The sequence below is a fragment of the Apium graveolens genome, chromosome 10 (assembly GCF_009905375.1).
Source record: "Apium graveolens cultivar Ventura chromosome 10, ASM990537v1, whole genome shotgun sequence".
NCBI lineage: Eukaryota > Viridiplantae > Streptophyta > Magnoliopsida > Apiales > Apiaceae > Apium > Apium graveolens.
Window position 1 is genome coordinate 188,158,581 of NC_133656.1, and position 72,089 is coordinate 188,230,669.

At 34.9% G+C, this 72,089-nt stretch overlaps 2 protein-coding genes and 2 long non-coding RNA genes across 5 annotated transcripts in view; all 4 read left to right on the forward strand.

Annotated features, from left to right (window-relative positions):
- The window catches only part of LOC141690276 (fe-S cluster assembly factor HCF101, chloroplastic), a 7,786-nt gene extending 5,885 nt beyond the window's left edge, over positions 1 to 1,901 (forward strand). For both annotated transcript variants that reach the window (XM_074494975.1, XM_074494976.1), the window contains 3 exons: positions 529 to 651; positions 1,352 to 1,420; positions 1,536 to 1,901. In XM_074494975.1, the coding sequence (XP_074351076.1) occupies positions 529 to 651; positions 1,352 to 1,420 (192 nt within the window). In that variant the 3' untranslated portion in view covers positions 1,536 to 1,901. The remainder of the gene's footprint in view (positions 1 to 528; positions 652 to 1,351; positions 1,421 to 1,535) is intronic.
- Positions 1,902 to 41,114: 39,213 nt separating this feature from the next.
- LOC141689615 (uncharacterized) lies at positions 41,115 to 42,126 on the forward strand. Its single transcript, XR_012562449.1, has 3 exons — positions 41,115 to 41,310; positions 41,391 to 41,513; positions 41,677 to 42,126. It is a non-coding gene; the product is annotated as an uncharacterized LOC141689615 (long non-coding RNA).
- Positions 42,127 to 42,618: 492 nt separating this feature from the next.
- On the forward strand, positions 42,619 to 43,805 carry LOC141689697 (uncharacterized). Its single transcript, XR_012562474.1, has 3 exons — positions 42,619 to 42,709; positions 42,834 to 42,914; positions 43,552 to 43,805. It is a non-coding gene; the product is annotated as an uncharacterized LOC141689697 (long non-coding RNA).
- Positions 43,806 to 59,652: 15,847 nt separating this feature from the next.
- Positions 59,653 to 60,087, forward strand: LOC141691471 (uncharacterized). The gene has a single exon (XM_074496210.1). It carries the CDS (start codon positions 59,653 to 59,655, stop codon positions 60,085 to 60,087), a length of 435 nt encoding a protein of 144 aa, XP_074352311.1.
- The last annotated feature ends 12,002 nt before the right edge of the window (positions 60,088 to 72,089 follow it).

The window sequence follows — 72,089 nt, forward strand, 5'->3', positions numbered from 1 at the left end:
TTTAGATTAATGGTTAAACCTATGTATGACATAGCTTGTTTGTCTTAGCATCCAACATGCCAAATACAAGATATATAATGCAATGTTTAGGACAGAGTAACTTTGTAGTATGACTAAAAAGATAATACATTTCCGGAATTTAACAGGGAAAATTTCGAATTCAAAGATTAAATGTAAATAGAAGTACTTCTTTGATTGACTCCCTTTTTTCAATCTTTTAATTATTATATATAGTCAAGTATACATCTCAGTCCCCAGTAATTAATTTTTAATGACTTTTGAAAGATCATCATACTTTGAAACTTTAGCACAATATCATCACTATAACTTTAATTAATAATGGAAAGAAGAAAAACATTCATAATTTCTGTCTTTATTTTGTAAAGCAATCAATGTTACTTCTTAGAAAGGGAGGGCTCTTGGCAAGTTAAAGTCCATCATCATCATTATTCAAGTTGTTGAACATACAACTTGTTTTAATATTTTATGTAGTTCAAATGGATACTTTCTAATTTTATTTCTCAATAGGATGAATGGACTGGTGAGCAGAAATTGCAGTATAATGATGTTCCAGAAGACATTGAACCTGAGGAAATTCGGCCAATGGGAAACTATGCTGTATCAATAACATGGCCAGACGGATTCAGTCAGGTTCATTATGACTAGATTTGCCCTCCATGTGTATACATCTTTTGCAAAGATTAATTAGCTTTGAACACTTGACACTTATAACTAATTTGGAACTACAAACTTCACATTGACAGACAAACTCATAGTGCAGATTCAACTTATACTATCTTAAAATAGATTCACCTAGTGAAGCTATTTGACATTTTTAAGCGTTACTGACTACCCTCAAATTTGAAGCTAGAACCTCAATACCATCTTCATCAGATTGACCTAATAGAGGCTAGAGCCATGTTACATACACCCATATGTGGTACTAAATTCTATGAACTTGCTAATTGAACTTGAATTTAAAAGAAAGTTAGGTTGTAATTTGAAATTCCTCGAGCAGTAAAATGATGCTTAGGTCAAACCAAATCTTTCTTAGTACTGGACAAGTTACATTATATTAATAATTAGGGGAACTTTGTGTTTTCACTATGTTCTTTAATTATTGTTTTTGCCAAGTAGTGTGTTAAATTTCATTTTGTTAAGTTAGTGTGCTAATTATTAAAGACTTGTACAGTTGTATGTGCATGTATACCTGCTAAAGATTGAGTTTCTAATGGACTTCGATACTAAACAAGGCGATTGGTGATGAATAACATCAATGCTTTATATCCAGTACCATTACTTTATATATTTGTACCTACTAGTTCCAACTATTTCTGTCAAATTGATGCAGATTGCTCCATATGATCAGCTTCAAACAATGGAGCGTTTAGTTGATGCTCCTGAACCGATTCCAGCATAGGTGAAAGCTCATTTGAACATCTGGGCTACGTTATGAATCTAACAAATGCCTTGCATTCTTTACTTATGAAGATCATTACACTTTGCAATTTCTATAAACGTTTACCTTTCAACAGGTATAGATTGTAGTAAATACAGCATGACATTTACAGATGGGACGGACGCTTCTACACTGCATTTTTCTATCAAACATTAATGAAATCACAGCTGGGTCTGCCGCAAGGTCCTAAAGTTTTTCCACCTAGCAGGAAATTCGTAAAGCTTTCGTCGGAAAAATCCACTTAGGTGAATTCGTATAGTTCGATGTTTTCATAGTATCATTGGTTAGGGAGAGCCGTGTGCTCATATTATTATTTTGGTTTTGTCCAAACTAGAAAGCTCATCATTCATGCTAGCCTTTTGAGCTTTTGTATAAACCATAAAGTTGTAAATCTCATATGTTCACATGAAGTAAAATTTAGACACTGCCTTTTTCTGGACTATTCTTGGGAACAGCCTATCTTTTAATCATCAAATTGTGAGAAGAAAGATTATCATTTCATGATCACTTTAATAAGGAAGAAAACAAGTAAAATGTAAGTAAAGTAGTTTCATTTTCCTTCGTAATGGTGCTCCCGAGTTTGTTAAAAAAAGTGAAAACAAGTGTTAATAAATGTAAATTTAACAAATTTTCACTCCAACACTTTCACTTCAAAAATGAGATGAAAGTACTTTACTTTCTAATCATTTACTTCGTTCCCATTTAAAAACTCGGAAGCAAGGCAGCTGCATAAGAGGGAAAACTGTTCAAAGTGACACAATCTCACTTTCAAAAGACTTGTGGAGGTTAAACTAAACTTTCTACATAAATTCTTTCTATAAAATTACACAATCTGCAGAAGGGTGACTAAGAATATGTAAATTTGCTCGAATAATCACATAAAATACTCTTATACTCATTAAAACTTTATATGAATCATTACTCGAACATTATCACACTCTTGCATTGACAAAAAGTCGAGAGTTCAAGTACTAGAGAGTTTGAGAATCCGCAGAGACAAGAATGCGTGCATTACGCAAGTCTAGATGGTGTGAATCCATGGCATTGGACTAACAAATACTCCACAGCCCAACTCATCTACTACACGAAACCTGACAATTATAAACTTTACAAGAACACAATTAATAAATTCACCTAAAAATGTGTTCAGTGGTTAAGGTCAAAATAAATGTGAACAGGAACCGTCCTATAAATGTGGACACCTGCTTTGTGAATCTTCACATTAATACAATTATACGAAGAATGTCAATGTCTTCAACTGCAGCTAATTTGATATGTCTCTTTATCACGCATGTATGTGTTTTCTAGTGATAATGCATCTACAACACTCCAACCATCAACTATATCTTTTGATATTTTCAGACACTACTGTTCTTATCTTTCTCACTACTTTCAACCTTTATTATCCCAACTAACTCATTTTCTATTTCATCTGTAATTCAGCACAAAGGATGTGTCTGCTACAACTTTTTAAATTTGTTGTCATTTTGATGGGGTTAACCTATCTAGAAACTAGAAACTTTGCTTTAGGATTACGGAATAAATTTTCAAACGCACCCTCATGTTTTTATTTTTTTGTGAGGGCGCTTTCTTGCATGTTCAAAAAAATTAATGACTAAAAAATAAAAAAATATATTGAAAAATGTTAGGGTACAAATTGGTTTCAAAATAGTTACAAAATGTTACTGTCAGACTTTATTTGCTAAATGAAATTTGGATCATGTAACCAATTAAAATTAATGAATCTCAGGGCTAATACAATCACACCAATAACATCAATTAAATTATTTCATATTATCATATCACGTCATTTGATAATAACATTTTATACCTTTTTTATGTAATTACTTAATTTTATTTTAGCGGCGAGACGGTAACACATATTTCAGGGGTGCCTTCTGCTTTCAAATAATTTTTCGATAATCAGGGGTGTCAATTTAAGCTATTTTCGGAAGAGTGGTGGAGGGAAATATAAATTATAGTAATAAATTTATTAAATATTTTTCCTTTTTTTTTTGAGAAATGAGAATTGTGTATTAAATCTTTTCTCCCATAATCACATATTTTTTATTCATCTGATTTTCACATAGCGTAAATGACATATAACAGTGATAATTTTATTTTAATAAATTAAAATTTTAAAAATGTGAACTTCACACAAACCAAATATTCAGTTAGAAATATTATGCAGGTTTCTCTGCAGCAAAATCCAGAGTACGCTACCAAAGTCAAAAGGCTGACTAACCAATAAGAAATATATTTATTGATTAGATTTTTAAGTTCTGTGGATGGTTTGTTCAAGAATAAAAAAAGTGCTGAAGTCAATATTGATATATTTGTTACATAAATTATCTAATTATGTATCGGTTTTTCACGTCCTAAAAATCATACAATAAAAATTAATTTTTATTAATTTAGCACATTTTTATTAGTTATCGTGAATGGAGGTCAATCATATGTATAATTAAATTATTAATCAAAATGTATCAAAATTATGAAAATTAAGACTTATTATATGTGTGTTGCGCACGTATTAAAAAATCAAGTATTTAAATACACGGGAAGAGGGGCGCATCTAATCAACTTTTAATAGGTAAAAATAAGAATGAAAGATATTGTTCGAAGCATGATAATTAGTCGCATAGAGATGTCGGAATCGAGTGTCTTTTAATAAATAATGAAAACATTTGTAAAAACATGATAATTAGTCGTATAGAAATGTCGGAATCGAGTGTCTTTCAATAAATAATGAAAACATTTGTACATTCAACCTAACAGAAAAGTTAGGAATCCGATATACGACCAATCAAGATTGTCAAATGTTGTATATGTTCACGCTGCCATATCAGTTTTTGTTTTCTAGTGACAATCGCAATTTATGGAGAATCTCTTTATCATATAATTTTCTTGTTAACAAAATTGTTTAAGGCCCCGCCTATGACGACACAGAGAGATAGAGTTCCATAATTTAATTGAATCTTCAATGGTGTTTGAGAGTACTTGTAATTCTCGTAAGGATCAGGTCCGAATTTCTAACTTAATGCAGTCTCGTAGACCACTAGTCTTAACTGACCCAGTCCTGTAAACCCGATTTTGGGAAATCTCGGCACGTGAGACACTTGCCTAAACGCATGATATGGACAATTGTCACATATCAATCATGGGAATAATCAGGGCACGTGTCAGAGAATCCTCAGAACATTCCTCAGCCAGTCCTGCCCCGACACATGTAAACCATCCGCTCGAGCCAGGTGTCAAACCCTACCCTTGGGCTATAAATAGCCCAAGGAGGAAAAGTTTTGGGGGTTGATCACTCTCTCACACTCATATACACACACAGCCACCTTGCATTCCTATCTATCTTCATCTTCCCCAAAAGCGAGTTCTTACTCTCACACCAAAGACGCCACGGGACCCAAACCCCCCTTCCGGTGTTATTTTGTTGGAGCTCCACCACAGCTACACCTCCACAGCGGCGAAGGATTCAGGCACGGTGTCGAAGGAGCAGCCCCACCACCAGGATTTATCATTTGGCGCTAGAAGGAGGGGTTCTCCATCCTTGGGTCTCGGTGCCACTGGATTCACCTTCATCAGCAAGCTCTTGAAAGAGTCCATTTCTTTAACTTGTAAGAACCTAAGCAACCAAAATCTCTCATAAATATGAATGTTGTTTATTTAAGTCACGTTTGCGTGTGCTCGTTGTTTTAGACCACGTTTGTGTGAGCCATGTTTCGCTGATTTAAGCCACGTTTGTGTGTGCTATTGTTAGTTTTAATTGTTTTAGAACCCCGATTTTGCTCTAGTTTGCATATTGCCTTTGTGTTCTAAAACCCCGCCATACTTATTCTACCACATTGTTGAGTAGTCCCAGAGATTGTTTAAACTAGTCCCAGAAAGTTGTTTGTTACTGCTTGTTATAGTTCTGGATAGTTTTTACGATTTTCGAAAAGCAACCTTAGATCAATATTGTTAGTTGGAAATTTTTGTTACTTGTTGTTGGTATTTTTAAGACAATGGCAAGAGTAGGAAAACATACTTCTGGGAGACCCTCTGCTAGCACTCAAGTCCAGGAGCCAGACCACTCCCAGGCTCAAGACCCGGGAGCCGAACAAGAAACACTCCAGGAGCAACCACTTCAACACACTCCAGTTATAGAGAGGATTGTCAACACTCGGGACGCAAGACCCTCATTGAACTGAACCAATACAAGTACACTAATGTCCCAGTGGCTGACGAGCACATGGCCAACCTCACAAGTAATGAGTTGGCAGAAGCAATCCAGCTCTATAGGCAGGAGCAAATCTGGCTCCATGAAGAAGCCGAACTTGAGGAAGAATCGGAGGAGTCCGGGGACTCCCAGCAATCTAGGAGATCCGTCTTTGAACAAATTGGAGCTAAGGGAGAAGAACAAGAAGGATCGGGGAAACAAAAAAGAAACAGAAGCGGCCAAGCAAAAAAGGTTAGAAGAGATGCGGGAGCAAATCAGAAAGGAAGAAGAAGCAAAGCTCGAACTAAAGATCCAGAAAAGAATGCAGTTAGAAGAAGAAAAGCTACTAGCCAAGTCCAGGATCAAAAGAGCCCGGAGAGATCCCACTCCGGAACTGATTTCTGATGACGAAGAAGAGGAGAAGCAGAAAGACCTAAAAGATATGATCTTTGAATTGTAAAGAAAGATGGACAGAGACTCAGGAGTATAAATTGGAGAAACATTTACTCCTTTCAGCCACTCCTTGGAGGATATTCCCCGGCAGCGGGCCCTGAAGCACTACAATTTTGATTCTTTTGACGGTATGGGAGACTAGGAAGAACACTTGAACTACTTTAAGCAGATTGCGCATATATACTACTACAATGATTTGACAAAGTCCCGTTTCTTCGCATCGACTCTTAAGGGAGGGGCCCAGAGGTGGTTCAGCAGGATCCCCTCCCGAAGCATCCACAGTTGGAAGGAGTTCCGCGCAGCATTCCTCAGGAGGTTTCATGCAAACAAGACACATGAGATGCATATGTGTCACATGGAAACCATCCAGCAGCATGACAATGAGTCCCTCTCAACCTATATGCGCCGGTTCCAGGAAGCAATATGTTAGGTCCCGTAAAAGGGCTATTTTAAGCTAGAAGGGGGTTGAATAGCTTAATTACCAATTTAAAAATTATTATGGCGTTTTAAAAATATTTATCCCGTTTTAAATATTTTACCGATGCAGATTATGTATGCGAAAATAAAAGACAAGGAAGAAAATACCACACGGGAGATTTATCCTGGTTCGCGATTGCGCAACCTCTAATAGATTCGCTCACCCCTACGTCCAGTCCCCGAGCTCCTCTCCAGGACACGAGTTTTTTCCTTAAAATAACCTTGCTCCTTACGTAGGCGGAGAAACCTTTACAACCCCACAAATACTTGTCTTGGTGCGTAACTCCGGGTTACCACCTCAAAATAAATGTGTAACCTACACAACCTATCTTAGACAATAACACCCTGTTATTTTTTCAAAGTTGATGTAGAACCCTTGGTGTAGTCTTTGTCCTTCTAAGCTTTTGTCGGTCTTGGATCTCAGTAGTTGGTCTTGGGTCTTTCCTCTTCCTCATGGTGCGAATACTACTAACTCCCCATTAGTACGTCTAAGACTTGGGTTTTAGAACGAGAATCACCTCACTATACTTCACCTCACTGCAAAACGAAGAAGGCAATATCTACGAAACAATACCCGTTATAGATAAAAAGAGTTTGGACTAGTAATACACTTAACTAGACCGGATTAAGAATAAATATTCTTAAAAGAATATTAACGTATACTTTTCTTTAGATTAAGTGAATGTTAAAGTATATTTGATATTACTTCGTTTCGAATAATATATCTTATTTCCGAAGTAATAAATATATCAAGTCCTTGGTGAAACATTATAACTTTCAGATCTTTGATAAAATAATGTCTCGTTTAATATAATCGTGTGTAGACTTTTATAAATCGAGAGCGTTACACTTATTCTTTAACTATTTACCCTTATAAAATATTTGGCCGAGAAAATAAAAGGTGCGTAATTTAAACACAATATATCAAAATAATATAAGAGCAGAGTTTAAATTATATTAGCACAGTTTATATGTGTATATATATAATACAATATAAGGTTTAAGTTTTTCCCATGAAACACTAAAGGTGCTAGTAAGGGAAGTTGCTTAATTCTTATACAATTATATATATACTTATATTTACTTAAAAGTTTTAAGATTTTCCCAAGAAACACTAGAGGTGTTGTTAAGGGAATTCACTTAAATCTTTTAACTAAATATAATAAATATGTATATATATATATATATATAATATAAGCCTTAAGGTTTTCCCACTGAACACTAAAGATGCTAGTAAGGGAAGTCGCTTAAGTCTTGTTAAACAATTATAACGAATATATCAATATATGGTCAAAATAAGTGCGTTTAAGTTTAAAGAATAAAATTCTAGCTTTGTAATTTAATTCCCACGAAACACTAAAGGTGCTAGTTAGGAATATAAACCAAGCGTTGTTTAAATTATCACTTCATGCTAGAAGTGTATAATTTGTAGAAAACAATCCTTGTATTGATTTGTTTTTCTTTAATTTATTCTATATAAGAGCCTGTAGAGATGAAAAGAAGGTGTTACTAAGCTTCTTATATGAATATTAAGAGTGGTCGGTTAAGACTCGAATGGAAGCTAAGAGGTTTACCACTTTTAAGAGATGAACGGAAAGGTACGCCGGAAAAGTTCATCGGAAAAATTCGCCGGAGGTTCGGCCGAATTTTGGCTTGTTGGTCGAACTTGGGCAGCCCTTCGGGAGTAAGAAAGTGATATGAATGAGCTTTGCTTGGTACGATAGAGTTTGGTTGGTGGAACTAAGCTTGAAGATCAAAAACCTTGATATATGATATATATTTGTAAAAGAGAAGGTTTTTGAGATGAAGTATTTGGGTTTGGATATTAGAGAGTGTGTAGAGAGAATACTTCTTGAAAATGCCCATCAATTATTTATCTCTTAGCTTGTGTAAAAAATGGTGGGGGTGGGTGTTTATTTATAGAAGGAGTTAGTTGAAGGGAGTGGTTGAGATTGAGTTAAATTGAATGGTGGATGAAAAGAGTGGTGTGGATTGATGACATGGAGGATAAGGTGTGTTAGTTTGCAACTTGCATATAGGACAAACAAGAAAAATCCCAGCAACTATTAATTATATAATAATGGATTTTAGCTTTTTCAATTAATCATTAATTACTTTGTTAAATAAGTAATTAGCACCATTAAATATAATGACTTTAAAAACCCTTTAATAAATACAACCAAAAATATGATAATTATCTAAATATTATAAAATGATGATCTGAAAGTTTTGGTCAATTTTGGTCAAAGGTAGTTTGGTCAAACGTAGTTTGGTTAAACGTTCGGTCAAAGTCTTAGTCAACACCCAAAAAAAATCACACCCACACAAAATTTCTTAAAAATTACGAAACTTTAATCATGAATAGAAAATACCATTTAAGTGACAAATCTTAAGTTTCAAGATTTTCTAGCAAGTGGAAGTATTTTATTTGGATTTAAAATGATTAAATCAGGATTCGGTTCCAAATAAAATATGAACGATTTTTTATGAAAACATATAACATTGTTGGCTTAGTTTGGGATAAAATAAATACTTAGAACATATTTCCTTAAGTATAAAATATTTTGAGAGTGTGGGAAATATTTTTAAGTATTTAAAAGTATTTTCTCCGATAAATATTATATTTGAGATACAAGAGAAAATTACTTGGAAAAATATGAGGCAGGGGATAAAATGAGATATTAATATTCTTTAATCAAATATTAATTTCTAAGAGTGTAAAAATATATCTTTGAATTTATAAATATTTTATGGAGTGAAAGATATATATTTTATCCTTTTTAAAACCATCTATTTTTGAAATAAATTTAGCACGATCCTTCTAAAGAATATCCAAGTTCTGATATTCCTTTTTCAAACTTTGCCTTATTAATATTGCAAGAGAGCCTAAGAAAAAACATTCTTCCGATAGTTCTTTTACGATCCCATTGCTTTGGAGTATATTCCTTTAAAATATATATTTCTGATTTTCAGCAAATTGGAATATCTCTTGTATTTATATTTAGAATATTAATACACTTTGAAAAACATTTTTGAAAATATTTTGTTAGATATGGCTTTTCACTTTTGATTATGTCAATTAAATTCATGCATATTTGGAGAGGATATACGTGTATTAAATTTTATGTTAAATTATGCAAATACCAAAATAAATAATTAATCGAAGATGTCCTTTCAATCTTCCCCTTTTTGGTATTTGCCAAATAAAACATAAAATTTAAAATTTTCTAAGTGTGTGCTTCCCCTAAATGTATGCATGTGTTTTGAAAAATATTTTTCACATAAATATATAAAGGTGGAAATATTGTTGTATATCCCTTGAATTTAATTCCTGCAAAACTGAACAACTTATTAGATGAATAAATTTTGATGTAGAATTAATGTCATTTTAGCAAGAATATTTTAAAATTTTCAAATTGGGGGGTCTAATTTCTCCTTCCCCTTTTATTTGGATAATAACAAAAAGATGAGAGAGATGTATATAAATTTGCTTCCCCCTAATGTATTATAAGGATAATTTTGACTTTAGGAATTCTCTTATTTTTCTAACTTCTTCTGCTCCTTTTTTTTAATAAAAAAAACTATGTCCTTTGTTTATGCAAATAGGATGAACTTATATACCATTTTTGGTTCATATTTGTATGAGTTAAGTGATGAGAAATAGAGTTGCACTTTTATTCACTTAAGTGTTATTTGATTGAAAACTAGTATTTTGATTTATTCTGTTGCAATGTTGGTTTTTACTTTCAAATGCAGTGAGACAGTATTTATAATTTAATGCCAGTGATTTGGTTCACTTGACTGTATAAGTATAAAACTTGGAGTCATGTTTCTTTTTAGCAACCAATTGTAAACAAGGTTGTATTCAGATTTTTATGACAGAAAAAAAATGTAGACCATTTTATCAAGTTAAACATGACAATATTACAGATTTGATTCATTTATCCGTCCAAGTTTTTATTTAGATTGAAACAAGTAAAAATGTTAATAATCCTTTTTGACTTTGCAAGTATATCTGCATTTAGGTTATAAGTTTTCTTCTGCTAAAGCAGAATTTGCTAACTTGTTTAAACGAACTTACGATTTTTAAAAAAATTAGTTCGTTTTCATCTCTGAATGTCAGCAAGTTAATCAGTTAGTAGGTTAGTGTACATCAAATGATATAATCGATTTTCTATACGACTATTCAAGTTATACAACAAAAAGTTTGATTTTAATACTTCTCACAAACTCTCAAACTGTTCTATACATTTTATACAATATGTGATCAAAAAATTTGATCTGCTGAAATTCCAAAGTGATGTTGAAGGTACCTGCATACATATATTCAATTCTGCCCAAAGTACAGTTTAAATAAACAGTAGCCTAAAGAAATTCTGGGGTCATCAACATTAATGCTGCAAAGAACAATAATTTAGAGATTTAACTGCTCAAATTTTGGACTTTAGTTATTATAGAACTAACTATATTAGGATTCTATTTTTGACAGTGAGTGATAAACCTGAGAACATGCAAGATTGAGTTTATATGCTAATAACATATTTATACTCCTGGTTTGAATTTTAAGATCATACCACAGTGTTCACATATAATACAGTTTGAGCTAGATATCAGTTAAAATCAACCAACCGAAATTCATACAAATTTAACAGAAGGTCAACAACAGCTTTACAAATCCAATAAGATAGTAATGATCAGACTCTATCACAGCATGCCAATCAACAGTTCTTAAAGCAAAAGAATTGAACTTTAAGAAACATTAACAACCAACACCCAAACTGGAAATATTATTGAAAGAAATTGAAATAGAAAAAATGAAGTACAAAGAATTTTAGCCCATCAAGCAGCAAAAACAAGTAACACAGACTAGATTACTCCTTGATAGGAGATTTGTTAACATCAATAAAACCCAGATTTCCATCTGTCTCACACAACTTAGGCAGCACAGTAATGTCTGCCAAACCAACAAACTCATCATCCTTCTGACCAACACCAGCAACTTTATCCTTCCCCTTACCAACACAAACAATCTCATTAGCCTTCTCACCAACTCTCATAGGCTCAATTGCCTCCTCACTCGCATGCCTTCTTGAAGTAGCTTCAGAATCCTCAAGTAAGGCCTCTTTCCTAAAAATCTTTTCTTCGAGGTAATTAATCCTATTGACCAACTTAAGATTGATTACTTTAAGACTGTTTATTTCCACTTTTAGCACTTTAATCTCATTGTTGGTTTTTTTTAAGATTAACTATTTTAGGCATTTTAATCAGATTCGTAGGCTGGGGCTTACACACACTCAAGGGAACCTTATCTTGGTAAAGGGTTTCAACATTAAAGTACTCAATTTGCTTAGAAAGGTTTTGATTAGTTTAACTTGATTAATTTTAAACAGAGAGGCCATAAGCAAAGCATATGACATGTATTCTTCATAAAATCCATTTATCATGTTCAAAATTATGGCAAAGCTTAAGTTAAACTCAACCTTATTAGTTACTAGTTGAAACATTACCTTAAGATCAACAAAATCAAAAACTCTATCTTGTTTTGGTTTAGGGAGAATGTTTGCCCTAAGTATGACTGCTAGTTTTTGATATGTGTTGGTGAAGTGTTTAAAGTGTATACCTCAGTTAGACTCATAGAGACCCAAAGGCACATCATCATCACAGAGCAGACCAACATATAACTCAAACTCCTTTTGATCAAAGACAAACTTATCAAAGATATTGATGCATGGTTTTTGCAAAGTATGGCTTCCCAACCTCATGGCCTTATGGATAGAGTTACTATCAACTTTCAAATTTAACCCTTGCACATAAGACTCAACAAAATAGACACCATCATCCCTTTGACAGACTTTCATGTTCACATAGAATTCACTTATGAGATGCACACGATAGTTCCTTGTTAGATATATTTGATAATGTCATGACTAATATGATTTATGTTTAGTTTTCAGATCTTACTTAAATAGGAAAAATTGTAATAACCCCAATTTTTGAGAAATTTTGAAACCCTTATGAATAGTGTTTTTGCTGATCGAGAAAACTTTTCATGCCACACTATGTAGGGGTTCTGTTATGGATATTCTGAGATTTTATTAGTACTCTATATGGTATATAAGTGTATGTAAAGATCGTCAGAATCCAATTCCGAACACTTTGATTTTTCCCGAAAATCCACTAGATACGGAAAGAATTGAGTATAAGGTAACATGATTAAAAGGATTTAAATTCAAGGATTATAAGAGAGGATCATAAAAGGAATATAATGTATTGAGAAAGGTTAAGGGAACCCAAGTAATAAGATCCCGGGTATGATCCCTCAAACGATAAACGAGAACGAAAGTTAAGTGAACCGTATAACAGATCAGCGGTCATTAGCCAAGTAATTAAGAGCTAATCAAAGAGGTTAGTGATGATGATGTCACCACACCAACAAGAAGATGACAAGTGTGGGAAGATGACATAGGAGGATGACATAAGCATGACCAAAGGGAAGGTATTGTTGGTTGATTTCAAGCCACACAAATTTTACCATGGTTAAAAGGTAATTAACAAAACAAAAGGATATCAACCAAGCTTTTTATGCACAAAGATCAAGAAAACAAGCAAGCTTCTCTCTCCCCCCTTTTCATCTTCTTCATTTCGAATTTTTCACCAAAATGGTGAATTAGAAATTCAAAACACAAGTTATACTCCATGGAAAATTATAAGGTTTGTTTCTTTGGATCCTATATTTCATAACTAAGAAGAGCAAGTAGTTTGAGTGCTTGAATCAAAGGTTTTCTATCTCAAACAAATCATTTTAGTTTAGGGTGAATAGTAACTTTCAAGAACAAATTTGTGATTCTTGATTTTATTTGCAAGGTCAAGGTAGCTTAAGCATATATTAAGGCTTCCATGGACATTCCAAGGATCTTTCATGGATTAAAAGCTTCAAGGAAGGTATAATCTCTTAACCAAGATTTGTTATTGAATGTTAAGAGCATAATATGAGTAATATAGTTCATGAGAGGCTTGATGGTTGTGTATGTAGAGATTAGTTGGTTTTGGGTTGTTTTTGGAGTTGTAAATCTTGGTTGTTGATTAATGAACTTAAGTGTAGTTTAAATTCATGATAAAGAATAGTATAAATTGTTAATGTTGAGTTGTTGGGGCTGTTATGATAAAGTATGGATGAAGTTTTGATTGGGTTGTGAATTGGGATTGATTGGTGGTTGAATTGGTTGGTAAAATTTTGGGAAATCGCGTAAACATAGCCGTCGTAATGTCCGATTTTCTTTGGACTGTTTTTGTGCATAACATTAGGACCCGAGAACCCACTGCTAGATTATGACCACTGCCATGTTTAGATAGCTCATGTTACGAGCTTCGTTTTGATATGTAGTTCGTTTGATTCCGATGTACGGTTTAGGAAAAACGACCATTTTAAGTAACGGCGTTTCGCGAACGAAACATTCCCCCTCGCCTTACTTTGAAACCTTGGTTAAAGACCTTAAAGGACTAATTGGAGTATGAAACAATTATGTAAGGTGGATTAGGTAGTTGGTAAGGTACTCGCGAAAGAATCTCCATAAAACCCTTAATGGTTAATTTATTAAAAATGGTGGAGCCGAGAGTACTCGAGCGACTTAAGTAAACCGTTAAGCGCGAAAGCGAACATTAGGACTCTAAATGGTTAAAGTCTAGTTTCTTAAGCGACCGGGGTTTAATTCCGACTTATGTTGTTGTTCATAGGTTATCGGACCCACTCTAAGCGTAAGTCTATCCGGGAGCACTCAGGCAAGTTTTCTACCCGTTATACTGTTGTTGTGATGTATATATGTATATGCATTATCTTGCGATAGATGCATGATGTTTATATTAGCAAATGTTGCAATATATTGAAGCATGCTGCTATGGTATATATATGCATGCCTGTTTCATATTCTTTCAATATATATCTGTTGGTTCAGTTGATAATACCTATACTAGAGGATAGCGGTAACTTGCATATACCCTTAGTATAGGGACCCAAAGGTGAAAATATTTTCAAAAACCGGGAGTCGAGGATCCTGAGTAGATTTTATATATATGGATATGGATATATATATATATATATATTTATATATTTATATATATATGGTTATAGTTTTCCAAACTATTAATCGAATAAGGTTTATTCGATAACTTTAAATTTTATTATTTATTGAATATTATTTGAATATTCATTCGAGGGCTTATGACTCTTTTATATTATTTATTGAATATTATTTGAATATTCATTTGAGGATGTATGACTCCTTTATTTTATTTAATGAATATTATTTATAATATTCATTCGAGGTATTATGACTCAGCTTATTTTATTTTATTTATTGAATATTATTTGAATATTCATTTGAGGATCTATGACTCCGATTATTTGCTGAGATATATTCTTTATTTTATTAAAGAATAAGGTGTAAATAATCAAACTTATTTTCGATTATTCAAATAAAGATAATACTTTCATATAAGTATATCTTTGGTTATTTAATACTCGTTTCAAGTATAAATTTTAATACTTCTACTTCAATTATTTTTATAAAGATTATTCTTTATGGGAATATTATTTAAATAATAATATTCAGTCATTTTCTAAATATTCTGGGGACTGATTTACTTCATTAAATCAGCCTTACTCCAAACACTCTTTAAAGTGTTTTCGAGTCTTCAAAATGATTTTTAAAAGTCAGAGCGGATCTCAAAACTCATTTTTATATTTAAGATCTTCCTTTTTAAAAGGGGATTTAAATACTCGCTCAAAACCTGGGGAATCCGACTCTGTGGTGTATTTTATATTCGCAACGAGGTTGCAGATTTGGTAAATGAATTGATTACTTGCCCAACGTTCGGGAAGTAAGCCCATCTCATTGAGTCGGCATAAGCGACAGGCCGGGGTACGGTCTATTATTGTGTAAGTGGCTGGGTGGCAGTCCATCAACGCGTGAGGGGCCGGGGTACGGTCTAGCGCGAGGTCCTAATGCGGCCAGGGTGATGACCGGTGAGGAATTCATCCATCTACAGTAGAAAAGGTTACTTATTGGTATCTTTGCCTGATCAGCGAGATATCGGGTTTATGCCAAAATTCTTTTCCTTTCCAAAATTCATTGGATGTTTCAAACTCTGTTCATACTTTACATAACAGAGGTTCCAGGAAATGTTTAAGAGATATATATATGTGGATATATATATGTGGATATATATATGTGGATATATATATATCGAGACTAAATAAAGTATCTCGTAACTTTATTTCATTCAATAATATTTCAAAGATTGAATCTATTCAAATCTTGTCTTGTAGTCTCATCTATGTGATGAACTTTTGAAACTGATTATAACTTGAACGGTGGTAGTTCAAGTAGTATTGGGAAAGATATAAGTATATTGGGGTATTTGGTAACCTCATCTTTTAAACTTATATCTAATTAATAATTGTCTTATGAATGACAAAGATTTTCAGAAAAACGTTGAGACAAGGTTAGATATATGAGATCACCTTGCAACGATATTTTTTATACAGTTATACACTGGGATTTTGTGTATATTATGCATGGAAGAGGACTTCCAATATTTTGAAAAGTATATATGTATATATACTGAATATTTTGCGACTTCATCGCATTAAGATATCAAACTTGGTTCATTTCTTTTGACCAAGACTTTCATGAGTACTATGAGAAGGCTCATATACTAGTAAGTATATACTAGTAATTATCTTACACACGATAAAAGATTCTAGTAAGTATCCATTTAGATACTTATATTATTGTTATCACTATATATTATCTTGCGAGCTGTAAGGCTCACTCTTGCTTTATTTCTTCATCACACAACAACAGTTAGGAAAGATGGCCAGACTCCAGCAGACCCAGCGCAAGCGCGTGGGAAGCGTCCCGCGTCTTCCCGATGATGTTGTGGCTGCTATAGCTGCAGAGGTAGATCTCTTGGTAGATCAGGCATTCTATTTTTGAGAATCAATTATGTATAATTATAACTTGTGGCAGATAATGGCAATTAACTGTAAATTTATCAAGAAATCATTTTGGGTTGTAATAATTTTAAATTGTGGATTCAAAGACTTGTACTTATTTCAATTTCATCTCTGAGACTATAACGGGTTGTGGTGTGTGTTAGTGTGGGGTCACAGCATAAGGTTATTATTATTAATTAAGTGAAGTGATATTGTGGAAAGAAAGACCGTGACGACCCGGATCCCCGACCCCGGATCTGGGGGTGTTACAGAAATGGTATCAGAGCTAAGCGTTATAAACCTCAGAGATGATGGGACGTTAAGATAATAAGTTAACTAAGATAATAAGAACTCTTGCCAAGTTCATAGTCGGGCTACCTAACGTAGCACTGACAGTTAAAACCCTTATGGGAACCCTTATAAATATCGTGATAGAAGCGTAGTTCGTTATCGTAGATGGTAGCGGGACTCCGAACCCTGAGGTTGAGGAGCAACAGCGCGATGATGTTTTATTACTAACCGGAGATCAGATTGTGGATCCAATAGAGCGTCCTAATGCAGGACCGGATGATGCTGATATTGAAGATGTAGCGGTTGAGGAGGTTGTCCTAGAAGGGATAGTTGTTGAGGAGGATCCCAAGGAGGATCCTGACAAGATTGGATAAAGGACCACTGATGAATTGATGACCATGGTTAGGTCGACTACCAGAGGTAGGATTGGTCGGTCACTACCGGAGGTTCGTTCAAGTTTGTAAAGATAGTAGCCCCTTTAACGCGGCTTACTCGTAAGACTGAGAAGTTCGAATGGACAGAGAAATGCGAGAACAGCTTTCAAGAACTGAAGCAGAGGTTGGTGATGGCCCCTATGCTGGCGTTGCCGGATGGAAAATGAGATTTTGTGATTTGTAAGTGACGCTTCGCATAAGGAATTAGGGTGCTTCTTAGCACAGCAAGATAATCGCGTCTGCGTCAAGACAATTAAGGTAATATGAAATTTGATATCACCGCCCATGAGCTTAGGCTCGTGGCAATAGTTTTACCCTAAAGATTGGAGGCACTACTTGTATGGAGAGAAGTGCAAGATTTACACAAACCATAGGAGCTCTAGTACCTTTTTACGTAGAAAGAGCTCAATATATGCCAGAGGAGGCAGTTAGAGCTAATCAAGAATAATGATTGGGAGATTCTTTATCATTCGGGGAAAGCCAATATGGTGGCTGATGCCCTTAGTAAAAAGGAGAGACTCAAGATGATAATGTCTTTTGGAGAGTTTATAAGAGATTTTGAGAAAATGGAAATAAAAGTGAAGGTAACCGGAGCCGGTACCGAAAAGCTGTTTGAGATTGCAATACAGCCCGAATTATTGGAAAAGATCATATTGTGCCAGAAAAAGTTATGAATGAAGGCAGAGAGCCAACAATTAGATAAAAGATTAATATCGAGAAAGATGGTAAGGGAATAATGAGGTATTCCTATAGAATTTGGGGTTCCAAATGTTTAAGAGCTTAAAGATGAAATCTTAGATGAAAGCTAGTTTGAGGAATAAGAGTTAGAGCAAACCCTGAATGTGATAGTCAGGGAGGACGCCATCAAGATAGAAGGAACCCATAACATAATGAAGTGGAAAATGAGGATTTTAACGTACAAGATAACCCCAAGTATGGGAGAAGGATGAAACATTCCATACTAAGGAAATGGAAAGTCGAGTAAGGAAAGGAGACCCGAGACGGTACTCCAATATGGCAATTCATGGACCTGTCTAAAGAGAACTTAGACTATTATCCCCAACCACCACCCTGAGGGGACAATGCGGCAGGAAATTCTTTCATGACCTTTAAAGCGTTAAGCTCTCAGAGTTCCAAGGAACAAGTTGACCTAGTCGAGGCAAGAGCCTGGCTAAAGGAAATATAGGAATCATTTGAGATTCTAAATGATTGACGAACCACAAAGGATTGTTTTTGTCACTTACCCTCCTAAGAGAGAGGCCACCCGCTGGTGAAAGACCAAGAAAGGTACGGAGCCAGAGGTTATGATAAACTGATTAAAGTTCAGCCAATTGTTTTCGGGAAAGTAATTCCCAAGGTTATGGAGAGAGTGTAAAAGCTTTAGAGCCAGAACAAAGGCAGACGAGTATGATGAATTGTGAATTTAAGTTGTAAAAGTTGTCAAGATTCGTTCTAAGGACACGAATCCGGAATGACGGGATGTTTGAAATCAATGCTTATGTTGTGTTGGTTCATGAAATAATGATAAGAGAAAGGGAAATAAAAAGGGACTGAAGTGGAAAGGGATATAAAGGCAAAAGAGTTTGAGGTATGATAAGGGAGTCGGGTATGAGGAAACCCTAAAGACTCATAGCAATAGAAATAGAAAAGTATGTAATCGTCAGGATGATGATGATCCACCATGAGTTAAAATTGATGGTTGAAGGCATAAGAGATACATATATTGTACCCCCTTTAAGTTGGGAGGATTCGAGGAAACCTTGAGATAATTCGAAGGATAAATAATGAGACGCGGATAGACTGAGGAGACAAGAAAGTAAGAAATCAGGAAAAAAAAAATTTGGATGAAGGAAGTGACCTTCAATAATGTGAAATGTAAGACCGGTGGCTCGATACCCAGAAAGGGAGACGCCAGGTATGAGAGATATCCCAACATTGAGATGACTGTGGAGATAAACAACAAAAGTAAATAAGGAATTATTAAGAAGAGGTTCACGTTGAACATGACCAATATCTTCCAGAACATCCATGTTATCATTACCAAATCAGGAAAGAAAAGCGGATGACCATTGTTATCTTTTGGAGGCCATATGGATTGACCTCAATTTGAATAAGGATGTTATTATGAAGTTAGGTATAGACTATCGAGGTGGGAATGATTGAATAGGACACCCTTATCAGGGATATATGACTTGGGTTATCCATAGAAGGATGCAGGTACCTTTTAAAGGTGGAATTAAGGATAGAACATTGGTAACTTAAAATGAATCCTAGGGGACTGCATAAAGGTTGGCATGTCACCCTTAATAGGGACAGTATGAGTTTTGACAGGATGAATTGGAAAGGATTAAGGTAATAACAACCTTTAAGAATCAGTGGAGAATTTTTTTTCAGAAGTATATAGACAATGGTTCTAGTAGTAGTAAATGGTATTTTGATATGCCCTGTATCTAAGGAATACAGGAGGAACGATTCAAGGATAACCCTAGAGGTTTTATAAGGAAAAAGGTAATATTCAAAATTCTCAAGAATAGAAATGTTGATAAAGGAAATATGACGTAATTATATTGATGCCAAGTGAGGCACGTGTTAAACCACGAGAAAGTATGGATCGAACCAGTAATGGTCGAAATTGTTCAGGGCAATTAGGACTTAAGATAAAAGATGTTCTAATTATGATTGAGCGTCAGTCATGACAGTGATTAACCTCTAAAGACTGAGGCAATAACTTATGGAAAAATGGTGATTTTTTTTACTCATCAGATTTTAAGGAAAACATCTTCACATAAGCTGTGATTGAAATAAGGTAGAAAATATATTTGGAGGTGGTTAAAATGACATTGACTGTAAGGAAATTTTACTATCAGGAAAGGCTAAAGAGGTGGCCGACACTTTAAAGGTAAGAGAATAATTATAGGCGCTTGTGCCAAAAGAATACAGTGATGATGGTTAAAACTGTGAAGGTTATATTATGGTTTGGAAGATTGACATTCCTCCTGATGACTGTGCAATACCCAACCGTAATAGTAGTTGGTAAAGGTTTAATTCGTGTAATCGCCATGAACGGGCTATCTATCTTATAAGGTCCTATCTTGAGATAAGCCAGAACCATGTTTCAAAAAGGACTAGATGAACCCTTGAGTTAATTCTTCTATTTAGGGCGTATGATTAAGAATGGTATTAACCTGCTATCGTTGCTTCGATTGAAACTCTTCTGCACTTTTATTTGCTTCATGTCATGTATGTATGTCGGGATCAGGAGTGTTCTTCATGAATCAGGAGTGGTGATTATGTTACCTCCTTAGAATGATTTGATACGACATGGATAGATTCCGTATGGTTAGCTATTAAGACTTCATGGAAAATGAATGACTACAGTAGGTCAGTGGTGGACCATAGTAAGGCAGCAATGATTCTGTGAGTAGTGAGCTGATTACAACCATGAGAGTTGTATTGGAATGGGTGTTGAGATTGAGTACCCCTAATCGGGTCGTGGTAGTGTATAAGTTATCATTGATAGACTAATTAAGTAGAGTATCTACCTAGTGAATAATTATTCTTTCTTATCAATAGAGAGTCGTATTATTATACGAGGAAGGTTGCGGTGCGAGCATAGAATCCTAGTAACGGTGATATATAGAATGAGATCCCAAATTCGATTTTTGATGTCGAGGGAGTTTCAAAGGTGATTGTGTATAAGCTCGAGGAAGAGCATGGGTCCATAGAATGATGGACGGGATAACGAAAATATTTAGGCACGTGAAATGCGATGCTATAATACTTGATGTTGATATAAATGCATATATGTTTTGTTCTTCTATGACAACCCTCTATAGTTCAGAGGTAGATTCCAAGCCAGATATTTTATGGCAATAAATTTTTTTTTATGAATATACAATTCTCTTCAGTTCGTTCTTTTCTCTTCTTTTCATTTCATGTAAGCTGAGAAGAACAACCCTTCCAGAAGGGGAGGTATTGCCGAATGACTATCTATCTGTGTGATAGAAGCCTAGTAGGATACCATCTATTGTTTAATTGCTTGTCAAGTACTAAAGGCTGGCCACCTTCTGTACTAACTATGCGATATAACAAGTGTTCATGATCTTAGTGATCTCTCAACAAATTCCTTTACTTCTATTTGATTGATCAAATTTTGGAAAATAGAAACAACTGAAAAAGGAGTAATAAAGTGGTGGTAGTATGCGGAATGGGAACACGTTCATGATACTAAGGTTGACGTGGTTATTAAAAGGTTATAGAACACTAACGAGCAAAAGTGTAACCAGTATAATATTATGTACGGAAGATAGCAACGACTACGAACTGGAAAAGGATGGGTAGTGAGAAGCAAAAGATATAATGCTAGAAGCTATGATGAGAGCCGGTGTAATAGACTTGAAAGAATTTGGAATGATCACTTAACGCAGATTAAGTTATCTCACGATAATCGATCGTATGTTAGTATGGAGGTATCGCCTTATGAGATCCTTGAGGGAAGACAATGTCGATCTCCCTTATGTTAGGATTAAGTTGTAGAGCGCAAGATGCTCGGACCCGCAGTAGTCCAAAGGACCAAGGATATGATAGATCTAATCAGAGGACGGCTGGTAGTAGCCCAAGATGGACATGATAAGTATGTTGATTTGACACGAAAGGATAAAGAGTATGAAATAGGGGACCTAGTAATGTTATAGGTATCCCTTGGAAAGGATTGATGAGGTTCGGAAAGAAAGGAAAGCTAAGTCTACAATTTGTTGGACCCTTGGATATATTAAGACGTTTGGGAAGTTAGCTTATGAGCTAGCCCTAACCCCGAACATGTAGCAGGTCGTAACGTGTTTCACGTATCAATGTTAAGAAAATGTAATTCGGATGCCAGATAAATAGGGGCATATGAGCGCATAGGCATGCGACCAGGCATACCCTATAGGGAGCAACCAGAAAGGGTTATAGATCGAAAAGGGACAAGTGCTTAGGGGAAGGGTTATCAAACTAGTCAGAGTTTGATGGTAGAACCACAATGTGGGAAAATTGACTTGAGAGTTAGAAAATGTAATGCTAAGAAAGTATCCCCATTTGTTTTCTATCTGATTCCGGGACGGAATCCTTTTAAGGAGGGGAGACTGTAATAACCCCAATTTTTGAGAAATTTTGAAACCCTTATGAATAGTGTTTTTGCTGATCGAGAAAACTTTTCATGCCACACTATGTAGGGGTTCTGTTATGGATATTCTGAGATTTTATTAGTACTCTATATGGTATATAAGTGTATGTAAAGATCGTCAGAATCCAATTCCGAACACTTTGATTTTTCCCGAAAATCCACTAGATACGGAAAGAATTGAGTATAAGGTAACATGATTAAAAGGATTTAAATTCAAGGATTATAAGAGAGGATCATAAAAGGAATATAATGTATTGAGAAAGGTTAAGGGAACCCAAGTAATAAGATCCCGGGTATGATCCCTCAAACGATAAACGAGAACGAAAGTTAAGTGAACCGTATAACAGATCAGCGGTCATTAGCCAAGTAATTAAGAGCTAATCAAAGAGGTTAGTGATGATGATGTCACCACACCAACAAGAAGATGACAAGTGTGGGAAGATGACATAGGAGGATGACATAAGCATGACCAAAGGGAAGGTATTGTTGGTTGATTTCAAGCCACACAAATTTTACCATGGTTAAAAGGTAATTAACAAAACAAAAGGATATCAACCAAGCTTTTTATGCACAAAGATCAAGAAAACAAGCAAGCTTCTCTCTCCCCCCTTTTCATCTTCTTCATTTCGAATTTTTCACCAAAATGGTGAATTAGAAATTCAAAACACAAGTTATACTCCATGGAAAATTATAAGGTTTGTTTCTTTGGATCCTATATTTCATAACTAAGAAGAGCAAGTAGTTTGAGTGCTTGAATCAAAGGTTTTCTATCTCAAACAAATCATTTTAGTTTAGGGTGAATAGTAACTTTCAAGAACAAATTTGTGATTCTTGATTTTATTTGCAAGGTCAAGGTAGCTTAAGCATATATTAAGGCTTTCATGGACATTCCAAGGATCTTTCATGGATTAAAAGCTTCAAGGAAGGTATAATCTCTTAACCAAGATTTGTTATTGAATGTTAAGAGCATAATATGAGTAATATAGTTCATGAGAGGCTTGATGGTTGTGTATGTAGAGATTAGTTGGTTTTGGGTTGTTTTTGGAGTTGTAAATCTTGGTTGTTGATTAATGAACTTAAGTGTAGTTTAAATTCATGATAAAGAATAGTATAAATTGTTAATGTTGAGTTGTTGGGGCTGTTATGATAAAGTATGGATGGAGTTTTGATTGGGTTGTGAATTGGGATTGATTGGTGGTTGAATTGGTTGGTAAAATTTTGGGAAATCGCGTAAACATAGCCGTCGTAATGTCCGATTTTCTTTGGACTGTTTTTGTGCATAACATTAGGACCCGAGAACCCACTGCTAGATTATGACCACTGCCATGTTTAGATAGCTCATGTTACGAGCTTCGTTTTGATATGTAGTTCGTTTGATTCCGATGTACGGTTTAGGAAAAACGACCATTTTAAGTAACGGCGTTTCGCGAACGAAACATTTCCCCTCGCCTTACTTTGAAACCTTGGTTAAAGACCTTAAAGGACTAATTGGAGTATGAAACAATTATGTAAGGTGGATTAGGTAGTTGGTAAGGTACTCGCGAAAGAATCTCCATAAAACCCTTAATGGTTAATTTATTAAAAATGGTGGAGCCGAGAGTACTCGAGCGACTTAAGTAAACCGTTAAGCGCGAAAGCGAACATTAGGACTCTAAATGGTTAAAGTCTAGTTTCTTAAGCGACCGGGGTTTAATTCCGACTTATGTTGTTGTTCATAGGTTATCGGACCCACTCTAAGCGTAAGTCTATCCGGGAGCACTCAGGCAAGTTTTCTACCCGTTATACTGTTGTTGTGATGTATATATGTATATGCATTATCTTGCGATAGATGCATGATGTTTATATTAGCAAATGTTGCAATATATTGAAGCATGCTGCTATGGTATATATATGCATGCCTGTTTCATATTCTTTCAATATATATCTGTTGGTTCAGTTGATAATACCTATGCTAGAGGATAGCGGTAACTTGCATATACCCTTAGTATAGGGACCCAAAGGTGAAAATATTTTCAAAAACCGGGAGTCGAGGATCCCGAGTAGATTTTATATATATGGATATGGATATATATATATATATATATATATTTATATATATATGGTTATAGTTTTCCAAACTATTAATCGAATAAGGTTTATTCGATAACTTTAAATTTTATTATTTATTGAATATTATTTGAATATTCATTCGAGGGCTTATGACTCTTTTATATTATTTATTGAATATTATTTGAATATTCATTTGAGGATGTATGACTCCTTTATTTTATTTAATGAATATTATTTATAATATTCATTCGAGGTATTATGACTCAGCTTATTTTATTTTATTTATTGAATATTATTTGAATATTCATTTGAGGATCTATGACTCCGATTATTTGCTGAGATATATTCTTTATTTTATTAAAGAATAAGGTGTAAATAATCAAACTTATTTTCGATTATTCAAATAAAGATAATACTTTCATATAAGTATATCTTTGGTTATTTAATACTCGTTTCAAGTATAAATTTTAATACTTCTACTTCAATTATTTTTATAAAGATTATTCTTTATGGGAATATTATTTAAATAATAATATTCAGTCATTTTCTAAATATTCTGGGGACTGATTTACTTCATTAAATCAGCCTTACTCCAAACACTCTTTAAAGTGTTTTCGAGTCTTCAAAATGATTTTTAAAAGTCAGAGCGGATCCCAAAACTCATTTTTATATTTAAGATCTTCCTTTTTAAAAGGGGATTTAAATACTCGCTCAAAACCTGGGGAATCCGGCTCTGTGGTGTATTTTATATTCGCAACGAGGTTGCAGATTTGGTAAATGAATTGATTACTTGCCCAACGTTCGGGAAGTAAGCCCATCTCATTGAGTCGGCATAAGCGACAGGCCGGGGTACGGTCTATTATTGTGTAAGTGGCTGGGTGGCAGTCCATCAACGCGTGAGGGGCCGGGGTACGGTCTAGCGCGAGGTCCTAATGCGGCCAGGGTGATGACCGGTGAGGAATTCATCCATCTACAGTAGAAAAGGTTACTTATTGGTATCTTTGCCTGATCAGCGAGATATCGGGTTTATGCCAAAATTCTTTTCCTTTCCAAAATTCATTGGATGTTTCAAACTCTGTTCATACTTTACATAACAGAGGTTCCAGGAAATGTTTAAGAGATATATATATGTGGATATATATATGTGGATATATATATGTGGATATATATATATCGAGACTAAATAAAGTATCTCGTAACTTTATTTCATTCAATAATATTTCAAAGATTGAATCTATTCAAATCTTGTCTTGTAGTCTCATCTATGTGATGAACTTTTGAAACTGATTATAACTTGAACGGTGGTAGTTCAAGTAGTATTGGGAAAGATATAAGTATATTGGGGTATTTGGTAACCTCATCTTTTAAACTTATATCTAATTAATAATTGTCTTATGAATGACAAAGATTTTCAGAAAAACGTTGAGACAAGGTTAGATATATGAGATCACCTTGCAACGATATTTTTTATACAGTTATACACTGGGATTTTGTGTATATTATGCATGGAAGAGGACTTCCAATATTTTGAAAAGTATATATGTATATATACTGAATATTTTGCGACTTCATCGCATTAAGATATCAAACTTGGTTCATTTCTTTTGACCAAGACTTTCATGAGTACTATGAGAAGGCTCATATACTAGTAAGTATATACTAGTAATTATCTTACACACGATAAAAGATTCTAGTAAGTATCCATTTAGATACTTATATTATTGTTATCACTATATATTATCTTGCGAGCTGTAAGGCTCACTCTTGCTTTATTTCTTCATCACACAACAACAGTTAGGAAAGATGGCCAGACTCCAGCAGACCCAGCGCAAGCGCGTGGGAAGCGTCCCGCGTCTTCCCGATGATGTTGTGGCTGCTATAGCTGCAGAGGTAGATCTCTTGGTAGATCAGGCATTCTATTTTTGAGAATCAATTATGTATAATTATAACTTGTGGCAGATAATGGCAATTAACTGTAAATTTATCAAGAAATCATTTTGGGTTGTAATAATTTTAAATTGTGGATTCAAAGACTTGTACTTATTTCAATTTCATCTCTGAGACTATAACGGGTTGTGGTGTGTGTTAGTGTGGGGTCACAGCATAAGGTTATTATTATTAATTAAGTGAAGTGATATTGTGGAAAGAAAGACCGTGACGACCCGGATCCCCGACCCCGGATCTGGGGGTGTTACAAAAATCATTACTTAACTGAAATCAGCACTTACACTGAAGTCAGAACTTAAGTCATCAGTACTTAAGGTTCAGGAGATATTTATCAGAAGATAATATCAGGACTTAAAGGAAACGTTCAGATAAGGAAGGTGGCTGATTAAAAGGAAGAGAAGATCAAGACAAATATAAAAAGAGATATGCATGAAGAAGGAATTCTATGAAGAATAGAATACTTGGAAGAAAAGATATCTGATTGATATATTTTAGGAAGCAGAATTATATTTCATATCAATTAGCGATTATCTTGTAACTGTGTAGTATATAAACACAGACATAGGGTTTACACTATAAGTGTTATCATTATCGAGAATATTATTCATTGTAACCCTAGCAGTTCTCGTGATATTTGTTCATCACTGAGAGAGGACAGTTCCATACTATAACAGAGTTTATTGCTTTGAATAAAGTTTGTTTTCTGTTACTTGTGTTATTAGAATTCGATTTGATTGTACTATACACTGTATTCACCCTCCTCTACAGTGTGTGTGACCTAACAAGTGGTATCAGAGCCTATATGTTAACACACAAACAGTTTAAGATCCAAAAACAATTATGTCTGAAGCAGAAACTCCAACCAAGCCCACCAAAACTGAAGAACCACCAAAGACACAAATCCAAAGTCGATATGAGACTATTAGAGTTCCCATATTGAAACCGTCTGAATATCCCATATGGAAGGTGAGGATGACTATGTTTCTGGAAGCTACAGATCCAGAATATCTTGACAGAATCAAGGAAGGACCTCACAATCCAACAAAGCTCGCTGTTGCAGTTGCAGGTGAAGCAGCAAAGTCTGTACCAAAGGAGAAGAGTGATTACACTGCTGAAGATATCGCTTCAATTGCTAAGGATGCGAAGGTACGGCACTTGCTGCATAGTGCCATTGATAATGTAATGTCAAACAGGGTAATTAACTGCAAGACTGCAAAAGAGATATGGGATGCCCTGGAAACAAGATGTCAGGGAACTGATTCGATCAAGAAGAACAGGAAGACAATACTCACTCAAGAGTATGAACACTTTGACTCAAAGCCAAATGAGTCATTGACTGATTTATATGACAGATTTGTCAAGCTCTTAAATGATTTGTCACTGGTTGATAAGGAGTATGATCTTGAAGATTCAAACCTTAAATTCCTGTTAGCTCTTCCTGAAAGCTGGGATTTGAAGGCAACAACTATAAGAGATAACTATAATCTTGATGAAACGACTCTTGATGAAATTTATGGGATGCTCAAGACTCATGAACTTAAGATGAAACAAAGAAGCAAGGGGAAAGGAGGAAAGTCAAGGACAGTTTCTCTTAAGGCTGAAGAAAAATCCCCCAAGGCAGCTACCTCAAGGAAAGGCATGGGTAAAGCTCTCTTCACAAAGTCTGATACTGAGTCATCAAGTTCTGATAATGATGATGACTCAGAAACTGAAAGTTTGCATGAGACGGATGTTGATGAAGAGATGATGAAGCCGTGTGCTCTTATGGTGAAAGGAATCACGAAGATTGCATACAGGAAGTTCAGGAAGGGAAAGAAGTTTTCCAGGAGAGGTGCAAGTTTTGATAAGAAGAATTTCAGAAAATTTGAAGGCAAAGGAGGAAAGTCTGACAGTGGAGATTATACAAATGTCAAATGTTACAATTGTGGTGAGAAAGGCCACATATCTCCTGATTGTAAGAAAGTGAAGAGTGACAAAGGCAAGGCTCTTGTCACAAAGAAGAAAAGATGAACAGACACCTCAGATTCTGAAAGTGAGGAGAATTATGCCTTGATGGCAAATGCTGATATGGCAAGTGCTGAAAGCAGTTTTGAAGCTGCTGAGTTAAAGGTACCTCAAACTACTTATGTCTTTCATACTGATGATATAAATGAGTTGAGAAGATATCTTAAAACCATGTTCATTAGCTATAGAGACCAAACTTTAACATGTGAAAGATTAACTTCTGAAAATCTTGCTTGTAAAAAGAGGAATGATTATTTAGAAAAAGAGTTAGTCATGTTCCATCAAACTCAGAAAGATAGAGATGATGCTTTCTATGTTAGGGATGAAGTACTTAAAATGAATGAATCTCTAAAAGCTGAGTTAGAAAAGGAAAGAGGGATTATCAGGACTTGGACTAACTCTGGCAGAACAACTCAGAATTTGTTAAGTAGTGAGAACTGGAAAGAGGGCTTAGGTTATGGAGATGATAAGAATGATAAAGGAACTGTAGAAATTAAGCCTATATTTGTTAAACAAAAGCCAAAGTTAAAACCTGTTGAGTTTGTAGCTGTAAAGTCTGATACTGAGAAATCAGAAGTTAAAAAGGAATTAACTTCTGACAAACTAAAACAGGAAAAGACAACTGAAGTAAACGTAGGCTTAATGACAAAGAAGCAGCTTAAGCATAAGCTGAAAGATGTTAAGAATGCAAACAAGGTAAAATCACCTAGGAAAAATAGGAATGGAAAGGAAGGTGTGAATAAAAGCAATGATTATAAGCCTGTTCTAGATGCTCCTAGAAAAACGTGTCATAACTATGGAAGTTCTAACCATCTGTCTTCTTTCTGCAGGAAAAATAAGAACATAAACTCCTTACCTTCAAAGTCAGGAGTTAAGAGCCAGTCTGTTAAATATAAGCCATAAAATCCTTGTTTTCATTGTGGTAGTTTATGGCATTCCATTTATACTTGTAAGGAATATCATAGTCTGTACTATGATTATTATCAAATAAAACCTTCTTTAAAGAAAGTTAGCATTGTTCCTTCTAGTGTAAGTTCTGATTCAAAGTCTGATAGTGTAAATTCTGATAAGAAAAATGTTAACATAAACTCTGATGCTAAATCCGCTGCAAATGTTAACAAACTTAATAAGGCCAAAGGATCCAAGCAAGTCTGGGTCCTTAAAACTAATCATTAGTGGTCTTTGTGATTGCAGGGCAACAGGAAAAACATCCTAGTTCTGGACAGTGGATGTTCAGGACATATGACTAGAAATAAAGCCCTGCTATCAGACTTTGTGGAGAAGGCTGGCCCAAGTGTTTCTTATGGAGATGGAAATATTGGAAAAACGTTGGGATATGGCAATATCAATCTTGGGAATGTCATCATTAAAGAAGTAGCACTTGTCTCAGGACTTAGACACAATCTGCTGAGTGTTAGTCAAATCTGTGATAGAGGTTATCATGTGGATTTCTTTGAAGAACACTATGAAGTTGTAAGTAAATCTACAGGCAAAGTTGTTCTGAAAGGATACAAGCGTGGTAACATTTATGAAGCCAAGCTTTCAACAAGTACTGATGGTTCTGCAGTCTGTCTGATTAGTAGAGCATCAATTGAAGAAAGCTGGAACTGGCACAAAAAACTCTCTCATTTAAATTTCAACAATATAAATGAATTAGTCAAGAAAGATCTTGTGAGAGGACTGCCAAAGTCAGTATTTGCTCCTGATGGCCTTTGTGATTCTTGTCAGAAGGCTAAACAAAGGAAATCTTCATTCAAGAGCAAGACTGAATCATCAATTTTTGAGCCTTATCACCTACTACATGTTGATCTATTTGGTCATATAAATGTCATGTCTATTGCAAAGAAGAAATATGTTATGGTCATAGTGGATGAGTTCACCAGATATACATGGGTGTATTTCTTGCATACAAAAAGTGAAACTGCATCTATCTTGATTGATCATGTCAGGCAACTGGATAAATTGGTCAAAGATTCTGTGAAGATTATAAGAATTGATAATGGCACTGAGTTCAAGAATTTGAAAATGGAAGAGTTCTGCAAAAACCATGAAATCAAGCAGGAATTTTTTGCTCCTGGAACTCCACAGCAAAATGGAGTTGTTGAAAGAAAGAATAGAACTCTTATTGAAGCTGCACGGACTATGCTTGATGAAGCAAAGCTTCCAACCTATTTCTGGGTTAAAGCTGTGCAGACTGCTTGTTTTACTCAGAATGCAACACTCATTAACAAGCATGGAAAAACACCATATGAGATGGTGAAGAAAAAGTAGCCAAATCTGAAATATTTTCATGTATTTAGATGCAAGCGTTTTGTTCTTAAGACTCATCCTGAACAGCTATCGAAATTTGACTTAAAAGCTGATGAAGGAATTTTTGTTGGATATCCACTTTCCACAAAAGCCTTCAGAGTCTACAATTTAAGAACAAGGGTTGTCATGGAATCTATCAATGTCTCCTTTGATGATAAGAAGATTACTGGACTTGAAGATTTCAATGATCATGATCAGCTGAGATTCGAAAATGAAGACTTAAATTCTGATACTGAAAATCCTGACACTACAAACTCTGATGGATTAAACTCTGATGTTATTGAAACTGTGGTTTCTACACCAAAGGAAGATGCACCTGTGCAGGGAGAGCATACTGAAGATGCAACCACATCTCAAGAAGCATCAAAACATACGACTGGCTCTTCAAGTTCGGATTCATCAAGTTCTGATAAGCCAAGTTCTGATAATTCTGAACATTTAAATACTGAAGGATCCAACTCAGAGAGCATAATTTCAGGGGGAGTTTCAGAAGATGTTGATGAAGTTGGCATGGATCATGGGGGAGCATCCAGTTCTAGAGAAAACCTTCCACCTGCAAGAAAGTGGACTAAATCATATACACCTGACTTAATAATTTGAAATCCTAAGGCATGTGTCAGAACTAGAACATCTACTTCAAGTAAATGTCTTTACAATTCTTTTCTTTCTCAGACTAAACCAAAGAAAGTGGAAGAAGCTATCCAAGATGTTGATTGGGTGCAAGCAATGCAGGAAGAGTTGAATGAATTTGAAAAAAACAAAGTCTGGACCCTAGTGCCAAGACCAAAGAACAGATATGTTGTTGGTACAAAGTGGATATTCAGAAACAAAATTGATAGTGATGGCATAATTACAAGGAATAAAGCAAGGTTGGTTGCAAAAGGATATTCTCAACATGAGGGAATTGATTATGATGAAACATTTGCACCAGTTGCTAGATTGGAAGCCATAAGGATATTTTTGGCTTATGCTGCTCACAAAAAGTTTACTGTCTTTCAAATGGATGTAAAAAGTGCTTTTCTCAATGGAGAATTGGAGGAGGAAGTATATGTTGAATAACCTCCAGGCTTTGTAGATTCCAAATATCCAGATCATGTCTACAGGCTTGATAAAGCACTTTATGGCCTTAAGCAAGCTCCTAGAGTATGGTATGAGACTTTAGCTCAGTTTCTTCTGGAAAGTGGATTTAACAGAGGAACTATAGACAAAACACTGTTCTACCTCAACCATGGAAAGGACTTACTTTTGGTTCAGATTTATGTTGATGATATCATCTTTGGTTCTATAAATGACAGACTTTGCAAAGAGTTTGCCAAACTGATGCAGTCAAGATATCAAATAAGTATGATGGGAGAACTTAGTTATTTTCTGGGCCTTCAAGTCAAGCAGAATGAAGAAGGCACTTTTATTTGTCAAACCAAGTACACCAGAAATTTGCTGAAGAAATTTGGAATGCAAGATTGTTCAAGTGCGTCCATTCACATGGCCACTGCAACAAAACTGGATAAGGATACTGGTAAATCAGTAGATATTACTGATTACAGAGGTATGATTGACTCTCTACTCTATCTAACTGCTAGTATACCTGATATCATGTATGCTACCTGTCTTTGTGCAAGATTTCAAGCAGATCCAAGAGAACCTCACTTAACAGCTGTGAAAAGAATTTTCAAGTATCTTAAGGGAACAGCTGATCTGGGATTGTGGTATCCCAGAGAATCAAATTTTAAACTAATAGGTTACTCAGATGCAGATTTTGCAGGTTGCAAGATTGACAGGAAAAGCACAAGTGGAAGCTGCCAATTTCTTGGAGGCAGATTGGTTTCTTGGTTTAGCAAGAAACAAAAGTCAATTTCCACAACAACTGCAGAAGCAGAATACGTTGTTGCAGGAAGTTGTTGTGCACAGATTCTTTGGATGAAGAATCAGTTACTGGATTATGGGTTAACATATTTTAAAATCCCTATTTACTGTGATAATCAAATATCTATTGCTATGATAGGTAATCCAGTTCAACAATCAATGACAAAGCATATCAGCATAAGGTACCACTTCATAAGGGAACATGTGGATGAAGGTATAGTGGAATTGCACTTTGTTCCAACAGATCAACAACTAGCAGATATCTTCACAAAACCACTATGTGAAGCTACTTTTACAAGATTGGTAAATGAACTTGGAATGGTTTCAGGTTCTTTCTCTAAATCTGTTTAGCTTTTGTTCTGATGCATCAGACTTTATGATCAGTATTTACAGATATTACTCTCTTTGTGTATTCTGTGCTTAATTGAAAATTGCTTAAGTACTGATTGTTGTCTGATGTGAATTTCTAAACTCTGATAGTGATATGACTGTTTCTGTGACTATTCAATCCTATGAGGATAACTGTGCTAGATGCTGACCTAGTAGTCTTTAATATACTAGAGATCCCATGTTAGAAGTAATTTTTTATGTGGAAATCTATTGACACAAGCAAATTCTGACATTGAGCTTAGTTAAGTTTACTTTGTCTATTTTATTACTAAGTCAAAAACTAGAATAATGCTTCTCATTTGTTAAGTTCTGATGTTAGTAAATCTGCTGACTGTACTAAGTGCTGATAAACCTCACTTATCAAAAGAAAAAGGAAAAGAACAAGGAATAAAAATCAGGTACTCCTTTGAGATCTAGAGTAAAAATGTGGAAGGGACGACCCAAGTGCATTGCTGGTATTAAGTAATATGCATCAGAAAAGCAAAAATACTTATGTTTCTTGGTGCCTTTTCACACTCTATGATTACTGGAGAAATACTCTGATAATAGCATAAATTCTGATAAGCAGTCGTGACTCACTTATACTGAGAAACCACTGTAAAATGGAATTTCAAAAGATGCATAAAATAAGCACAAAACAGTTGAGGTGGACTCATGCATGAACTTATTCAATAGTAGGCTTCAGAATAATGACAGATTTGAAGTAAAGTTCTTAGTTATGCCTTATTTCTAAGATGTACTGAAGTGAATCAGACTTTACTCTTTGTCTGATATTTAGCTTAATGCACACACTTTCACTCCATATGAATGATGAAAATTACTGTGGTGATCAATGTTGTTCAGATGAACAGTTTATGTGTCAGATTGCATAAATTCTGAGGACAGGTTCTGATGGAAGTTCTGATGATTAAGTTTTGAAGAACCGAAATCAGAATTTGTGTGAAGAATCACGAGATAGGCATTCACTTTTCGAGTTAAGAAATCATGTTCTGATGACTGTTAAGTTCTGATATAAGTCTAAGTGCTGATATTAAATTCTGATTCTTTACTTGACTTATTTGTGGTTAAAATCTGAAACAGTCTTATTTTAAATCAGAATATGTTTGGGTGGAATATTAACAGTCACTACAATTAGGGTCAATGGCACACGTCCATGCACAATAATATTTACTTGTTTCTTATGCGCATTAAACCCTGTTTTACACTTCCAATGACTATTTTTCTTCTCCCCAGTCTAGGGAGACGAGGTAGAATTATTTTTTACCTGTCAGCATTAAATTCTCCTTGCATCTCCTGGCATTCTTTTGCCTATATAAACCAACACCTCATTCCAGCCTACACATCATTCCTTTTCTCACACACTCACTCTCTTTTCATTCATATCAACAAAATCATGGTTAACTACAACATGTTCTTGAACTATAAAACCTTCAATATGGAGTTGAGCCGTGAGGGATGGCAGCAGGAATGGCATGTAACTGCCATTTCTGATGAGATTTGGGACGCAGTTCCCCAAGAGGTCCTCACACACCTCTTGTTCTTTTACATGGACTATCATCGTCATCTTGAGCGATTGGAAGAGGAACGGCTGGAAGCTCTCCGCCAGCAGGAGCGAATCATTCGACTCGCTGTCCTTTTTGTTGAGAGTCGAAAGAAGAAATAATTTCTTTTCTTTTTCCTGTGTTCATCGCCAGCTTTGTCTGGCTTCTTAGCATAGGACAAAAGCTGTTGATGTTAGGATTTGTAGCTTAGGACAATCTTGTAATATTATGATGTAAATTTCAATTTCATGAATGTATTCTCTTAATATATTAATAAAAATTTTATATTTTTGCAAGATGTTGTCTCTGAGTCGTTTGAAATTCTGATGCATGTATAAATCCTGATTTATCAATACTCTAATGACCGTTTTTATCTCTGATAACAAATCAAGTTCTGATTCTGACGTGGCAGTACATGTTTACTTGATTTATTTTTATTGGTCATTCTCACACTTGATGTATTTTTACAGAATATTGGTTTCACAGTGAAATTGATTTAATAAGTGGGAACAGTTTAAATTTTGAATTAAAACTGAATTACCTCAATTAATGGGATTACTTGGTAAGTGGAACGGTTTTTCCTTGAAAAACTGCATGTGATAAGTAATGATTATTGTTTTCCTGTGCCCATTAATTATTCTTTACTGCTGCATGTCTGACAGGTGTCCAACGGTTACTTTTTTTAACCATGTATAAGTAAAAGAGAGAGAAGATTGTAAAATCTTTTATTTACTTTCACACTTTATCTCTCTTTCTTTACCTCTATTCTCTCTCATCTCCTGACGTTATTTTTTATACAAACATTTTGTCAAACACCTTACAGGCAAACTTATCTCACAATTTTTCTCATGGTACCGAAGGATTTGATTATAGATGGAGCCAAGTTTGTTCCAAACAACTATGCTGCAATCTTAAACCATGATGAAGCTCCATCTGAGTTGCACTTTGTGCAAGATCTTCTAGCACATAGTGAAATTGGGTATGCATTGACCCAGCCTCAAGTCATTTCAAGCCAACAAGTTCTGACGTTTTGGCGGACTGGACATTTTGATAATGGTGGTGCTACTGGTACTCCCAGCATTATTTTCGAAGTAAATGATGTTGAGCATGTGGTAACTCCTGGAGCAGTTCGCAAGGCTCTACATTTACCAGAAGGCTGTATTTTCTCAACAGCGGAGGAACCAGTTCTACAGCAGCTCATGGCCAATTTGGGGTATGAGAAGAGTTTGGCCAAGCTTGGACAGTTGAAACGAGCACATATCAGAAAGGAATGGAGCTTTTTCTTCGACTGCATCACTAAAGCCTTCGGGAATAAGTGTTCCAACTTTGATGCCATTCCAATCATGAGTCAGCACATCGGGTATGCTATTATTAACCAAACTCATTTTGATTTTGCAAGTGTTGTGCTAGGTTTTATAGGGGATAGGATGACAGAGGATAGGAATGTCGTATACTTTGCTCGATTCTGTCAGCTTATATTTACCTTTTGCTGTGTTGATGAACCTCAACTAGCCAGTTCTTTATTTCCACCCTTTAAACTTGCAAAACGAGCTTTTAATGACTTGGTAAATGCTGACCTTAAGAAAAAGGTGGTTAGACCCTTACAGATACCTCAGTCTGTAAAACAGATCTTGGTAAATGCTGATCCTCTAACCTACAAATCTGTTTACCCTGATGTACAACCCACCATCACCACCCAGACAAAGCTTCTTTAGCGGTCTTAGGTTCTATTTGTGATAGAAAACTAAGGTGATTCACAATATTTTGAACTTGTGACCGCGTTTGAACTCCTTTAGTTATGTCTCCTAGAACATTGTCTAAAGGATGACTTCTAATATTTGGAACATCTTTAGGTGGTTCAATATCTCTTTCTAACAATTCTAGTGGATTTATTGGGGGTTATGATCCAAAATCCACATTTTCAAATTGTCGAATAACATTCTCAATATTGTCTTGTGTGACATCTTCTTTGTCTACAAAATCTTTGTATTTAGGTGATGGTTTTGTTTCATCAAATGTTATGTTCATTGATTCTTCCACCACTAGAGAATTTAAATTAAATACTCTATAAGCTTTGCTATTTGTTGAATATCCAAGGAATATACCTTCATTTGATTTTGGATCAAATTTTGTAAGGTAATCTTTGGAGTTTAATATATAGCATTTACTTCCGAATACTCTAAAGTAATTAACTTTAGGAGTTTTACCAAAATAAAGCTCATATGGAGTCTTTTAAATTATAGATCTTAATAAGACTCTATTTAGTATATGGCATGCAGTGGACATTGCTTCGGCCCAAAAATATTTAGGACGGCGATATTCATTTATCATTGTATTTGCCATTTCTTGTAATGTTCTGTTCTTCCTTTCAACTACTCCGTTAGATTGAGGAGTGTAAGGAGCAGAAAAGTTATGAGTGATACCATTAGTTTCACAAAAACTTATAAAGTTTGAATTTTTAAATTCTTTACCATGATCAGTTCTTATTTTGTTGGTTTTGAATTCTTTTGCATAGAGAAGAAAAAGATTCAAAAGCATCACTTTTGGCTTTGAGGAATTATGTCCACGTAAATCGTGAATAGTCATCAATAATTACCAAAGTATATGAACATCCTCTGAGGCTATGTACAGGGACTGGACCGATAAGATCCATGTGTAAAAGCTCGAGAGGTCGTGAGGTAGATACCATAAATTTTGCTTTATGAGAGACTCGTATTTGTTTGCCAATTTCACAAGTTTCACATATGTGATCCTTTTTATAATTTAATTTTGGTATTCCTCATACATGTTCTTTAGTTGATATATTTTTAATCAACTTCATGTTTGTGTGTCCTAATCTTCGATGCCACAACCCAGGGTCATCTATAGTAGTGATTAGGCATATATTAACATGCTTACTCATGTCACATGTAGAGACATTCTTGTCTCGAGGACACGTAAGGACTAATTTTCCATCTTTATTAAGAATAGAACAATGAGTAGGATAGAAAATTACCTTATTTCCATTATCTCAAAGTTGACTTATCGAGAGAAGGTTGTACTTTAGTCCTGTGACTAGTTGTATGTCGGATATCTTGAAGTGCTCGTTCCCGATGTCACCGATGCCAATAATGATACCCATACTGCTATCTCCGAACGTGACACTTCCAGCAGTGACCTTTTTAATTTTGTTCAAGAGTGACTTATTACCGGTCGTATGTCTCGAACACCCACTATCAAGGTACCACAAGTCTTGCTTAGCAGTAAGGCAAACCTACAAAATAGATCAATTAAATACATAGGTACCCTTTTGTCTTGAGGGTCCTGGGGTTAGTACATCATAAATAATATTTGAATTTGCATGGAAAAATCTAGGCATTGGATAAGCATTTTTATTCACATGGAGATTTATAGATGCATTATTCCTAATATTATAAAGTGTTCCCCGTGAATATCTGGTATTTAATTTTGATCTTCTTGTACTAGCATAAGTTTTAGAGTTTTTATGTTGATATATCATGCTTCTATCATTTGGATAATACACATTATTTCTTGGAAAGATGCCATGATATTTTGGTTTATTATCTTCAAACCTAATAGGTGGTTGAAAGAATTGAGATCTAGGTTGCCTTTGATTCTTATTAGCTACCTTATGATGGAATACATTCTTTTCAACATTTTTGGATGACTTATATCCTTTTCGAACCCATATATGATTTCCTTTAAATTCACCATTTTTAAATTTACAATAAAAAACGGTATGTCTGTGTCTATTGCAGAAGGAATATATAAATGCAGGTGATTTTGGGGCATCATTTTTAGTTTGTTCATGATATTGAACAACTTTCTTTGGTTGGACATTCTTATCATATCCTAAACCTTCATGGTTAAAGGATTTTTTTGAATGTACCATTTTATTTAATATCTCATTGCCTTTTGTAAATATTTGAATAACAATTTTAAGATTTTCTTTTTCTTTGTTTAAGGCATCAATCTTGTTGTTAAGAAATATTTGTTGATCCTTAACTTGAGATATGAGCTTGAAATTTTCTTGTTTAAACCGTTGAGCTTCTAATTCTAAATCTTTTTCTTTAAGATCATTGGTGTGTTGTAGCTCTTTCTCTTTTTCAAGATTGTTTATTTGAGATTTAGTTGTTGAACTTTCTTTAGTGAGTGACTCATTTTGTATTTTTAAGTTCAACAACTCAACATGAAGTTTAAAAATATTTTCATTTATTTGTAACTTCTCATTTTCCATTTCTTCAGATTGGAAAATTAATGATACATTTTCCACTTCTAGTTTGAGAATATTTTCCTTGTGGGTATTATTATCAATTTTTAGTAAGTGGAGTTGATTATTTAGAGATGATATTTCTGAAAGGAATATGTCCTAAGTCCAATCATGTATGAGGATTTAGGAATAACTTTTATGTAATCTGTTTTGATTTTATTGATATTAATAAAAGACTTGTTTTGTTTTTATTACGGGCTTTATCTATTTAAGTGTTTAAATAAGATATATCATAGTTTAGAGTAAAGCTTTTTATGGATTATGATGAGATCATAATAGTGAGACCTAAAAAGATGATAACTCTAAACTTAAATAGTTCCTGGTCATAGGATTACTAACTGGTAATTAATAATCCGCAAAGATCGGTACATACTATGCTTGCTTTATTATGAAGGATGTCTGTTCTCATAGACATTTGTGTGGTGACACTATAGCTAGTATGTAGGTGCTTATTATAGAATAAGTTCACTGAACATGACTCGCACAGCTGAACAACTGATGGAGTTCACTCACGTGTCAGCAGTTGTTCACATAGTGATAGTTGTACAAGTATCCTTAGACTTGAGGTCATCATAGTCATCTTTTCACTACAAGAAAACTGTCAATAGACATCACACATTAGACATCGGTTAGGTTTGCCACTGATGTTAAAAGAATTTATATCATCACCCCGTGTTTTTATGATGTTATTGTCATTCGAAGACATCGCTTATTTTAAAACCGATGTCTAAAATTACAAGAAAAAATTTTATTTCGCGCTCAGCTTTTTAATTTCCCCCTTAGTCAAAATTTCTTACAATTATCCCAAAATTTTACCCCGCCCATGAGCCAATATCTTGGTTCCCCTATTTCCCTCTTGAAAATTTCACTCATCTCTCCTGACTAAACACTCCTCTACCCCGCTCACTTTCACCTCGACCATCTCACCATCTGTGTTCATCATCTCGACTCAACTAAAGTTCGGTTGTTAAGATTTGTAAGCTTATCTCATCTCTAGTCTCAAAATCTCACTAGTCTTCTCTTCATGAAGACAAATTTTTAAAATTGGGGTCTTTTTAAATCGAAACCCTAATTTTTTAAATTGGGGTTTTTTCAAATCCAAATCCCTATGGTGCTTTCATTTAATTCAATGTATTTTCAAGTTATTAATTCTTTTCAATTCGTTGTATATATACATGGCCTTTTTTGTATACGGTTCTGGATTTAATCTCTGGTATTCACTTGTTTAAGGTTGGATTGAAAGTAGGATTGTGTTATTTATTGGTTTATATTTTTGTGTTTATATGTTTTTAATTGTACTTGGTTCACATATAATATTTTTATTGATTTTAACTAATGATTTTATAATTTGTACATTATTGTGATTTAGTTGTAATGTTAGTTGAATTTTTTGTGAATTGTGTGCGTAGGACTTTCTCTGAAGACGCAGGAGCTTACAACTCTATTCACAGCTGTTAGACTGGGTTGTAGTTGTTACATGGAAGGGGATATGTACTTATATTTATAGGGTACTTGGTTTTTAGTTTCTTGTTGGATCTATCTCAATCTCTTTTAATATGGATTTTGTTAACAAGATTGGTGGTTCCGGCATGGACCTCAGAAGCAAAGCAAGGGTATTGCATTATATTCCTAAATATTAAATTTGTTATTGTTTCTTCTGTGATTATGATTTTCATTTGCATGATTGCCTAAATGGGTGTATAATGAAATTATGATGTATCTAGCACCAGACAAGCTCCTGGAGAAGATAGTGAAGTAATTTTGCAGTAAGTTATTCCCCAACATTTTTTATTTGATTTGATCTATAAGCAGTAATAGCGATTCATTGTTTATTTGTTTGTGTTCTAATAATGAAACAGCCGTCCATAGAAGATAGAATGGGAAACAAAACATATGTGGTGTTATGGTGATGTTTTACTCTGATTGGAAGCGGGTTTGTAAGTGGTAAGAGTAGTGATTCATTGTGCCTTTTGGCCATTATTCTCAAGCAACAGACCAAGAATGATAATTTTTTCCTACACCTAGGTAAAATATGTGCATAGTGTTAGCATCTACTTTCCTTCCCAATTATATATCAAGTATGAAGTATGTGAATTTGTTGATACTAAAATTTCTACTTTTGGATTACATTATTATGAAGTATGAAGTATGAAGGCTACAAAAAACGTTTCTGAAGTACACACGATTCCCTGGTATTTAATGTCTTATTTTACATTATTATTTTATTTAAAATATATATTCCCTAGTAAGGGGAAGGGTAGTATGCTGAACTGGTATTTTGGCCAAAGTTTGCCTACAAACTAGCACTGGTGGTGATTCTTCTCACGTCAGAAGTTGTACAATTTGAAGGTGAGCACAGCTTATGTGGCATAGTAGTTCCGGTCTACCGTGCCATATATTTATATTTTAAATGTGGCCTGTTTGGATAAGAATACAGCTTCAGGAGAAACATATCATGTACGTCATATAGGCTTCGGTACAAAGTTGTATCAACTTTAAGTTAGCAGCTTATTAATGCGAATGTGTTTGGTCTGCAGGTTCGCTTGGTTGCGGATAAGGAGAAAAATAAACCCAGAGGCCCATGTTAAATTTTTTTATTAGGGTAAGGTTCAAAATTGAGCAAAACAGAGGTGCTGCGTGAGACTACTTCTATACCAAAGGTGAGCTTACTATATCTATTCATAAAGCACAGGTTCATATTGATCTTTTAATAATTCAATTTGTTCCTAGATTATATACTCTTTTAGTCTAAATTATTTTTGAGCTGGAAAATGTCTCTGGGGAGTATCTAAATCTTTTACCTTTGTTATTTTTTTGGTTAAGGTTTCCTCGGAGGGATTCTCCTTGACAGAAACTGCACAAGCTAAACTCTGGTCAAAATTTTATTGGCCAGTTTAGCAAAATGATTTTGTTGTGCTTGAAGAACCTCATCTCTAAACTGCTAAAGGTTTGAGCTATGCATATTCTACACCAGATTCTGAAATCAATTAAAGTTTCAACTACCTATAACTATAAGCTATATTAGTGCATTATGTATCTATATATGTAATTCTGTAGGTTTATCGCAATAACCATGCAAGTGATGTCGCCTTTGTTAGTATGTAGGCCTAGACTACGACCATTACATGCATGCAGAGAAAGAAATATGATGACATAAACAATATAAGACATGCTGAATGATGATTGTGAAAGACTGTTTGCAGGTTGAGGTTTGTGAACTACTGCAAGCTTTCTATATGAAGGGGTCTTTTATCTTTTGATACATGATGTGTAAGGGGGGATGGTGACTAATTATTGGGTTATGATTTGACCATATATTATAGCAGTAACTTAGCGCTGCCATGTTTGCAGTCTCTTTATTTTTAACTAGCTTTGGTGTGAAGGGAGAGCTAGAGGTAGACAAAAATGTTTCTCTGATCACATTATAGATATATATTGCACAGCCACTAGTTCGTACAATATCAAATACATGCAAAGCCTTATGTTCAATGACCTCCATCAGCTGCTGCTCTGTCTTCCCTTGAAATCCATCTAGCTACATAGATAGCTAGACTTCCTACTATTGCATATTTTCATTTTTTCATAATGCATGCCTTTTTGTCCAGATGCCCTGCACAAGGAATGGTACCAGACCAGTTGCTTATTAGTACACTTTGGGTCTTATGAAACTACCTTTTTGTTAATACTAACTCAAACTAATAACAGTTGTTTCTTGCATGAAAATGTGGCATGTAAAAAATAAGTTAAAATTGGTTTGAAGAAAAGAAATGCAACAGGGAGTGTAAACTGGAATACAAAGGTTTCTTATGATCTTGACAACTGGAATCATGTTGATCGCTTCCATTTCAATGATCAGGTAATACGGTTTTGTTGATGTTTGTGTTATTACTAATCGTTATATGTCAGCGATAGTCAATTAAGACGTGTTATATGTCAGGGATTAGTCAATTAAGACAACTGGAATCATGTCTTGAATGCAGGTGGCAGCAAAGATGTGGAGATTCTTCTGTATACCGTGGTTATAAAAACTGACTTGATACCTTTTGGAATTGGAATAGTAGGTGCAGTGTCTATTTCATACACCCCACACCTTAGTTCTATTCACGTTTCTGTGTGCCTGTAAATTTAAATTATATTTAACTGAAAATAACCAATATTTTTTTAACTATTTTGAATAAGCATCAACAGCTTTTTAGTCCTTTTTATGTGCAATTGGTATATATATTAAATTATATTTTTTGATTAACTGTAGTGTTCCTCCACTGAAAATGGCACCCAAACCGAGAATGATACATCGAACATGACAGTGAGTCTGCAAATGGTATATATGTGATTGCATATTATGTGGAACATTTCTGTTAAATAACCATATTGGTGTCTCGATACCATGGCGATATGGTATGTCAATATAATTTAAATGGAACTTGATCGGATATATTCATAGTGAATGAGAAAATTGGACTGTTATATGTTACTGAGAAACAAGAAAAATGGTACACCCTTGCTGCTAACTGTTTTATTTAAAGCTATCTCAAACAGAATTAGCCCTAGTAATATGAACCTTGTCGGTAATAATTACGAGTTATTCAGGATATGGTTGTTAATGCAATTTTAATGTATATATATCCCTTTGTTTCCATTTTAAAATATCTATTGCTAGTCTGTACTTGAATTCATATTTTTTTTATGTTGTTGCAGAATAAGAAGATAAACCGTGATGATTTTGTGAAAAGACTGAGGATTATTGTTGGAGATGCATTACTGAGGTTAGCAATTCTAAAGTATTTAAGCATATTCGCTGGAGATGCATTGCTGGAGATCCATTGCTGGCTTTCAGATTTGGCAATGTTTAAAGTGAGTTCTAAGAGACACATAGGGCATGTATATCCTACCGGCCACTGTACGGTTACGGCGCTTGTTTACTTATTTATTTATTTTAGCGTGAAAGCTAATTTTTTTAGGGTATCCATTTGAGTAATAAAATATTCAATGTAAAATGCTCTTTATTTTGATGATGATAATAGACAGACTATGTATTTAAACATGCATTCAAATCCTATTATTTCCTTAGTCTACCTGATTGCAAGATCCATATATTTGATGTATGCTAGTTACAAAAGCAATTGGACATCACTTTTAAAGAAGAAAAGTTGATGCCAAAAAAGTTAATGTACATCATTTTAAGGTAAAAAAATTGATGTCAAAGAAATCCAGGTTCAAGTCTAAATGAAACATAGAAATCACTTTGTTTAAGATAAAATTGATGTCTATGTGACAGTATACACATCACTTTTAACCAAAAAATACTGATGTCAAACAACACAATGTACATCAGTTTCAGACAAACAACTGTTGTCAAAGACTAACATATTCAAATCTAAATGAAACATAGACATCACTTTATTCAAGAAAATACTGATGTTTATATGCTAAAATAGACATCACCTTTCAGTGAAGAATCAAATATTTAATACACCATTTTACATCACCCATATGAAAATTTTTGATGTCTTTGTGACAAAAAACATAGCTCATTATATGTTTAATCTGTTTTAATAGGTGTTATTTAGTTATTAAATAATTTATTTATAACATTTTTTGTAAAAAAAAATACATGGACATCAGTTTTTTAACCAAAATCGATGTCTAAGCTTGCATAGACATCGGGTATCCACCGATGTCTAGAATAGACATCACCGACATCAACATCGGTTGGTTAACAGCATAGACATCGGCCAAAAACCGATGTCTATGGACTTTTTTCTTGTAGTGTTGTGTACACTGAACTATGTTTTGGTTTAGTTCTTAGTCTCCAGGGACAATTATTAGGGCTCTTCTAGGTATAGGAATTTGTACACGAAGATAGTGTATGATCAATAAAGGATCTACCCCTTCCAGTGAAGGAAGCGAATGTTCAAGGCTGATCCACTTATGCTAGTTCAGGAATCTCTGGCCAGAGTGAATGAAATTAGAAAGGAGTTTCTAATTTGCATAGAACTAAGCATAGTAAATGGTAAGCAAGTGATTGAATTAGATAGGCTTGACACGAGATCCATGCCTTGTATTTAATCGGGATATTGTAGGGTAGAAGGAGTTTATTGTACGGTAACTATTCACTGAATAAGTTCTTGGTATTCTAAGCAGTGAATTCATATTATCCGGATAGTCGCGATATGCTGAGAAGTATCCCTCACGATGTAGAATAAATGTGATTAATTAATTAGTCATATTTAATAAATTAGAGAATTTATATAAATAATGATAAAATAGTTTTATTATTATTTATTTCTACTACCGGCTTAATATTGAACCTACAGGGTCACACCATAAAAAGAGAATGATTTAATGGTGGAGGAATTAATTAATAATGGCTGATAATTATTTATTTATGAAATAAATAATTAATTGGCAAATTTAATAATTGATTAAATGAGATTTAATTGATTATAAATTAATTAAGAAAAGGTCTTAATATTATTAATTAAAGGATTTAATTTTTGGAAATTAAATCAAGAGAGAGAATTATTTCTAAAGTGTTTAGAAAAAGGATTAATAATTAAAAGGTGTTTTAATTATTAATAAGAATAATAAATGGGATAATAATAATATTATTTATGGGAAAATTTCAGCTGAAAATTTTGCCTATAAATACACTATTATAGACCCTAATTTTATTTTAACCCGAAAACCCAAAAAGTTTGGAAAGCCCAATTCTCTCCACCTCCTTCCTCCTCCTTAACATCGTTTTCTTGGTGGATACCGGTGGAGTGCTTCACACTTGAGGAGCAACTGCTAAGGATCTCTGATCGTTGTCTCCGAATTATTTTAAAAGGTTAGATTCGATCCCTCGAATTTTTATTCACGATTTATATGCTTTTATTTGAATTTTGTATGAGTAAAAGTGTTTTGCCATGATCCCGCTGCGTTTAAAATCCAACAATTTCATCTTCATATTGGACTTTTGAATCCATCATCCGAGTAAACTCTTTACTTTAATTATAATATTTTCCTCGAGTTTCATTTTCTCGGACCATAATAGATGATGTCTTTTGTCAAGATCTTTATACTTGTTGTTAATGTTTACCACAAGTTCAATTAAATCTTGATTATTCATATCTACAAGATTCAAATTGGATTCATGTAATTGAATGAAGTTTGAAGAAAGGGTTACATCTTGATTTGAAGTGGATATTTCCTTTGAAGTAGATGCATCCCCGATAGCCATTATGAATAGATTCACAATTTCTTCACTAGCTTCTGGAGCTTCTTCATCTTCACTTAAATCCCCACCCGTTTTCGGCCACGAGAGATCATCCTTTTATAAGTTTAGGACATTCTCGTTTAAAGTGACCGGGTTGTTTACATTCGTAACACACTTCTTGTATTTCCTCCGTATTTTGTTCTTTTTATTTGGGAGGAGTGTAAGTAGGAGTGTTATTATTATATACATTAGTATTTTGCATACCTTTGCCTTTATTATAGCTCGTTGATGGAAAATTACTCTTATAGTTAGGAGTGTAATTTTGAGAGTAATTTGGCCTTCCATTTGATTTAAAAACTCTTTGTTGATTATTTGATTTAAGGAAGCCTTTTCCGTATCTTTGAGATTTGCTTTGAAGCACACGACGTAGTTGTCTCGTAAGTAAAGCAATTTCGCTTTTATCGAGATTTTGGATTTCTTCGTTTAATTCACCATCGTTTTCTTCTTCATCTATTAGTATGGATTTTAAAGCCATATTTTTCTTTATATCTTCCACTTTTGGAATGACTTTTTCTTGTAGATTATCTTCTTCGTATGCACGAAGATTTTCAAATAGATTATCTATTTTGTAATCATTGAGATTGTGCATCTCTTTGATTGTGGTTACTTTAACCTTCCAACTTGGAGGTAATGATTTAAGAACTCTTCGGCTCTTTTCATTTTGTGTATAACTCTTTCCGAGTTGAGATAGTTCATCGACAAGGTGAGTGAATCTAGTTTCCATGTCGATGATATTTTCTCATTCTTGGAGTTTAAAGTTCTTGTATTCTTGGATCAAAGTGTCCATTCGAGAATCTTTTATATCTGTGGTTCCTTCGTAGGTAACCACTAATTTATCCCACATTTCTTGTGCTGACTTGCAATTATTTACTCTTTTATATTCTTTTTCAGCAAGTGCACTTGTGAGTAACATTTCTGCCTTAACAGCTATATTCATTCGTTCTTCCTCTATTGCGTTATATTCACTAACCTTCTTTTCGATGATGATGGCATCAACCGTTTTGGTAGGAATAACGACTCCATCTTCTATGGCCATCCAAACTCTGACTCCTTGAGATCTAGCATAGATACGAAACCTCGTTTTCCATGTTGCAAAGTTGGTGTTGTCAAATAGAGGAGGGCGAGAGCTAGATAGACCTTCACCACAGCCGATTTTATTTAGATACGCCATTTCGGATCACTTTTTGTTGTGCCTGTAAATCTGCAAATCACTTAACAAACACGTTAAAAAACACTGCTCTGATACCAATTGTTAGGTCCCGTAAAAGGGCTATTTAAAGCTAGAAGGGGGGGTTGAATAGCTTAATTATAAATTTAAATATTATTATGGCATTTTAAAAATATTTATCACGTTTTAAATATTTTACCGATGCAGATTATGTATGCGAAATAAAAGACAAGGAAGAAAATACCACACGGGATATTTATCCTGGTTCGCGATGGCGCAACCTCTAATAGATTCGCTCACCCCTACGTCCAGTCCCCGAGCTCCTCTCCAGGACCCGAGTTTTTCCCTTAAAATAAACTTGCTCTATACATAGGTGGAGAAGCCTTTACAACCCCACAAATACTTGTCTTGGTGCGTAACTCCGCGTTACCACCTCAAAATAAATGTGTAACCTACACAACCTATCTTAGACAATAACACTCTGTTATTTCTTCAAAGTTGATGTGGAATCTTTGGTGTATTCTTCAAAGTTGATTTAGACAATAAAAGGTTGGTAATTTAAACACAATATATCAAAACAATATAAGAGCAGAGTTTAAATTATATTAGCACAGTTTATATGTGTATATATATAATACAATATAAGCTTTAAGTTTTTCCCACGAAACACTAAAGGTGCTGGTAAGGGAAGTTACTTAATTCTTATACGATTATATATATACTTATATTTACTTAAAAACTTTAAGATTTTCCCACGAAACGCTAGAGGTGCTGGTAAGGGAATTCACTTAAATCTTTTAACTAAATATAATAAATATATATATATATATAGATATATAATATAAGCCTTAAGTTTTTCCCACGGAACACTAAAGATGTTAGTAAGGGAAGTCGCTTAAGTCTTGTTAAACAATTATAACGAATATATCAATATATGGCCAAAATAAGTGCATTTAAGCTTAAAAAATAAAATGCTAGCTTTGTAATTTAATTCCCACGAAACACTAAAGGTGCTAGCACTACTAGAAAAACGTCAATAGACATCGGCTAAAAACCGATGTCTATGAATGAAAAAATCTGATGTCTTCGTGGGTGATGTTAAAGACCCCCCCATTTAACATCGGTTTTAAACTGATGTTAAATATAACATGTAACATCAGTTCTTTGTTTAAAACCGATATCTGTAACTTGATATTAAATTTCTCATGCATATCTAATCTTCATATATTATCATAATATGATATTTTTAACAATTTAAATATATGTGAGCTAAGCAAAATCTTTCCATTTTACCATTAAACTGATGTTACTAATACCAGTAACAACAGTTTTCATTTAAAACCGATGTAAACATAACGTTTGACATCGGTTCTTTATTAGAAAATGATGTCTATTGGTGACCAACTGATGTCTATAAAGCTTAATAACATCAGTTTTCTATTTTAAGATTTTTTTGCTGTAGTGTTTAACATCGGTTTTATCCATGCAAAATTTAAAAACACAGATGCCAAAAAGTTGCCAGAAAAACAAGCAATTGCCAATTAACAACCGAATTCAACTTCCAATATTTACCAAACTATCATATCCTTCCAAACATCTAAATTAACATTCCAAACTCCAAACATTCAAATTAGCATCCCAATCTCCAAACAACCAAATTATAATCCCAACATAGTACTAGCTACATAGTTTCAAATATGAACCACCAAACACGAACTACTAGACATTCATCCATATTCTTTTCTAATTACTAGTTATAATCTGAATACATATGTTATGATAAAGAGAAGCACATGTCATATTGACAAGATCCCAAGACTGATAATACTTACCACCATGTTACCATACTATGATACCTGACGAGGAAGGAATTTAGTTCAGGTTGCTGTAGGAAGAAATTGCCTCCTGCTGTAAATTGGAATTTGAATTTATAAAATTTTGTCTAGATCTTGAAGTTTAAAAAATTTAAAGCAGCTTCAGCCGAGCCATTCAAGGCTCCTCGACTAACCATTTTATTGGTATTGCTCTGTTGATTTCCAAGTCCTTGCTGTTGTGCTACTGGCTTGTTGAATGTATTCGAACTACTTGATAAACCCCGAATATCTGCTAAAAATTCAAAATCCTACCTCGTTTGTAGCTGAACCTTCGGAGGATTGGCACTTCCAGAAATAATTTTTATACCCTCTGAAAATGACAATTTCCAGAACACACATCACTCATAATTTACCACGGTCATTAATACATTGTTCAGAAATATCCAAGATAACAAATTAGAAAAAGATTGTAAACCGAAAATAGTTGCCATGAGGCTATAACAAATATCACAGTAGTTACCTATAGGTCCTAGTTTTTGATAACTTCTGTAAATGTAAATTTCAATATTCAGCCATCAAATGGAGTTTCTACCTTGTCATGGAGACTGAGCACTAAGTTGTGTGCATCATCTAAGAGCTTCCATACATTAAGATGCCTTGCCATGCTATTGCACTCCCCAATTATCTCGTCCATGCTACTGTATTTCTCTATGATTAGCTTCCTTCTCTGTAGTACAGACGCTGTTATAACATAAAGCAACAAATCCTCTGTTGGCGGGGCCGAATGCCTTATTCTGCTCCATACGGATTTCCTGATACCGGCCCTGATTGCTGCCTGATCTTCCCACATCACCTCCCAGAGGTATATTGTGTGCTCTGGTTTTTGACCTATATATTCTTCATTTTTTAAATGTTTTGACAACACATCCAAAGTTGCCACCGCGATGCCAGCTTGATTAGAGGTAAAGAAGCATGATAAAATTGTGTCCTCGGGTCTTGATACAAATTTATCCCAAGATTTATCCGTTGGATCTTCTGTAGGCATCTTAGTCCTAGCAACTGTAGGCCTATTAGGAAAATAAGTTGCATAGTCATAATAATGATTGACATAATCATTCACCCATTGTTTAATATGATTAAACCTTCTTCACATTAGTCCATTTAATATGATTAAGTATAATTAAACCTAAGAAAAAAATCCAGAAAAGTGAAGGAATTGAAGCAAATGATTTAAGGTGATGCCGAAATTGCTGGGTATAGTGTGTAATGCTACTGCTACAAAGAATACGAAGACGTAAACCTTCTTCACATAAGTCCATTTCTAATTATCTTAAATAATTCTTTAACAGAAGTTTTCTAAATCTTATTTTAGAGTTTTAAATTTATACCATTGAATAAGATCTGCTGGCAATCCTTCCTGATCCAAGCGCCACAGTGCTCTGTAAGCAACAGAACTCATCTCCATAGAGTATTTTCCTGGTGAGAATGTTGTCTTAACAATTCCACCTGCACTCACTAGAACAACATGATTATCTTTATTTAAGGGGAATCGGGAAACATAACTAGCTTACAAACAGACACTATAACATGTGCACTTCAGAATACACCAGGGGAAAATACAACACCGGTTTATGCAAGTTCCAGGTACTTGATAGTCATCATTCTCATATCCTATATACTTTAAAGCCATAAAATTTCATATATACAGCCTCACGGATGGTTTATTTTCTTAATTAAGTGGTATTATACATGATATGATAACCAAAATTCTCTCTCTCAGCCATCAAAATTGAATAATAATCAGCAAAAACAGACACTATAAAAACACAAACTTTAAATTTAAAAAAGCATCTTTCCTAATCAAAAATTGCAAACTTAAACAACTACCAAGTCAATAAAATGTCTTAAACAAAACCCACATAAAAGATCAACAAATTCGAGAACCCCACATAAAAAACATCATTAAAAATCACATAAACAAAGCAAAAAGCATAAAAATCAAGAATTTAAGAGATGAAAAGACAAACCAATTTAGCATTGATGTTCTTATTCCCATTGGTGGCCATAGCTGTAATCTATATAATCAGTGATTAATTCAACTTGAAATTTAGAGAAAAGGGAATAAAAGGGTATGGATCAAAAATCAAGAATTATATAGCAAGGTATAAAATAGAGCTATATATAATTCAACAACCCCGTAAAGTGAAGACTCTATTTCAATACCAAAATTTAAAGAAATCAAAGGAAAAAATAAACAGATTTAGAATTATATAACATGAATGCCGATTATAGAAATAAGAATGTAATTGTACATACATGCAATATGAATCCTACCTGCTCATTGTAGTCAAGAAACTCCTTCCACTGTTTCCCAATGCTCAACTGTTAAAAAAAATAGAAAACTTAATAAAATTTTCATAAGCCAAGGAGGGTGGAGTTCATTACAGACATCATAGTACACAGTAATCTGACCATATCAAGCTGAGCGCAGCTGGGTAAAAATGCTCAATCACATTAAATGGGAACTATAAATTGCTACTTGGAGTTAAATGTTGATTGCATATACACAACTGATAATACATATAACACATAATCATTAAGTTACAAGACGATATACATTATACTTAAAGAAAAGTTTGCATAAATTCAAATAATTAAAGAAACAAATAAAAAATTCAAACAATTACTCAACTTATTAAAAAATATATAAAAAATTAGACTGCTCAACTCAAATAAGTACTCAACAAATTAAAAAAAAATAAGGTTCCAAATCAACTATTGAAACGAATTAAAATTAACTGATTAAAAAATTAGGGTTTCAAGTTAAACCCCCTAATTTAAAAATTAGATTTTACAAGTTACCCAATTCAAGGTTTGACCTCTTTAAGCTTTAAACTCCGATTTAACCTTTAAATAAACTCTGATTCTGACCTCTTTAAGACTTTCAACCTTCGAAGAAAAGAGGGCGGAGTTGGGGAGAACTTGTTTGGGGAGGGAGGTATTAGATCGAGAGAGCAGAGAGAGTCGAGCACAAAGAGCATAGAGAATCGAGATAGAGTTGAGTTGAGTTCTTCCGTCAAGAGAGTAGAGAGAGGAGAGAGAGACAGCGAGACAGAGCAATCGAGAGTGATGAGTGTTTTTGATATTTTGTTTTATGATTTTAGATATGTACATCTGATTTTGAATTTTAGTGTGAAGTTGAAAATATGGGAGGGGGAGATTTGTATACTTAAAAAATTCAAGGAAAAGTTTGGGGATTTTTAAGAGGGAATGAAATATTTGGCCAAGGGGGGAAATGGGGGAGGCGCGTGCTGAATCATTTTTTTAAAACAGACTTACAACATCGGTTGGACTAAAAAACCGATGTATATATTAACAAAAGACATCGCTTGATTAAAAATGATGTCTGAAACACCTTTTACATCGGCTGTAGGAGCAACCGATGTCTAAGAGGCGATGTCTATTCTACTTTTTCTAGTAGTGTAGTTAGGAATATAAACCAAGCGTTGTTTAAATTATCACTTCGTGCTAGAATTGTATAATTTGTAGAAAACAATCCTTGTACAGATTTGTTTTTCTTTAAGTTATTTTATATAAGAGCTTGTAGAGATGAAGATAAGGTGTTACTAAACTTCTTATATGAATATTAAGAGTGGTCGGTTAAGACTCAGATGGGAGCTAAGAGGTTTACCACTTTTAAGAGATGAACGAAAAGGTTCGCCGGAAAAATTCGCCGGAGGTTCGGCCGGATTCTGGCTTATTGGTCGAACTTGGGAAGCCCTTCGGGAGGTAAGAAAGTGGTATGAATGAGCTTTGCTTGGGACGATAGAGTTTGGTTGGTGGAAGTAAGCTTGAAGATCAAAAACCTTGATATATGATATATATTTGTAAGAGAGAAGGTTTTTGAGATGAAGTATTTGGATTTAGATATTAGAGAGTGTGTAGAGAGAATACTTCTTGAAAATGCCCAGCAATTATTTAGCTCTTAGCTTGTGTAAAAAATGGTGGGGGTGGGTGTTTATTTATAGAAGGAGTTAGTTGAAGGGAGTGGTTGAGATTGAGTTAAATTGAATGGTGGATGAAAAGAGTGGTGTGGATTGACGACATGGAGGATAAGGTGTGTTAGTTTGCAACTTGCATATAGGAAAACAAGAAAAATCCCAACAACTATTAATTATATAATAATTGATTTTAGCTTTTTCAATTAATCATTAATTACTTTGTTAATTAAGTAATTAGCACCATTAAATATAATGACTTTAAAAACCCTTTAATAAATACAAAAAAAATATTATAATTACCTAAATTTCATAAAATGATGATCTGCAAGTTTTGGTCAATTTTGGTCAAAGGTAGCTTGGTCAAACGCTCAGTCAAAGTTTTGGTCAACACCCAAAAAAAATCACACCCGGACAAAATTTCTTAAAAATTACGAAACTTTAACCATGCATAGAAAATACCATTTAAGTGAAAAATCTTAAGTTTCAAGATTTTCTAGCAAGTAGAAGTATTTTATTTGGATTTGAAACGATTAAATCAGGATTCAGTTCCAAATAAAATATGAACGATCTTTTATGAAAACATATAGACATTGTTGGCTTAGTTTGGGATAAAATAAATACTCAGAATATATTTACTTAAGTATAAAATATTTGAGAGTGTGGGAAATATTTTTAAGTATTTAAAAGTATTTTCTCCGATAAATATTATATTTGAGATACGAGAGAAAATTACATGGAAAAATATGAGGCGGGAGATAAAATGAGATATTAATATTATTTAATCAAATATTAATTTCTAAGAGTGTAAAAATATATCCTTGAATTTATAAATATTTTATGGAGTGAAAGATATATATTTTATCCCTTTTAAAACCATCTGTTTTTGAAATAAATTTAGCACGAGCATTCTAAAGAATGTCCAAGTTCTGATATTCCTTTTTCAAACTTATTGCCTTATTAATATTGCAAGAGAGCCTAAGAAAAATTATTCTTCCGATAGTTCTTTTACGATCTCATTGCTTTGGAGTATATTCCTTTAAAATATATATTTTTGATTTTCAGCAAATTGGAATATCTCTTGTATTTATATTTAAAATATAAATACACTTTGAAAAACATTTTTGAAAATATTTTGCTTGATATGGCTTTTCACTTTTGGTTAGGTCAATTAAATTCATGCCTATTTGGAGAGGATATACGTGTATTAAATTTTATGTTAAATTATGCAAATACCAAAATAAATAATTAATCGAAGATGTCTTTTCACAATCAACAAGGTATCGAACTTGGACGAGCGCAAAGCTCTGAGCATCTTCAGGAGAAACTTAGGTCCGAAGCATAATGAAAGATACATAGTGGAACTGATCAACAAGGAGTCACAAAGTCTGGCAGCAGCTTACTCCATGGCTGCCAGATTCATAAAGGAAACTAATGTACTCCAGGCAATGAGGATGACCCGGAGTGGGGGATCCAGGAGTAAGAACTCTGATAACCGAGCGAAAGGGGGTTACAATCAGGACAAGAAGTTCAAGAAAAACCAGCAGAACCAAGAAAGACAAACTACTCCAGTTTTTTAGAGACTCGGTCCTAAGCCGAAGTCCAAGAGCGATCCAGGACCCGCGAAGCAGCCCCGGGAGCCGAAGTAGGAGCCGGACTGGACTCCTCTCAACATGACCCGGGAAGAAATCTTGAAGGAGGTAAAATACAAACCTTTCTATTATCTTCCGTAGGAATGGAAATCGGGTCGAATCGGGTCGGGTATTGCAGAATCCATATCCAAACCCGAAAATTTTATCCATACCCGAACCCGAAAAATACACGAAATTGAATACCCGAACCCGATCCATCGGATTTCGGATCGGATTCGGGTATACTCGAAACCCGATTTTTTTTAAAATTTGATATTCATACCCGAACCCGAAATCCGAACCTGAACCCGAAATCTGAAAATTTGTATAATTAGTGATATTACAAGTGTGTTTGGGATTGAACAGGACTCTTGTAGAGAAATAGTTTTTAATGTGCCATCTTCAACCACTCCATCACATTATTAATTGTGTTATTATATGTATAGCTAATATTTAAAAATCAACTCAATTGATACTCAATATTTCAAATTTATCACTAAAAGATGTTTTGTTAACCTTATAAACCTTATCACCCATTTAAATGATTGAATAATTATATTTTCACTAAACTTTATAATTAGTTAATTTTTAATATAAATATAAAAACATATGTTCTAAAAATTATATAATAATATGTATAATGTCTATTACATAAAATAATATATATATATATATAATATTATAATATGTTATATATATAATTCTAATAATATATATATATAATAATTCGGGTTTTTATTTCGGATTTCGGGTTCGGATCGGGTTCAGATAGAGTTTCGGATTTCGGATCGGGTTTCGGATCGGTATACCTAATATCCAAATCCAAATCCAAAAATTTTCGGGTTTAAAAATTAAATCCATATCCAAATCCAAAAAATCGGGTTCGGTAAATTTAAAATTTCGGATTTCGGATCGGGTATCTGTTAGATTAGATCGGATTATTTTGCCATCCCTAATCCTCCGAAGCCAATGCAAACTCCTCCGGAGAGCAGGCCTTACAATAGGCAGTGCGATTATCACGAAACACAAGGGCACAAGACGGAGAACTGCTTATCACTCAAGTACTTCATCGAGGACCAAGTAAATAAAGGAAACCAGAACAAGTACTTGGTCCGGGATAACAACAACAGTGGGGAGGCGCAGAAGAGAGGGAAATAATGTAGTTAATGTGGTCCTAGGAGGCTCCCACTCCCCACTACGGAGCTCAGACTTCGGTGAAGAAGTGTTCTCAATCCAATCACTCCCAGATCTGGTGATATCCTTCAGCAGTAAGGACTATGAAGGAGTCAACCCTCATCACAATGCAGCTTTAGTTGTCACCTTGGACATATTTGATAATGAAGTAAGAAGAATATTGATAGACAATGGTTCCTCGATAAATATTCTCTTCAAGCACACAGTGGATCGAATGCAGTTAGGGAGCATCCACTCAAATGATTGCTGGGAGGATCCACTCTATGGGTTCAGACACAACTTAGTACCGATCCAAGGGACCTTGTATCTACCTGTCATTTCTGGAACTGCTCCTAACCAAGTAACTCATATCATCAAGTTCTATGTCATCAACACTCCTTCATTATACAGTGGAATTATTGGTAGGTTAGCTCTAACCATGATGCAAGCGATAAATTCAATCTCTCATCTCAAAATCAAGTTTCCAACCCCGACAAGAGTCGGGGAGATAAAATGATATTATGGAGTTGTTGAAACATGTTATAGCCAGGGGTTAGTCATGGCAGAAACCCACCAGGACAACAAAAGGAAGGCCACAGTCCTTCGCAAACAGAAAAGTATAAAGAAGCACCGACCCCGGCCAAGGGAAGAAACAACAAAAGAAGTACAACTCATTGAATTAAGTCCGGACCCATAAGCAAACATATGAAGTCCGTAAGGACCGAAAAGCAACCAAGTCATGGTAGTCGACAAGGCAAATTAGGTATTGGACCGAGCTAGTCCTACCATGCAAGCAAACAGAGACAAAGGATCAGAATAAGTCAACTTCTACTTGAAGAAGAACTCCAAAGCCCGAATTCATCAAATGGTCTCAACCAAAGAACAAGCATAAAATGAGGCAGCAGTTGAAACAGAAGAAGTCCAGGTTGATGAAAGTAGTCCTAACAAAAAGGTGAAAGTTGGGTCAGGACTCGAATAGTCCTTCAGAGAAAGACTAGTGTCCTTTCTCCGGGAGTACAAAGATGTGTTCGCCTGGAGTCCATGGGACATGCCCGGACTACATGAGGCCATAGCAATGCACAGCCCGGATGTCAACCCTAACAGAAAACCAGTCAAGCAGAAGCGAAGAACTTCGCCCCGGAGAGGCAGAAGGCAATAGACGAAGAAGTGGAGAAGCTACTCAAAGCAGGAATCATCAAAGAAATCAAATAACTGGAGTGGTTAGCTAATGTTGTCATTGTAAAGAAGTCGATGGGCAAATGGAGAATGTGTGTGGACTACACTGATTTGAATGATGCATGCCCGAAGGACCCATACCCTCTCCCCAATATTGACCAACTGATAGATGTCACCTCCAGACACATCATGCTCAGTTTCATGGACGCCTTCTCCGGGTACAACCAGATCAAAATGAACCCAAAGGACATACCTAAGACAGCATTCATAACTCACAGAGCAGTCTATGCTTATGCGATGTTGCCATTTGGACTGACAAACGCATGATCCACCTACCAAAGAGCCATGAACAATATATTCAAGTCCCAAATCGGGAGGAACTTGGAGTGTTATATCGACGACAAGATTTCCAAATTAACAACGATATTAGGACACGTAAAAGATCTGAAGGAGTGTTTTGACAACCTGAGGAAGAACCAACTTAAACTAAATCCAGAGAAATGTACCTTCGGAGTAGGAGCAGGCAAGTTCTTAGGGTTCATGATCAGCAACCGAGGAATAGAAGCTAAGCCGGAAAAGATAAAAGCAATCCAGGATATGAGGGCTCCCATGACCCAAAAAGATGTATAGAAGCTAGCAGGATCCCTAGCAGCACTCAGGAGATTTGTCTCAAAGCTAGCAGAGAGGTGCTTACCATTCTTCGATTTACTCAAGGGAGCAAACAATAAGAAATAGGTAAATTGAAGTCCGGAGTTCCAAAAGGCATTTGAGGAAATCAATTCCTACCTCTCTCAGCCACCAGTCCTAACTAAAGCTCAACCAGGAGAGCCTCTCTACTTATACTTATCAGCAGGAGTACAAGTAGTCGGAGTTGCCCTAATCAGGGAAGAAAATGGAAGACAACAGCCAGTTTACTACGTAATCCAAGTACTTAAAGATGCGGAAACTAGATACCCAAGACTAGAGAAGTTTGCTTTCGCCTTAGTCACAACATCAAGAAAGCTCAGGCACTACTTCCAAGGAAGAGAAATCAGAGTGGTAACAAATCAGCCTCTAAGGAAGATAATTCATAAGTCAGATGTCTCGGGAAGACTAGTCAATTGGGATATAGAGCTAAGCCAATTCAATTTAAGATTCATTCCCAGGACTGCCATTAAAGCACAAGCACTTGCAGATTTCATAATCGAATGCAACTTTCTAGAAGAAGAACCAGAGCCAATGAACATAGATCCAGAGACAGACCAATCTACAAATCTAGGATCCTGGACCTTGAAAGTAGATGGTTCATCAATAAGCAAGAGGTCGGGAGCCGGACTCATTCTAACAAGTCCTGAGGGATTCACAATTCAGACAACTATATCTTTCGGCTTCCTGACAACTAACAACCAGGCGGAATATGAGGCGTTGATTGCAGGACTGAAGCTATCTAGGACCCTCAAAGTCCAGGTTCCGAACTTCTACAGCGACTCCCAGATAGTGGTCATGCAAACAAACGGAGAATACATAGCGAAAGACCCTATTCTGTCAAAGTATCAAGCACTGGTTCAAAGTTACCTAGCTTCAATCCCAAAGCATCAAGTCCTTCAGATATGTCGAGAAGAAAATGAAGAAGCGGAGATTGTATCCAAGTTTTTCCGGAACTCATCAGATCTGAACTGCTCAGTTTACTTTGAAGAACTCCAAAACCATCTATTGATTTCGGAGAAGTCTTGGAGATCGAAAGCAACCAGAACTTGATGACTCCCTTCATCAATTACTTAAAGAAGGGAGAGCTCCCAGAAGACAAAGGAAATGCCCAAAGACTGAAAGCCAAAGCAGCCAAATTCTTCCTTGAAGAAGGACTACTATATCGTTGGACCTTCTCCTCCCCTATTCTAAAATGCATCGACCCAGAAGAAGCAAAGTATTATTTAATGGAAGTCCATGAAGGGATATGCGGAGATCATATGTCCGCAAAGGCCCTAGCTCATAAGATCATAAGGCAAGGCTACTACTGGCCAACTATTCACCAGGATGCAGTAGAGTTCGTGAAAAAATACAAGAAATGCCAGCTCTTCAGTAATGTGTCCCGGATTAGCCCAGTCCTACCTTCCTCAGTCCTATCTTCAATCCCCTTTGTTGTCTGGGGCATTGAAATCGTGGGACCCTTCCCCCGGGCCAAAGGAGATCTCAGGTACTTGTTAGTCTCAATTGATTACATGATGAAATGGGTTGAAGCGAAAGCAATGAGGCCATAAACCAGCAGGACTGTATAAAGTTTATGGACAATATTTTGATGAGGTTCGGGATTCCAAGAGTCCTAGTATCAGATAATGGACCACAGTTCATCGGATCAGAATTCGAGTCCTACCTCCAGGAGCGTGGGATCAAGCACAAAAAGTCATCAGTAGCATATCCCCAAGGGAATGGACAAGTAAAAGTCACCAATAGAATTCTGCTCCGGGGTATTGAGAAAAGACTCAAAGAAATCAAGAGCAAATGGCCAGAAGAACTACCAAGTGTACTATGATCCTACAGGACAAGCCCCAGGACAAGCACCAGAGAGACTCCATTCAAACCAGCTAACGGCACAGAAGCAATGCTTCCTATTGAGGTGGGATCTAATTCTCACAGGGCAATAAAGTTTGATGAAGTAGCCAATGAAGAAGGACTTAGAATAAACATGGAGCTAATTGATGAGATACGGGACCACGAAGAAGGACTTAGAACAAACATGGAGCTAATTGATGAGATACGGGACCAAGTTGTAGCAAAGATAGAAAGATACAAGAAGAAGACCAGGGAGCATTTCAGTAAGAAGTCCAGAGTCAAAAACTTCCAAGTTGGAGACCTGGTTCTTCGAGACACAGAAGCACCAGATTTTACAAATACTGAAAAGCTAATGCCCAAATGGGAAGTACCATACAAGGTCAAAGAAGTCCTGAGACCAGGAACCTACAAACTCTTGATCATGGATGGTCCAGATGTACCCAATACCTGGCATGGACTCAGGCTAAGAAAGTTCTACCAATAGGTAAAAGCAAAAAAAAGCAACCAAAAACTTGTAGCTAATATGGCAAGCAACCAGTTTGTTCCTCCTCATATATTGTATGAATGAAATTTCAGATTAATGACAAGCATTTCACTACATTACATTTATTAAATTTAGCCAAAAAAGCAACCACTAGTCCGGACCACTTATTGGTCTGGACTAGAGCAAACATATTCACTTAGAATTAATTTTCTAATTAAAAAAGCAACTACTAGTCCGGACCAATTATTAGTCTCGACTAGAGTAAACATATTTACTTAGAATTAATTTTCTAAGACATCAATCACTAGTCCGGACCAGTTATTAGTCTGGACTAGAGCAAACATATTTACTTAGAATTAATTTTCTAAGTAAAAAAATAACCACTAGTCCGGACCAGTTATTAGTCTGGACTAGAGAAAACGTAATTTACTTAGAATTAATTTTATAAGTAAAACTGCAACCACTAGTCCGGACCAATTATTAGCCTGGACTAGAGTAAATATATTTACTTAGAATTAATTTTCTAAGATAACAATCACTAGTTCGGACCAATTATTAGTCTGGACTAGAGCAAACATAATTACTTAGAATTAATTTTCTAAGTAAAACATCAATCACTAGTCCGGACCAGTTATTAGTCTGGACTAGAGCGAACATATTTACTTAGAATTAATTTTCTAAGTAAAATAACAATCACTAATCCGGACCAATTATGATCCTGAACTAAAGCAAACACACCACTAGTCCGGACCAATTATGGTACAGGACTAGAGCAACCACATTAACTTAGAAAAATTTCTAAGGTGAGAATAAACTATAACAATAAACATAAAAGCGAACAAAAGCAAATACATAAAAACTAACCAGACCAAGAGTGCCCGGAGCCAAGTACAATATTACAATTACAGATCAGCAATCAGTCTAAAAATAACAAGTTCATAATTCAAATTCAAGCACTCAAATATCTAAGAATCCGGAGCAGTTAGCGGAAGGAATCTAGGACAAGGACCATCAAAGGGCTCCAACTCCCCGAGTCTAGCTTTGATATCCTACTTAGCCTTAATAAATTCTTGCACAAAGCTATCCCAATCCGCCTCCGAATTAGTCTTGATATGCTTCTCCACAACAATCCTGCAACGTCCAATCTCCGGAGCACTAGCATTGGCGATAGCCCTATCATATTCTTCAGACTTCCTGAAAGCTTCAATAATTTCGGCCTCCGGTCTAACAGCGGATAACTGCTTCCGGAGCTCAGCCAATTCTGGCTTCAGGTAAGCAGCTTCATTCTCAGCATTCTCAGCCCGGGGTGTAACCTCGCTAAAATGTTTGTTCAGTCCGGACATAGAGGTGTCCTTAACAATAATCTGGTCCCTCAGCTCAGCAATTTCGGAATCCTTGTTAGAAATCGTGGCCCAGGAATGCTTCAATTCATTATACGCAAGGGAAGCAGATCCGGCCATGTAACCACCAAGCTACAAAACGGAAGATACAAATCTCAGAAAAAATTATAAGGAAAAAATAGAAGAAACGGAGAAAGCAAAGAAACATTGTATACTTGGCCCCAGAGACGAGTACATTCCTTCATCGTGGCATCAAAGCTGGCGAAATTCATTTCCTTCCGGTCAGCTGGAAAGGGAATCTCAACCATAAATCGGGCAACTTTCATATCCAGCCCCAGACTACTCCTCTCCGGATGCTCCACTTCCACACCCTTTCCTTTGTCCACTTCGTACTCAGCACCAACAGCAGCCTTTTCAGCCTGGGGAGGTTTCTAACCAACACTCCAGAGCCTCTTCCTCCTCCGGGTAACCTCCACTTTAGGATCCTCCCCAAGAGGCTCAAACTCTTCCAAATTTTCAAACTCATCCCCAACCTCCACTTAAACATCCTTCTCCGGACCCCTCTGCTGCTTTCCGGACTTCGGTCTAAAAACAGCGTTACTTTGAGAACCCTCCTCCGGGGCAGGATTGGATCCGGACCCAGCAGCTGAATCTTTCTTTGTTAGCTTGAAGGCACTCCCTAAAACTTTCAAGGCATCACTGTAAGCTGAGGAAGACATGTCCGGATTATAATGGGGCAGACCTGAAAAACAAAGGGAAGCAAAAATATAAGCACATGCAAACAACACAGATAAAGTTACAGGAAAACAATAACAAAAAGCACGCCAAACAAGTAATCCGGACTACAAGTAAAACACTTACATCCTAGCCTGTTCATAGTCTTAAACATCATGAAAGTGTCTCGGGTTAGCTGAATCCCAAGACACTCACAAAAAGGAAAAATAAGCCGGAATGCATCCCCCCGGAGGACAACCCTAGGGAACTTAGTCTGGACCCGTTCAGAAGCTATGTACGGCAGATACATCAAATCCAGACCCCTCGGCAGAATCAGCTCACCGTTCCAATGCTTTAAAGAAGATTGATGGATAACCGGCCTGTAAGAAGAATCATAACCACACTCTGCAGTCCAGAACCGAAGCTCATACAAGGGCATCTGACTGGACCTAACTAAGCTAAACATATGATGCCACAACCTAAACGTGGCCTGCACCTTAAATTTATTGTAGCAGGCAATAAACCAAGTCATTCACTTTATTCCGTTGGGAGTTATTTGTATCGGAGAAAGCTTGTAGTCATACTTAAACAAATGCTTCAGGAAGAGATGTCAATACGGATTCCACCCAGACCGGAGATGCTCCAGCCAGACCGGAACAAATCCATCCGCCGGTCTATAATAGATCCTCTCCCCGGGCCCCGGCCATCTCCATTCAATCCGGGGATCCAGTTGGAAAGCAGCCTGGATCGAGGGGTCCTGAGCCGCATGCTCCAGAACAGCATATTCTTCTTTTAACTGATAAGGCTCCTTATCAACTATATTCTCAGCGAACCTGCTATCAAACTCAGCTCGATCGTACGACCCCGGACCAGCGTTAGGCTGCCTCACATACCTGGACCTAATACTCCTATAATATCAACTATTCTTTATCTCCTCACTCTTAGTGATAAAGTAGTTCGAACATCAACCCACAAACTTTCCAGAGTGCATGGGACTTTCCTAGGCGATATCTTTTCTATGGTCAGTTGCGTAATAACGTTGGCATCCGAAGTGGACGCCTTCTTTCCCATCTCAGTGCGCTCAGAATTAGTAGATGAATCTGAATCAGAATCTGACGGCCCTGGGTAGCAGGATATGTAAGCCTTCACACAAATTTTAGTCCAGATCATATACCTAAAACAAATGATAAATGTTAGTCTAAATCCCTACAGCTTACTTATCTTGAATCCTACATGGTCTGGAATACCTTATGTTCAATTTTATTAAATTTACAAGCAACTAGTCTGGAGACCCGGAGCTGAGGAGCCAATATAAACCCATAAACCAAAACCACTAAAACCTCACACCACAAGACTATACATAACCTATAACCCCACAAACACTAGAAGTTAAGTCGGACTCAATTCACAACCAGCAAACAACACCACAAACCCTAAACACAAAAACTACCAGTCCAGGCTAAAAATCAAAGACCAGACACGTCTAAAACCCCTAATTCCAGAAACACTTCCACGATGAAATCAAACACCAAAATATGGGGAAAAAACACAAATACACACATATATATATACACATCTCCAAACCAATGAACATAGAAACAACAAGAACATCACCAAACAAAAACAACCAAAACTCGAGCAAGCAACAATATACAAGGAAGATTCTGAAAGATAAACAAAGAGACTTACAGGTTTAGAGAATATGGAGAGGTTGGGGAAGACCGGACAAAGATTGCAACCCTTCGAAATCTCCTGAGACAACCGTCGAAGAAAGCAGAGAAAGAAGACAAAAACTGAGAGAGAAATTGAGGAAGAGTAAAAAAGAAAGAAAGAGGGCAGGGTCGCCTTTTATAGGCGTGGTAAAAACTGAAGGGCCATGCCACGTGGCCTGACCCTGATCGTCTATCACAAAGATATATACATGCAGTAGTATATAGAAACACGGTATTTAACATCCTTCATTATTACGACAAGTCTTTTGAAAAAAGATAACTGTAATAATTTAAATAATTGAGGGGGAAAGCCCCAAAACCGTTTCAACTTCCAATCCGGAGCCATGAGCTCAACACAATCCGGAATGGGGTCCAAACAAAGCTCAAATTTTTCTAAGCCAACAAACCTTAGTCCTGATTGGTTGAACTCAACACATTCCGGACTAGGGGGCAAGCAAAACTCAAATTCTTCTAAAGACAAACAATCCTTTGTCCTGATTGGCCGAACTCAACATAATCCGGACTGGGGGGCGAGCAAAGCTCAAATTCTTCTAAGCCAACAAACCTTAGTCTTGATTGGATGAACTCAACACAATCCAGATTAGGGGGCAAGCAAAACTCAAATTATTTTAAAGACAAACAATCCTTAGTCCTGATTGGCCGAACTCAACACAATCCGGACTAGGGGAAAGCAAAGCCCAAATTCTTCTAAGCCAACAAACCTTAGTCCTGGCTGAACTAAGCACAATCCAAACTGGGGGGCAAGTAAAGCTCAAATTTTTCTAAGATTTAAAGATACCAACCCATAAACCTACCCTTGGGCTATAAATAGCCCAAGGAGGAAATGTTTTGTGGGTTGATCACTCTCTCATGCTCATATACATACACAACCACCTTACATGCTTATATATCTTCATCTTCCCCAAAAGCGAGTTCTTACTCTCACACCGGAGGCGCCGTGGGACCCAAACCCCCCTTCCGGTGTTATTTTGTAGGAGCCCCACCACAGCTACACCTCCACCGTGGCGAAGGATCCAGGCACGGCGTCGAAGGAGTAGCCCCGCCACCAGGAGTTATCAGTGTTGACTATAATTGGTTGGCTAAATTGGATATGTAGGACAATATGTAAAATTTGTTAAACTCGTAAGATATTGTACTTCGATGGTATTGGCTATATTGGTTAGTTATATTTTAAAAAAAATATGTTATTAAAATTTTATGTTGTTATGACTATAATATATTACTTTACTATGTTAATAAATGATTAGAAATTTTTTTACAGTTCCTTAGAGGTCTGTAGTGGTTCAATAAATATAACCAATATCAAGAGGTTAGCTATATTTATAAATAAGGGAAATGTATTATTGGAGATGAATTTTTTTTTACATAATCTGTATATATTTTTATTTATATTATGTATTCATGATTTTTTGTTAAGTATTGTATATGATAGGAGATGCTCTAAAGATCTTTGATCTTTAGCAAATTTATTATTAAACATATGTTACAACAATATCATGATAAAAGATCATGATATGTATAAAATAAGATTTCTGAATATAAGTATAATAGAAATCTATACATAAAGATATGTAATTCTTATCATAATATATTTAATTAACAAATTACATAGTATATAATCTCACTTACATAGTCCGATAAAAAAATCTATTCTCGCAAATGCACAAGAGTAGAGTCAATTTCACCAACAATTTCGAGCTAAAAATGCAGCACACATTATACATAGTAATCACTCCAAGAAAATCAAGTTATTTTCGACCAACTAAAAATGATTGTGGCTAAATTCTACCATATTTGGTAAAATTTAAGTGACATGGGTAATCGAATTAAGGAGCAATCGTTTTTAATCGATCGAATTTAGCAGCTAAATTCAATAGATTATTTATTCGGTCGAATTTAGTACTCTGCCAAAAAAAGAAGGGAGGTTTGGGCGCAAGAAGCGTCTACGTATAAAAATATAATGCATAAACTACAATATTATAAGGGTGTATTATTGAGTAATTTTCCCAAGAACAAAAATAAATAGAATAAAATTTAATCTGTGATTATTTGTGACTTTTTAGGTATAGGATTTTTAGGTGCCTATATATATTATATATATTGAAATCGGCATGTTGCCTCTTTTCGTAGAAAAATAATGCATAATGATGACAATAGCGCAAAAAAAGAAATATAACCCTTAAAAATGTCATGAAATCTAATTCCTCTTCTTTTATTTAATTTAGAATTTTTTATAATATTGGTATAATAATTTTATAACTTGTTGGGTCCCATCTAGTTGGAGTGGCGGACCCCCGATTTTACAAGATGGGTTGCACTATTTAAGAGGGCAATAGCATGTTTGTTCTCAAGAGACCCTAATTTCCTTCCCAACCATTAACATGAATCTCAATTTCGTTGGCGTTACTTATATATACTAATATAATGCGTTTCGTTACGTAAATTTTAATTAATTTGTGTTAGCTGGTGAACAAGCATCAACTACAAACATAAGGCTTATATCACGTTGTTAAATAATTTATTAATAAATAATCTCAGTGACCGCAGGGACCAAACAAATAGAATAAAATGGGTGGAAAACATGATAGCTGGCCTATATATGACGAACGAATAAGATACAAGAAATCCCTAGCTATAAGATTTGCTTGTTTTTTAATATCTTCTAAGATCCTGTATTTTGTTGGCGTGTTTTATGAAGAGAGAATAATTTCAAATGGAGCAATACGCAAGTTATCATATATTTTTATTTAATTTAATATTACTCTCTCTATATATATATATATTTCATTAGGTAAGGTCTCGCAATTCTAGAATTTAATAAAAAAAATTGCTTCAAGTTTTTTATTATTTATCTGAAATTTTTTATTTTATAAAAAACTTTCAAAAATAATTATTAAAAAATATTCAAAAAATCGTATTTATTTTGATTAATATACGGACAGTGGATGGAATATACAGATTACATCACAAACCATTAATTAAATGAGGATCAAATGTAAATTCGAAGTTCAAGATATATATAAGTAATGTTTATTATATTCAGTGTATTACAGTTATAAATAAATATAAATTTTAAATAAAATTTCTCACTTCTTCTTCGTCTTATAGTGAATATTGATAAAAAAAATCTACTCATTTTCAAGAGCGTAAAATAAAATTCTACATTATTTCTTCATGTTTTTAATTTTGTATAGAATAAGAAGTTTAATTTTTTAATAAAAAATAAAAATTAAAAATCTATAGATATTATGTATTTCAAAAAGTGTAAAAGAATTGATTTTCTTTTTAAATATGTACTAGGAAAAATATTGTGGCGAAAAAATGTATTAGGAAGTACATAACACCAATGTCAAACTTTATAATTATATGATGTGCTATATTTCCAATTTAAACATTTCTTACCAACTTAAAATTTTGTATAAAAAAAAGCTTATTAAAAATATTTTTAAAATAATTAATTATGAATTATATCATTCAAACCCACCTCCACTTACATGTGTGATGTGTGTACATAAGAGAGATACTTCAATTATTTGCCGTCCCGCAAAGAGATGCCTCTCGAAAGTGCATTCTTGTCCTTTTTTATGGCATTTTTTAATAATCCAAAACGAACACGTCAAATAATGTTGGGTTTACTTATTACTCTATGTTTGTTTTAGGTTGCATTTCTAGCTTTTGTGAATTGGCTCTTGGAGTCGTTCACTCCACAAATCAAAAACTGAAAGGAACGTGGCGGGGACCACACCTTTAAATACTTAAAGTGAGTCGTTGGACTTATCTCTATGACATTATTACTATAATATTTAATTTTTGTAATGGGGACAAAATTTAACTTTTTTCATCACTAGTTTAGCTTTAATGTCCGGCCCACGCAACGGCGTTCTTCATTGAACTCGGTGACTGCATTTGGTAACATACCGTCAATCTCTCCGCCTCTCACGAGACGCTGTTCTTGTTATTACGGTAACCACACACCTTCTCGCCAGAATAATAATTTCCCAAAAATAATATTTCCTTCGTCTCACAATATATTACGTGTCTTGTGTCATGTTTTTGGCAGTTAAATTATCTAAATTTTCACCATAAATTACACATAATATATAATTAGATAAATTTTGAAGCTAGTATCATTGAAAAATATATTTAATTCTCTTTCAAATACATTTTTATTTTTTTTAAAATAATACAAAAAATTGTCATAATTATTGGTATATTAATTTGACAACATATTAGTCAAAACAAGACATATAATATGAGATTGAGGAAGTATTTTCTTTAAATCTTAACATAACGAAGAGAGTATATTTTTAATTTCGATAAAGTAATAAATTTATTAAAATAATATTTTTTTCAGTTACAATCCTGTGAATTTAAAAAGGTTTAAAACTATACTATGATGAAATATCAGCTACATTCGGAAAAAAATTCTCGAAAATATTGAAAAAATTTCTATTATTATAATTATGTTAAGAATTCAATAATCAAGAAAAATTGAAAATTTAATTTTTGGCACAGGTTTTATATTTTCCGTTACTAATTTTGTTACTGATCACTATATATAACTTTCTGTTTTTTTCCATTAGAATTTTGTTATATATATTGAAAATGATTCTAGGCAAACTACAATAACATAGAAAACTAGTTATGAATGCTTGCGATATATATTTTTTTCATTTGATATTTTAGAAATGTTTATTCCGATTCTGCAAGTGTATTCAGATGTTTATGATGATAGTTTATTCGTCAAGTATAGTAAAAAATAGTGGAAATTATACCTACTCTCAACGATTGCTCAAGAAACCGGGAATGCAGGTAGCAAAGACTTTGAACTTGCCCGCACGGGTTGGCTGTTAAAAAAAGGAAAAGTATCTATCTTAATTACCGTTCAAATTTAAGCGATTTATCTTATTTTATATTTTTTTTAGCTGAGACAGTGTTGTATTTATATATTCCGAATTTTGCTATTGGCAAGTATCTGCAATGCATTGCATACCCCCTTAAATCAACCGCACAAAAAAAAAGGACATGTAGCTTTTCATTGATGATCACATACACCAATAATTAGGTAGTACAAAAATCGTAAAATTAACCATTATCGTTGGAAAGTACCTCTTTGTCATTTTATTGCGATTTTTATATGTTTAGTCTGACCTTTCTATTAGTACAGCTCACATGAAAAAGGTTCCATTGTTTTTCTAATTTTATATACTATAATTTATTATCTGTGATACTGACAACATCGCCAGTTGTTTGAAAAAATGTGCAATTATAAAGCGACAATTTGTCCATTTGTTTTAGGAGGAGGTGGGATAAAATTGTTTATATCCTGTTTTAATTTATTCAAAAATGTTATCTGATAATTCTGGTGAGCGGGGCGGCTCCTTCCAACGTCGTTCTTGGACCTTCTGAGTGTTAATGAGGTGTAGCTGCTGTAGGAGCCTCCGGTGTAAGAATAAGGGTCTTGTCGTAGAAGATGGATATAGAGATGATGAGTGTGGCTGTGTTTGTATGAGCTGTGTATATGAGAGTGTGTAATGAAAAATGTGTTCAACCCTCAAAACCTTTATCTTTGGGTGTGTATATAGCCCAAAGGTAGGGTTTGGGGGTTGTTACCCCAAGATCAGGGTCATCGATTGTTGGAGGATGGAGGACGCCTGGCTTGGGCGGATTGCAAACACGTGTCCAGGTAAGGACCACCCTCAGGATGTCCCAACGGTACTCTGACACGCGTCGTGTTTGTTTGATATGTTGATTGCTGATAGTTGTCCTTGTCGTGTGCTCACGTACCCCTCCTTGGCGGGTTGCGGGGCATGCATATGCTCGCTGGGATCCCCTTCAAGTTGATCCTGATTCAGGACTAAATCCAGGTAGGCAGGTGATCCAGGTCATGGGCTGGACCCTGGTTAGGAGATGATCCAGGCCATGGGTGGGATCCTGGTTGGGGGATGACCCAGATCCTGGGTTGGATCTGAGCCTGGGCTTCTCCACTTGATTGAACTGGGTGAGGGGGGTCTTGTTTCATCAGTTGAGCCTGTCTTGCCCCAGATTTGGGTTGGGCCCTAGCCAGGTTGGTTATACCCTATCATTATCTTTTGGTGAATTATGATTTTGTTCCGATCATAGATTCATAGCCGATCTGTGGCACCAGGCAAACAGGGTGATGTCTTCACGACTTCTCCTGTAAATCAGTTAATATCATGCACAAATATTAAATATTTTACATTTTACAATGATGATACAAGTGTAATAACTTTACTTGTCCCTAATTTTTACTTTTATTTATTTTAGAATTAATGAAATAGATTATTATATACAATATTTGTGGACCTTTTCTTCTTAATTAATCTTTTCCTTTTTAAAACTTAAAATTTTTATATATAAAAAGGAAATATTATAAAAGTAAAAAAATATCGAAATCAAGTACTCCATCTGCCTTAGTAACTTGTCCACTTCATAATTTAAGGTGCATTAACAACATAGATTATTTAGTTATTTTTAGATTTTTTTGAATAAAAATTCATATCACGAAACGAAAATTTAAAGAACAAGTAACGTAACTATATGGTCAAAGTAACTTAAAGTACGTATAAAAGTTAAATTGACCAAGTAATTTGGGACGAAGGTAATATTAGTCTTCAACAAAAAAACAATATAGTTGGTAACCCGTGCAAAGTACGACCCAAATTATATATATATATATATATAAGAGAAAAGTTATATGAAGACCACATTTTTATTAGAGACCACCTATGTTTTGCAATAAAAACACTAATTCATTACAATTGTTAAAGATCATTTAAGTTTAATAAGTATAATGTGTATGTTCTGCAATTTGAACAAATATTCTGCAAACTAAACATGTTTCGTAGAATAAAACATTTTGTAATGTTCTACATGTTGTATATGTATGATGTTCAAGATTTTGAATAAAATATTGATCTTTGTAGAACATAATTCGTAAAATAATACATTTTGCAATATTTTTATGCAAGATTTTAGTTGCAGATAATAAGCGGTCTCCGTGATCTCCAATAAAAACGTAGTTTTCATAGAAATTGGCTTTATACACACACACATATACCGAGTACTATTAAATTTGTTTAATATTATTAAGAGTGTATAAATAATAAATATTATTTAATTATATATAGTCATAGTAAATTGAACGTAAGTGAAATTATAAAAGTAACATTATAAATAAATATTGTATAGCTACATATTTGTAGAGATTCGAACCATGATGAAATCATAAATAATATTAAGTGTGTATAAAATAATAAATAAATAAATTTTATTTAATTATAGGGCTTTTCTCATAAATACCTAAATTTATAAACTTTTTGTAAAAATACTGTCAGTTTTTAAAATAAATTGCAAAAATACTACCTCTAAAAAAATATTTGCAAAAATATGGAGGTTGCATTTGCAACCATATCCGCAACTGCTAGCAACCATATATGCAACCACAAATGCAAATTTGAAAAACTATGTTGAAAATTACATTTAGTTGCAAAATAAGTTGTTCAGGTGGTTGCAAATGGCGAAAAATGAATGACCCTGCGGGGCCAATACTACCACAAAAGCAACAATTAAATCAACTAAAAACAACCAAAATCCATCTCTTTAATCTTAATTAAATGCGAGTTAAGCAAATGTATCCTTTATGCTGTTTACCACTCGAAAACACAGCGATCGGAGCCCAGTCCCCGGAGATTTCCACCTCCAGCGACATTGCCAGATCTGAACCGGCCACTTGCTTCGCCTGCGTTTTGTACAAGTGGACCAATTATAGTAAAGGATGGAGATTCGTATTATGCCACGGTGTTTTATCCTACTCCAAAATTCACCGCCTCGAAAACTTTAACCCGACCCACGAATTTCTCATTGGAGGTGCTACTAGTAGTCAAAGACAAGAACTGATTGTTGTTGTTGTTACACAAAGTCTTGTGTTGATTGTTGTTGTTGTTACACAAAGTCTTGTGTTTAGCAGGCCAATGACAAGAGTGAATGCGAGAAGGCGCAATATGAAAGAGGAGCAAATTTTGAAGAGATTTAAAATTACGAGGTTCGAGGAGGAATTGTTTGAATTCGGGATCGAGATTGTGGTTAAGAGCCTGATTGTTGGGAGCGAAGGAGAGAGAGAAGTTATAAAAAAAAGTGGGAAGATGAAAATGTTATTTTTGCAATTTAATTGTTTTTATATTTAAAAAGATAG

Excerpts from the sequence above, each read along its gene's own strand:
- LOC141691471 (XM_074496210.1), top strand. The coding sequence starts at position 59,653 with ATGCTTCCTATTGAGGTGGGATCTAATTCTCACAGGGCAATAAAGTTT.